The following is a 71,752-nucleotide window of genomic DNA, read 5'->3' as shown; positions in this document are numbered from 1 at the left end:
GGGGTGGAAGGATATCATGAGCGTTTCGTTCATTCACCCTTGCGCCACCACGCACATCTTGCGGCTAGTCGGAGAAGCAGCACCATGCACTCCCATGGTGTAGCGGGCGATACGACTGGCATCGAGAAACGTCAATATAATTTAAGGGTCTTGGATGGTACTGTATTCTACGGGGCTATACGTGAGTGGAAATTTTTATTACTGGGTATGCCGCACATATCTAGAATGGCTACTTTTTTGGCGAAATTTGTAAAAAAAAAATGGCGACTTTTGGCGACTTTTTGCTCGTCGTTTGGCGACATTTACTCGAAAGTCAGTGGCAACCCTGATCTTCACGGCAGAAGCTTACGCGATACTTGCGGCTGTTAAACACATTAAACAATTAAAACTACAAAAGGAAGTTATATACTAAGCGTAGTGAAAGCTTTAAAAACTCTGAAAAGACACAAAAACCCTGTCCTTGTGTCTCTGTATTCTCTTTTGTGCACAATCTACGCACTCGAACAACATATCGTAGTGTGCTGGGTGCCAGGGCGCCGCGAGATTCAAGGCAGCGTGTTGGCGGTCCAGCTAGCAGCATCCGCCCACGATAACAGCCCAATACAGCCATGGGCATTGCCCCACTAGATCTAAAAACCCTTCCTCAGAAGAAACTGAGGGCCTTTTGGCAGAGCACATGGGATATGCACACAGAAAATAGCTACACGGTATCAAACCATTGTGGGGAATTGGCCAGCAGTATCGAAGTCACGCCACGCAGAAGTTACACTTACAAGGATAAAAACAGGACACACACACAGTACACACTCACACCTTCTATCTGGTTGCGATCCACCTTTGTGTGAGAGATGTGGAGAAGCACTAACCGTGCTTCACATTTTAATCCAATGCAATGATCTAGATATGCTTAGAAACGAACACTTTTTAGCACCCTACCGACAACAATTGCCCTTACACCCATCAATGTTCATCGGTAGGGAACCTGTTTTTAAACATGAGTCACTATTCGCCTTTTTAAAAGAATTTCATAACTTTCATATCATGTACCAAGGCAACCGTAGCACTACCTCTGAAATGAGGTTGTTGCTGCGTGGGTACATTACAGAATGCACCTGCCTCCTGCCTCCGTGCCTTTGGCATCAAAGGCATTGAGGAGGCATTCGTGCTAGTTCCCCATCTCTCACCTGTACATACCATGCTCACTTGTAAGTCATTCCACACCCATAGATGACATCACGTATCACCGCCATAATTTTATACTATATACACACTTTTTACACTTCTTTATAGCACGTGATTTTAGGCTACACAGTCAAAGAATTCGGCAGATCCCACGTACTATGGGAGTCGATGTTATGCGAAGCATGCGGCGGGAAGGTGACTGTGGCGTAATTTTTTTCGCTGAGCGAAACGTTACAAAATGACGCTAAAGTTTTGTACAAATTTTATACGCACACATATATGTTGAAGAGCCGCATATGTGTTATATAACCAGTTGTTTACAGTTGGGTAACGCTGCCAACAGCAACGGGGGTATTATACCAACACCAGAAGCCGTAAGCCTATTTGTTGTGCTTATACTTGTTCCCTTAGCATGGAGAATGGACCGCCGTTTTCATGACTCCATGTGCATGTGTGGAAGAAGTTCTTGACACTTTAATTCTTGAACAAGGTCATCATCCCCGTGATCAGGGAGCACCAGCAGCTGGTCATGACTGTGTTATCGGATTAGGTCGTGATGGCGGTTTACGAGGGGTCCATGTGTAGTGAAGTATGAGGTTAGTAGCTGTTGTAAATCGTGGATGCCTCGGTCATTTCGTCGACAAAAATGTCTGTCGATAGAGCCTGCAAACATGTCGGAATGTGAAGTCGCCTTTCGCGTTTGAGAGGTATATAGTCCGTCGAGGCAGGTAGGCCTGGATAGCGCTACGTAGACCAACATCAGTGGATGGCGCTTGCATTCGCAACTGCGTGGGCGTATGTGCCTACGTAGCCTAGTCTACAAAGCGGCTGTCATCAATACGGCATCATCCTCGGTCAGCATGAGGCCATCGTCCAGCCTCGTAAGAAATGAAGAGGACATTGCGTCGTTCTTGCGGACTAAGAGCACTTTACGGTGCGATGATGTGAATATCGTACGTAACTTTCGGTTAATGTATTCCTCCGGGGTCGAGCAATGCTTTAATATAGCTTGCTGAATCATAGGAATACAAATGTAATGTTTATTAGACTGCTAGAAAAGCGGAGCCAACGCTGGAACCACAGCCGTTAATCTCATATGACGCCTCTATCGTAGGAGTATCATGTATTGCTTTCTTGTAAAATTAGATAGCAAGCACAATAACCACAATTGACGTTGCAGCGACATTACGCCTGTATAGGCTGTTTTTCAAAACCAGTTTATAGACCTGGCGTGGCTCCGAGGTAGAATGGCTGATTGCCACGCAGAATGCTTGGGTTCGATTCCTACTGGGAACCTAATTTACATTATTTCCATTCGTCGCGTCAAACGCTGCCGATGTCCAGTTTTTCTTAACGCTCTCGCATTTAATGTCTGTTCTCGCCGTTCCTGGGCAGATAAACTGTCCATCACCTGTGGCGCATACCCGTGCACCGCTGCCCGTGGTAAACGGGTATGTGCCAGACGTGTCTGGAGGAAAGGGTTCGACGACGTACGCCAAAGGACTTTCACGTTATTCATGTCATGACTCGACAGTCATATTCGTAGAATCCTCTTACCCTTCCATGCCAATTTTGGTGTACACCACCTTAAGGAGGCGATCATGAGAGCCCCACAGACGTAGGCGGCTAGATAGATAGACAGATAGATACGTAGATAGAATCCGCTCAAAGTGCCAAAGGTTCGCTAAGAAATGCTTTCGCATTTAAAACACCATCATTGCAACCATCGGTCATCGCTAACACTACATCAAAGACACCGCGCTCTTGGTCACCCATGGCCCTTGCGCCACAAAACACCACTAATCATCAATCATCAAAAATTCCCATTCCGCACGCTGCGCTACGATGTTTGGCTCGCATGTTCGCAGGGGCCTCGAGTTCCGACCGGAAACATTTTTTAAGCGCGTTCTAAAGGTGTTGACTTGCCGGGCTCCTTTGAGGCTTGTGAACGCTCACAGGGGCTGGAACATGGAATCTCGAAAGTGTACATGCAAGCTCAGGTGGCACCACTACTGGCTCCTTTGGGGAAAAAGTGTACCGAAAACTTTCAACGAATTTTCTTCAAATAGGGACACGAGGTCGTCGTTGTTTCTCAAAGCGAGATACAAAAGCGCACTTTGGGAATGTATACAGAACACCTATGATCATACGTCACGTTCAAATGATCACGCGCTTGTTTGTATACATTTATGCTGACCCTTCGCTCCTCCTCTATAACTATTGCAGCTTGATCGCTCAGCACATTGGGCGGTATCAACTTTTATTTGACTAAAAGGCACCTGTCTGGCGCCTCAGGATGGCTCCTCGCGGGGAGCGACTCTTCGGCCCAGGAAACAATGGCCAACTGTTTCTCCCGAGCGGGAGTTCTGATGACTTCATCCCACGTTAATTTTGAGGGAGCTGGTTGGAGCGAGTTTGGATGCGGAAAACCCAAATCCTTACAAGACGTGATATCGGGTAGCTAGTGCATTTGGACTACAAATTTGACAGTTTGGTTCGAATTCTCCGTTCGTGATAACTGCCAGTCTGTGAGGACTGGTGAAAGTGTGCGTTTGTATGCGGCGTAGGATTGCGGCCTGCGCTCTCTTGAGGTCGTCATCTGGCGGAGAGTATAGCCTCCGTTTGTTCCTGTAGTAACTACTGACGTCTTTATAAGAAATTAGTGCCTCACCAGGGAAAACGGGGTACGAGGGGCGCGCCTCCCCTTTTGTTAGACCTCGGGACACACGATGGGCCTCCTCATTCCCCAGGTTCCCCGAGTGAGCAGGGACTCACTAAGGCTAGAGGGTTGCGTCACTCCGGTCTTTTTGAAGGACCCTTGCCACAGGGACGGCTACGTTTCCTTAAGCGAAATTTGTTATTGATCGTTTAGATTCGCTTATGACCATCCGAGCGGAAGCGCTCGTGATGGCCAGCACATAAGCAACCTTTATTGAAGTATCTCGAATGTTGCAGCCGAGTTTGCGGCGATGAAACCTTGTTTAATGAACTTGAATACCTGGCGCGAATAGTGACGCCTGTACAATATGGGACGTAGGTAAACACCATTCATTGCGCTGGACTGTAAGACTCGCTTACGCAGAAATAACCGATCTGTGTGTCTCGCTGATCACAAATAAATGACCGACCGCTTAACTCTATAGGGCCCCATCGCTGTCTTGTCGGCGTTACTATGCATTTTCCGGCGCGTAGATAGCTCATACTAATATACTAACCAAACATTTCACCGCTCTATTCGTCACCGCCACCACAACGCGGCTTGTGGTGGAGATGCGCCTGAGTTCATGCGGCGGACCTCAGTGCCGTGAGTCAATGCAGAGGCATGCACGAAACGGTTGTGTCTCCTTTCACCCTCAAACTTTCCTCGCGCTACGAGGAGTGTCCCCTAGAGTATCCTGACAAAAAATGCACATGTGATGAAATAGTGTTGATTGCCATCAGTTCTCTGTGCATTATCAACTCACTTGAATGTTTCGTGGAGCTGGATACCTGCTCAAACTGACGACAACGGTTTGCGGTCTATATCATTGGTTAGATTATTTATTAATGACATCGGGTGCGACAAGTGAAATTTTGATTTTACAACTCTGTTTCACACGTTTTTTATCTGCATAGCGGGTGATCATTCAAAATTTCTTTATAAAGCGTACGTATTTGTGCCCTGGGCCCCTCTTTTCTACCCTTTAAAGTACGGCGTTTTTACACCCCTGTCACTCGAGTACGCAGAAACCCTTTTACGTAAGCGGTCTTTTAAAAAGTTGAGACATTTTATAAAGAGGCGTTGCCTCACAGACACTGTACCGACCAGGCCCGTAGCCAGGGGGGAGGGGCTGGCCCCCCCCTGGCTGGGGAAGTATGTGTTGTTACCAACAATAAATAATAAAAATAGATAAAAATAGGCGTTTTTCTCAAAAAGTCAAGGTTTTCAGCAAGTGCCCCTCGATCTCTTTTCAGTGTTCTATTTCGAACGCGCTACGGAATGCGTGGCGCTAGCTTTCAAAGAGAATCAGTCAAAAATAAAATTATATATTTTGATATCTAAAGTCCAAGTGTCCCTCTCCGACAATTGTAGCTGTTGCTTATTGCGTGCGCCCAGGGCTGTTCGGTCACCGGCGTTGGCCATACATGTTACGATGCCGCGCTTCCTGCGTCCGTGCGTGCAACGCGCTAAGCGTCGTCATGTGATATCGCCGACCGGTACGACTTACTCACGAGAATACACAAGGAAATAAGCTTTGAAGGGTTTATGACTCCTTAGCGAGAACTGAAACGTATTTTTATGATGAGCCTGCACTCAAAGGCAAAAGGTCGTTAAAAGGGCGTGTGGTTCGTCCCTTTGGGGACTAATGGGGCTGCCACTACCATTAATACCTTGAAAGACTAACGGCACCGGGTCTGACAGTTAGCCCCCCGCAGCTAACATTTAATCCCCACGGTTCACCTTAACGGACTGACATTTAGTTCTCACATTTACGCCTTACCGGGCAACCGTTAGTTCCCACAGTTGCACCTCGCCAGACGAACGGTTGGTCCACTCAAATACTCCATTCGGATGAACTTTTCATCCCGAGTTCAATATATTTTTTATCCCCAGAGATTATTTGCTACAGTTACTCGGCGCAAGGCTTAAAACTTTTTTCGCGTTTTTTTTTTCTCGCGGCGAGAAACAAATGCCCCGGAAAAGAACACGTGAAAAAAATATTTAGTCCCGCGTGTATCACTGCTTTCGCAGTCAGTGCGACAACTAAAGACAAAAGTGAGACAATGAAAACTTTATTTTCTTCTATACATATGATGTTTCTGCTTTCTTTCATTGAATTCACTGTAAAATGTCCAATACAGGTACAGCCGTGTTGTCATATCTCGTACAGTCCTTTTGTAAGGCTGCTCCAACGGAAGCAATAGATGGTTGGCATTGCATTCGCCCGCGCACACAGAATTCTGCGCGTTGTGGACAACGGCTGCATCCCGCAAGGCACAAACATATTACAACTAATTATTCACACGTGACAAAAAGGTGAAGACGCACGCAAATTGCAAATACGTGCAGGCGGTCTAAAATACGGTATGTAATCATTTCACCCCCTGCAAAGCACAAAAAATATTGCAAACAGTTAGTGACACGTCACAGAGAGGATGAAGACGCACGCACACGGCAAATACGAGCAAGGTGATACAAACACACAATTCTGAATTATGGCTCGGAAATAATTTCACTGTGATGTCATACATCATCAAAGACGCACTCCGAGCCACATAGCGCAACAGCTCAAATGTGGCAGCCGCAGCTATCACGCCCAGCGCCGCCAATGAGTCGGCGAGTTTTCTGCGAGCCGTGTCGTACAGCTGGAGCAAGCCTGTCAGGCCCCGCTGCCGCCAGCCATTCTGGCAGAAGAGCGAGAGAACGCGGGGCCGCCGCTACGAACAGCGTCGAGATGCTAGCGAGCGAGCGACGGGGAAGCCGACGGTAATGGCGACCAATTTCTGAAGCAAAGCTAAAGTTGCGGAGCTGAAGCCTCCGCCAGCCCATGCCGGTGAACCTCAAGCGCGCGACATCCAACCGAGCTTGTTGCCGGCCACCGCAATGCATTCTGGACGAGTCGCAGCGCAGCGGCGAGACCTCTGCCTAATATCACGAGCCAGGGATGTAGCCAAGGGGGAGGGGTGGGGGGGTTGATGGGTGTGGAAACCCCCCCAAATTTTTCAGTTTTGCGCACGAACAGAGAGTATGGTTGAACCCCCCCCCCTCACCCGAAAAAAGCCTGGATACGCCCCTGTCGCGAGCCCGCAGCTCATCACCGCAGAGAACCCTCGATGAGCCAGGTCCGAGCGGCTGACGGCAATGGCGGTCAATTTCCAGGTGGTCACAAAGCACAGGCGAACTAACGCCCAAGCGGTCTTAGCAGTGTGCATTTCGTGCGCAGGATCGAGCCCGTTGCCGGCAAGCGCGATGTGTTTCGCGCACACGACAGGAACGACCGAATACACAGGGATCACTTACTTATGAAAGAATCCAGCGCCGATTTCTACCGAGAGTCACATTGAAATTATGGGTCCGATAGGCCTACTGTCGTCTCGACCGCCATTTCGAGCCGGTGGCGACGCAGTGCTGTGACTATACGGAGATATACAGCGCGGCGTCGCGACGTGTTGAGACCAGCGTCAGACTTCATGGATGCGACGAACCGCAAAAGCAGCACCACGTGCTCGTCCACGCATACGTGGCGTAGTACGCATACGTGGCGTAGCATACGGCGTAATTCCTAGATCGTCGAACTCTGCCAGCGCGACAGAGCCGCCAACACGCCACTGCGAACACAATTGGGAAGACTGACCCAAGAGCGAGGAGAACGGTTAGTTCCCTTGACAACGGTTTGCACACGGAGCGTATCTCTGCAGACGCACTGCATCTCGCGCATGGTTGATCCTTTTGCAGACTAAATGGTTTACACACGGCAAGCGTTCCTCTGCGGTTGCTGCTTGGCAGTTTATACGTTCATCGCGCGAGCCTATTGGGCTCCGTTGTTCCTCTATCGGGTAATTTTGCCTAAGAGTGTAGGCGACAGGCAGAGTTGCCAGATGCTACCGAGCTAACAAGCAAATAATCATCACAAAAGAAGCCCAAGAAATTGGCGCGACTTTCGCGAAGAAGTCCAAAAGGAGCGGACACTTACATGATCTTGTCATTCTTGAAAATATTTTTAATTATAATAAGAAATGTCACTCACACAGGAAGCGGAGTTGACAAAGTCACCTAATTTGTTGTACAGCGAATATATGCACAACTATGAACGAAAGCACGTAGTTGCTTTTTAACATTGTCTCCAGGGCAATGCTCATTCTGTTGAATGCACATTTGCCGATGCATGATAAACATTGCTTGCTGCTTCCCCCAACGGGTGTTGGACTTCAACACTCAACTACTCGACAAACACTCTACCAGTGAACGTGAAAAGCGCTATTGGTGGACGCGATTATCACTGAAATAGCTACATTGCTGGAAAAATGCAAATAAACAAAAGAACCGCGACAAGCGACTCGAAAATTCTACTAGCGACTTATAGGGAACCCAAGCTCAAATTTGCGGCGCGACGACAGCGCCGTGATGCGGCTCTGAAGAGAAGCTCTGGCGCAACTGGATGCAAGCGCAGCCGACTCAACATGTTTGTCGGCAGCGGAACACGCGCGCGCGCGCGCTGTTCAGTCGGTGCGGCGAACTGGGGCGCCGTGCCGACAGCTTGACACGCTGAACCGAGAGGCTTGCTGTGCTAAGCTGCATTTCCACGTTGGCAGAAGTGACCCCGCGGAAGCGCAAGTGAGGGCCGAAGTATTGCGGTGTCGTGGCCTGCCACAACAGTGCAGACAACACCAAGGCACGCGACTCACGTGTGAAACTGTATCGGTTCCCGGGGCATATCGCACGAGAAATAAAAGCGGCAAGCGTGGATGGCTGACAGCGCTCTCTTGCCTTCTATTTTGGCTGTCTGAGTTCATCGCTTTCGCTCGTTTCGACTACCTGAATCAGTACGTAACGCGGCGCATGCACGCAGCGACTACACTAATCATTACTCGCTGTCTTCTCGCATTGTGAAAGTCCAGTTACGGTTGTAGGTGAAACAACTTTGTGTTTTGATTCCCCGTGTTCGTGAGACCTACCCGTCGTTGTTGAACGTTCACACTCGCGTTATACCGTTAGCGTCGCGCGGTTGGTTGAATTCAACCGAACTCGGCACATTCTCAGAAGTTCGGCGCCTGCAATTCACGCGTAGGAAAGGCTGCTTTATCACGCCGGAACGGACGTCTGTGAATTTTCAGCAAGCTTCGACATCGTTCTGCAGGCTTGCTTTGTTTTTGTCACGTTATTAGGGTGATATATATATATATATATATATATACATATATATATATATATATATATATATAAGCCGCTATATATAACTGGCACTTAATAGATGCTTTGCAATTGCAACCTTGAATTAACCACCTTCCGACTTTGTGCGATTTTCTAGCCGCGTTCACACAGCATGTATTATACACCTGTAAGTCGATATGCTCATAAAAAAGAGAGTGCAAGCATGACGCTAGAGTCGAAAAACCGAGGCGAGCAGTTCGTCTTACTACACAGTAGTTAAAGCTCAGCTAGCTGCCTCGCGTCTTAATCGGCGGTTGATTCTCAAGCGCGACGGAGGACTTGACTCTAACCTTCTCAGGAAACGGTGCCATGGCCTTATAATTTCTTTTTCTCGCACGCCGCGAACGTTTGTTCACGAAAGTACACGGCTGCTACTGTAAGCATGCCATATCAAAACAACAATCATATCATTCGTAGTCCACACCGCAGAACATCGACAGCCTGGGTCCGTATTCTCAAAAGGCGACAATCACAAAAGTATCGCCTTTGGTGCGCGCTGATTGGCTATTGAGCAAACCGGAAAAGCTAGGGCGCCATCTGGTAATTCCGCCGACGTCAATTTTGCGTCATGGTGCTCGACGGTGCTCTCGACATATTTGCAATAAACGAAGGCACCGTTAACCGTCGGTTTGTGGTGAAGTCTAGCATTTCAGTGACGTAGGCGGTAGCTTCTAGTATTCAATCCTCGGTGGATGTACGCAGTATTTATTGCGCTGAAGCTTTCATAGAGCATTACCTTGGGGTGTTATCAGCACTGGTTCTTTGCCAGCGCGTGTTTTTTTCGTGGTTTGAACGTCCCAGGAACATGAACCGTGCGTTGCTCGCGTGGCTTATTGCGAGCCGGCAACATGTTAAAGGGGCCCTGCGACACTTTTGCGACTGCCCTATTTAGCACCGCAAATGCGTGTAGTTATGAATGCCGAGACGAACGAAAAAATAATTATGCAAATTGGTGCACGAAAAGTGAAGTTATTAGTCCTCAAAGTTCAAAACTCAAGCAGACGACGACGAGAAACGTTTTTTTCGGATTTCAGTCTCCCGCTGACGTCAAAGACAGGTTCCAATCACTGCGCACGTCTTATAAAGACATACCGGAAATGTCACCTCATGGTGGCCTTCGCACAGTACATTGCTACACCTCTTTTTGACGGCGTTGTTACCATGCTTACGACAAACCACATCCGTCAGCTAGCAGACGCTCCCATGATTTGTCGTGTAGTGCACAAAATGAGTCTGGAAGACCTAACAGACCTCGAGCGCGAGCTCTTGCGACGCAGTGATTGCTTGCATGTCGTGCACGCCATTGCATACTGAAAGTGCGTCGCTGAGCCCCGCGCAACGCGAGGATGGCTCCATGGGCCCAGACGAAACGCTAACGCCCGATGACGCGGAAGGCGTCGGCCGGTAAGCGTTTAGAATTTTTTTTTTTCGTTGACAGCATCGCGCCGAACTGAGCGTTGCGTGTTTCGCAGGTGCCGGTGTGGCCGGTGTCGCTCGATGCCGCAAAAGACAAAACGCGGAAGAGTATCGTTTGATTACCATTCCGCAACGCACCTAGCGTCGTGTTCGTTGTTTTGAAAATATATCAGTTAGAAACAGGAATCATTTGTTTCTGAGAAAGCATAAAAAGGGGTTTTGCTCCTCTTAGACCTCCGTAGTATGGCCTAGCTACCACCATATGAATATTGCACGTCACGTGTCGCGTCAAGCCAATCAAAAACGAACGGTCTTTGTCGTCACTGTCACATGACATCACGTCACTTCCTGTAACAGAAATAGCCGATGTGTGTCGCCATAGTGCGAAATCAAGGTAGTTTATCCCGTGAATTAAAATTATAACCGCTTCGATTTCGGCGTTACCACTTGCGCAACAATATCGGTGCATTCCACAGTGCCAGAACAACCGATGAAAAAGACATGCTCAAATTGTGTCGCAGGGCCCCTTTAAGATCTTGAGACGATGTCGCTGCGGCGGCACGCTACAGCTGAACTCTCCGAGTACGCCGTGTTAAACTCTCAACGAAAATACGTTTCACGCAAAGTTGCATTCTTTAAATATTATACTGTGCATTAAATAATCGAACAAAAAACGTTGAAAGCACTTTCAACACGTCTTATATTTCAAGTAGCCACAGCCAAGCAGGCCACGCCTGGCCACTGCGTAGAAGCAGCAGCACACGCTCGAAAACGTCGCACTCGGGTTGCTCTGCGCTTGTACGGTGCGCTCACTCCTGTGTTGTGAGACATTCGTATTACCAACGGCAAGTTGCAACAATGACGTCACAGGCAAGTGTTATTTTTACTTATTGAACGCATCAAATTCTACGTCACCAAACGCGATACTATCGCCTTTTGCGATCGTTTGTGAATACGGGCCCTGTATGGCTTCATTTCGGAGTGCATGTGGACCATTATTCATCTTTAACATGACAGAATGAGACTTACCTCGATGTATACGTCCTACACGGTGTAATCGCGACTTGGGAAATGGATTTTGCTTTGAGTCGGGCGTCGTTGTCGTCGATCGTCTGCTCTTCACCGTAAACGTGATTGACGAGCCTTTCTCCTTTTATCAAGTTCGCTTTACGGCCCGTATTCACAAACCAACCTTATCCTTATCTTTTGCCCTCCTTAACTTTTCGGCACCTTAACGCGTTTCATAAACAAGCCTTATGCTTCACTCCAACCTTTCCTTATCCTTATCGCCGTGAAAAGGTGGCGTTCGATAAGGTAGCCCGGCAGGTACCTTAAGGCGCCACTTATGCGGCGCGCTATGGCTGATTCCGCTGGAAGTTTACAGTGCCATTAAAGAACAGGTGACGTGCGTGATAGGCGTCCATGTGTGCAATTAACGCTGCGAGTGTTCGGCGACCATCAAAATGAAATGGAAGAGTTCAGCGACGATGGGCTGCTGAGCAGATTCCGCTTCTCGAAGCGAGCACTTCATGTTCCCGACCTTGCCACTCGAAACGGCCCTCACTACGTTGGTTTTCCCGTGCCACCACTCCTTCAGCTGCTGGTGGCGTTCTGTTTCTACGGCGCAGGTACTTTTCAAATTGCGAATGCTGACTTCCACACTGCCCCGCATCATGAAACGCGTGAAAAAATCAGTCAGGGCACGGCGCGAAAGCCGACGTGTTTCACTGCAGGATGGGATATTTTTACCCATTTTTGCACTCACGTAGCCGGTCCTCGGTGCGCACATCGCTCTTGCTTCTTTGAGCTGCTCCCACTTTCTCGTGTTGTCGTTCATTAACACCGCGTGCTAACACAATTTTTCGCTATGACAACCAGCGCTTTGTCGACCGGCGCATCTCTCTCCGCATGTGGCGGCGCGTCTACGCGAGCCGCCGGTTGCTATGGCAACGGTAAAACGTGAACAAAGAAAAGGAGCAAACGGCGCGGCAAGACGAGGCGCGTTCTTACCGAAACTTGGACGGGTATGCGTTCCTGCATTTGTCTTATTGTTTTGAGGAGCATACAGCTTTTTTTTAAATGCGAAGCATTTCTTAGCGAACTTCTGCGACTTTGAGCGTATCTATCTATCTATCTATCTATCTATCTATCTATCTATCTATCTATCTATCTATCTATCTATCTATCTATCTATCTATCTATCTATCTATCTATCTATCTATCTATCTATCTAGCCGCCTACGACCTTGTGCTCTCCTGGCCGTTGCGTTAATCGCATGTATACCAAAATTGGTGTGTCATAACATGGCCTTATTACGAACATAAATGACAGGTCATATCATGAAAATCATGACACGCATGTCACCAACAGCATGATTTACATTCCACGGCTTTGGGCCCCCTCGCCGTTCCGTTAATCGGATGTGTACCAAAATTGTTCTGTCATAACATGGCCTTATCACGAACATAAATGACAGGTCATATCATGAAAATCATGACACGCATGTCATGAACAGCATGATTTACATTCGACGGCCTTTGGGCTCTTGCGGCCGTTCCGTTAATTTCATATATACCAAAATTGGTACGGCGTGACAAGAGTTCATGACGAACATAATGACAGGTCCTAACATGCAAATCATGACGCGCATGTCATGTGCAGCATGATTTACATGACATGGTCTCGGGGCGCTCGCGGCCGTTTAAATGAAGGGATACATACGAAAACTGGTATGACGAGACATTTCTGTATGACGAACATAACTGACACGTGGTAACATGAAAATCATGATATGCATGTCATGTATGACATGATTTACATGCTACGCTCATGGCGCACTCGCGGCCGTTTCGCTAGATTGATATACACCAAAATTGGTACTGTGCGATGTGACTTTATGAAGAACATGAATAACAGGTGGTAACGTGAAAACCATGACATCCATGACATGTGTGTCATGATTTACATGCCACGCTCATGGTGCATTCGCGTCCGTTTCGCTTGCGTGATATACACCAAACTTGGTGTTACGCGACACGACAGTATTACGTACGTAACTGCGACGTGGTAGCATGAAAATCATGACATGCAAGTCATGTACGACCTGATTTACATGCCACGCTCATGATGCGCTAGCGGCAGTTTCAGTAGATTGATATACACCAAAATTGGTATTGCGCGATGTGACTGTATGAAGAACATGAATGCCAGTTGGTAAGACGAAAACTATGACATGAATGTCATGTATGTCATGATTTAATTGCCACGCTCGTGATGCATTCGCAGCCGCTTCGCTAGCTCGATGTACACCAAAATTGGTATTGCGCGAAGCGACTGTATGACGAAGGTAAATGAGACGTGGTAGCATGAAAATCATGACATGCATGACATGCACGACATGATTTACATGTCATGCTCATGACGCACTCGTGCCGTTTCGCTCGCTTGACATATACCAAAATTGGTGTTCCGCGACGCGGCTGCATGACGAACGTAAATGAGAGGTGGTAACATGGAAATCATGACATGCAGGTTATGTATGTCATGGTTTACATGCCGCGCTCATTGTGCATTCCCGGCCGTTTTGCTAGCTTGGTATGCACCAAAATTGGTATTGCGCGACGCCACTGCTTGACGAACGTAAATGAAAGGTGGTAACATGACAGTCATGACATGCATGAAATGTACGAGATGATTTACATGCCATGCTCATGGCGCAGTCGTGGCCGTTTCGCTAGATTGATATGCACCAAAATTGGTATTTCGTGATGTGACTGTATGAAGAACATGAATAACAGGTGGTAACATGAAAACTATGACATGCATGCCATGTATGTCATGACTTACATGCCACACTTATGGCGCATTCGCGGCCATTTCGCTAGCTTGATGTACACCAAAATTGGTATTGCGCGATGTGACTGTATGACGAACGTAAATGGGAGGTCTTAACATGCGAATCATGTTATGCATGTCGTGTACCGTATGATTTACATGCCACTGTCATGGTGCGCTTCCGGCCGTTTCTTAACGTGATATATACCAAAATTGGTATGGCACGACACGAGTGCGTGATGAACATAAACGACAGGCCATGCATTTATATACCAGAATATGCGTTTCATTGGCATGGTGTACACTAGATTATGCATGCATGCGTGCATGACAAACATGTGATATATGGTGGACTAGATTCCATGGCATGAATTATTTCATTTGGCTCAAGGACAAACAAGGCGACGTATGGAGCTCCTTGCTGGCTGCTTCGCATTACATCGATTCCCACAGTGCGTGGGATCTGCCGACTTTTTTTTTTCTTGCTAATAAACCAACAATGAACCAGTAAAAGTTCATAGCCTCGCTCCAGGGGCGTAGCCAAGGGGGGGGGTTGGGGGGGTTCAAACCCCCCCCCCCCCGAAATTTTTCAGTTTTGCTTGCGTATATAGGCACGCACACATACAAACGCACGCACGAACATACATAAAGTATGGTTGAACCCCCCCCGAAAAAAATTTCTGGCTACGCCCCTGCCTCGCTCCCATGCTCGTTCCTTAGGACGACAAGGCCGCCTTCCGTAAGGCTACCTTAAAACCGAATAAGGCGAGCTTATGAAACGCACTGCGGCCTTTTCTTATCCTTACACTTTTTCCTTCCTTACGAAAGGCCGCCTTATAGCCTTAAGATAAGGTTGGTTTGTGAATACGGGCCTACGGAAGTGTCACTCAAGCTTGAAGAACCTTTTGAAGCCGCACTGCAAGCGGTACATTTTGAGGCGCCGCAAGTGCACCGCGAGAGCTCTCCAAGTGCGCGGAAGCGAGCGGCAGCGCGTTGGAGGGAAGGGAAAACGCGCGTTACTTGCACCCAGTTTGTATTTTTTTTGCCAGAGATGGCGCTGCCTGTCAAGAGCAGCAGCGCCACTAAGCGATGCTTGGGGAGCCTATAAGCGAAACTGGCAGCTCGTGTGACAGTGCAATAGACGGGCCCATGTTTTATCAATTCATAATCACTGGTTTCAAGTCTACTCTTTTGCGGCCGTGAAAGAGATCGACGAACCCCGTTTCCCGAAAGGACCGCTTCTGAAAAAGAGATCGCTCTCTGTCGTGTGTCTGCGGGCGAAACTCTGGTTCGGAAGAGGTCTTCTTGCTCAAAAGACCTTCAAATGCTGGTGTGACAGGAGTTTAAAGAAATTATATGCTTCTTTGCAGACAATGAATCTCATAGAAGCCCCCAGGCTTTGTTTCTTGTTGACATTGGCTTTTTTGAATTCTTAGTTCTTTAACTTTTTTAACAGGAAGGGCTGTTTAAAAGAACGTCTATGTCCTTGGGGGACGTATTTTTACGACGCGTCAGCAATGAATGTGGTCAAGTATGTCACAGAATTCTCTACAACAGAGATATTTATGCCTTTTCACTTGGGAAACGCGTGTTTTTTATAAGTTTCTCAGTAATAGGGGTTCGTACATGCAAACAAGTAGCATATTGAAAACCTTGGTCGTATTTTGTGCGCTTTAGTCCTAGAGGAAAACGGTCACTTCCGCATGATTATTTGATAACCTTCCAGTCACAATTTAATGCGGCACAAATACTACTGTCGCTGATTATTTGTCTAGGGGGAATGATCATGTGTTCATTATTCTCGAACACTGGCCCATAACGCAAAATTGCGTTTTCATTTGTACGACCTCTATCATAGCGACAAGAGTCGCCCTAGTGAGTTTTATTGGAAGTATGACTGATCAACCAGCGTCTAAGATTTTGTAACCTAAAAGCGGGGGCCGATGAGTGTAAGCATTGACTTTATTGCATAAACCCGTCAAATAATATTGCTACTGCTAGTGCTTCTCTATTTTATTGAAGACGCAGTTGCAGGAAAAATACCACCCAGCTGTAATTAGCGTCAGTCAGTCGGGCCGTCAGAGCTATCTTTGCACAGTCCTGCTTATTTGGTTGGTGATTGAAATGAGTAGGAATTAATCCCACAGAATTCTCAGCTTACAAAAAGATTTACCGAAAAATTTATTTTCAGGCTCACCATATTTCGTTTGGAATTTTTGTTTCGGTGTGTTAGTGAATTGTTTTTGTCAGAATGAAGCTTAAGTGTGCTCTTTCCCTGTCCCATCGTCATAATGGCCAATTGGACCATGCTTCATCAAGCCAGTCACCAAATGGTCCATGTTAGTGTATGTCTTAAAATGGCGCCTTTTTTTACCATGGTAATGAATTCACAAAGTTGAGAGCTGATTCATTCAGTAGCATTTGTTTGATGTTCCGTAGCGTTTAGAGCAATGTTCCTGCAGTGCTGGTGGTCGCAAGGAATAAGTAAGCGTTGCAATAGCCCGCAGTGACATAGAATAGCATAGCCATTTATTTGGAAAATACAGTAGTTGAAGGCTCTCTTCAGTGCGAGCGGATGGCTAAAAAAAACAAAATGCACATGCATTGCTACATATAAACATCAGAAATGGATGCAATCTACTTACTTTTAATACTTGTATCGTTCAGAGGTAGCAGGACACAGCCCATATTTACAAAAAAATATATGCGTTGCACTGCAACTCTTTTTATAGGAAACTTCAGTAATTTGTGACGCTGCGCATGCCAAAACATAGGCGGCGGGCACCGGCAAATGATAGAAAAAACTTCTTTCTTTTTACTGCTGAGCAAGGTACTCTGTGTATACCATTGTTTTCTTTTTTTGAGTGAACCATCACATGCGCATCTGAAGTTCTTTTTTTTTACACGAAGACCAGTCATTTGACAGTTTAATGAATACGGGCCGAGTTGTGGTCGGCTTGCTAATTTTATACAGGTTTCCATGTTGGGAACCACACTATCTATAGAGAGGCACTGTGTCGAAAAACAGATTTGAAGGAAATTTGAACAAAGAAGAAAGTCTGGGGTATTATGGGCCAAAAATCAACATAGTTATAAGGCATGCCATAGCAAAGGCTTGAGAAATGCTACTAAATACAGGGGGTTCGTTCATATGCGCCTGTCTACGTACATAGCTGTTTTTCCTTTGGTTCTTAGAAAAATGCGACCCCCTTGGCCGTCAATTGAACCCGCGCCCTTGGGCGCTCGACACCTCAACTGCCAAGCGACTACGATAATGCAGAAGGTAAAGTATGCTATTGTCTATGCAAATTTGCCTATATGTCTGTGAGAAATATGCACGGGACGCACTGGGTGTACAAAAACCTTGCGCAACATGCAGCTGCCGAGCTCTACCAGCGACTAGTCTATTGAAAGTTGGATGTCGCTTCCACTAAAGGTTGTGCCGTCTTCGAGCTTGTTGAAGGCGCCGACTTTAAAGGTGCATCCGTGTAACTCGGCTGTCAGGCCTGTAAGAAAAAATAAGGACACGTCATACACTTATTGACATGGGTAGACCGATCAAACATTGGAGAAACCGAGTATTTCGTATTAATGACTAATAAGTGCCACGTGCAAGCAAAAACTTGAAGAGGCTAAGGCGCCAAATCTTGAGGCTAAAAAAAGCCTGCTGCAGGCTTTTTTTGTATGCACGGACACTCGACACGTGTGCTGTATACAACAAACGTTTAAAATGTATTTTAATTTGCTTCCAAAGAGTGGATACTCGTTCCCGCTCCCGACACGCATCGCTAGCGCGACTGACACCGACGTCACTGTGTGGGAAGCGTGAGGAAAACTTTAGTGACGTCATACTACGTCAAAGTGACGTGCGATGAGCAGTGAACTACAGAGCCGCCGCATCGGGCAACCCTATAGACCTTTTTTACTGGGCGCCGCCATATTGCCTAGCTGGCGGCGCCGTCTCTGGTCTGGCAACCCACTGGCATGTGCGAAGCTCCGCGTTTGTATGGAAGGCATGCGTGCGGCTGCAGTTGCAGTCGGTTTTTTTTCGTTCTGGCGCGCTGAATTTCGTATCAAGAGGTGCGGTCTACGTAGGAAAGGAGTCTGTGAGACGTCTTGAAAAGGTTTGATCCGTTGAGGGTCGATGATGTTAATATACGGTGTCCCGAACGTGTCGCAAGTGGTGGATGTCACATATTTTCGGTAATGTCTGTTGGAAAACCACCTCAAATATTCGGACTCGTACTAGGAGGTCAAGGAAGTTCCCTTACCCTTGGGTATACAACCAATTTTTTTCTTAGACTGTAATCTTTTAGTTATTTTTTTTTTCATTCACGGTGTGTTTATGCTGTTGCACCGACTACCGCTCGTACACGCGGTCGTGCGTTAGCACGCAGTCTCGTTTTCATGGCGCGGCATGTGTTGTTGCTCACAAATAGGTGCCTATCTTGTTTCTCAACTTTTAAGTGACCGCATATTACTCGCTCGTTTATTTCCCACCGGTGTGGACGAAGTTAGAGCTGTTTACAGGGAAGTGCTGGTACATAAAAACGATGCTAATGTTGCGCGCTTCTTTTTCTTTTTTCTTTTAAGAGTCGTGATACTTGACTGGATTTCGGCGGCGATACGATGAATATGGTTAGAGAGTTTCTTCTGCCGGTGAGGCACGAAGCGCGCCCGGGCTCGAGCCTTTGATCGGCATCGGAGGTGATTCGCGTTGTTTTTCCTTCTTGTTTTTTGTTTTTTTTTTATGACTTCGTATACCAGATGTACTGTTCTTGTGAAATTCTTGCTGTCGTTCGCAAAGCTAAGCAGTAAAATTGGCAGTACAATAAACACTAGACAAGCGTAACAACGTGTTTTTTGTATCGCGCTTAGAAGAGAATTAACTATATTGTATATCATTGCGCGACTTGTCAGACACCGTTCTTGACCACGTAAAAATCTGTCTTCCTGAGGTAGTTGTTCTACGCAAAAAGCGGCGGAATTCTTTCTTTTTTTTTACTATTCGGCTTTCATATTGCTCATCGTATACGATACACCCCGCTGTCTTAGGGAGGTTGCAACCTCAATACAAAGATCTCGCCACGTCATTTTCATGTAGTGTTCATTGAATGTTCGGGTTTTACGAAGCTGGTACGGAGCAATAATCAAATGTATGATGCCGGTTACCACGCTGCAAAGTGAGGGATTTCTCGTCCGTACTAATGCCGGTATACATCAACTGCAGCGATCACCGAGTTGAGCCGAGCTACGAAGCTAATTGTTTGACCAAACATCATATTAAAATATAATAAGAAAACGAAGGGAAAACGACTCGGGTGGCTGCTCGACTGGTACTTAGACGTTTTGCACATTAGCGGACATGGCCGTACTTGACCGCTTATGTTTGTTCGCAAATCTGGCCATATTCGATTGGCATTTGTCTGCATGGAACGCTGGGAATTCCGCATATATTGCGGCACTTGTCTATTTAAAAGCTGTAACGTAACACAGACGGTGTACTACCTTGAAGAGTTTGCAACCGCAGACACTCCGCGTTTGCTTATGCACGTCGCATACTTATTCAGACAGCAGTTTCCTTTTTCCAGTAGTTGTTAGAACAACCAAAAATGGCACAGTGGTTTCCCGTTGACCTTTTGCTGGCTGACATCGCAATAATAGAGAACAAAATACGCAGGTCGTCATAAAGCACGCCAAAATTGTTCGAAAACGCCACTCACGGAAGCACCAGCCCGCACACTCCGCGCCGTCGCCGCACGAACCAGAAAGGAGGAAAGCGCTGGTTTCCAGTCCTGTCCTCCTCGCCCGATGCAACGGTCTATAGAGAGCATCGGTTGCGAACCGACGGTCGCTCGTTTTTCTCATCATATGTCCGAACTAGCCAAGCTTGCTTGCATTATTTGGCTAAGTGCTTCCCATAGTCGGGTTAACCTGCGAAGGTGACATTTACCGTGCTCCAGTGTTCAAGGCATCCGGACGGTTGCTCGCGCGTGTTTGCGAGAGCAGATGATGCGGCACTGCCTGTGTCACAGCTCGGTGGTCCCACGTGACCAAGTTTCCCAGACAGTGACCCTTCACGGTGCTCAGAAACGGAAACCGAAAGCAGTACACATAAGTGATGTGTGAAGAAGAAGACGCGTCGCCGGTCAGCAGCATCGCCAACGCTCGGCGTGCTGGGTTTTTTTTTCGGCTCGCTCACCTCGCGCTGCTGGTCGCTCTCATCTTTCTGGACGGTGCTCTGCCCTGACTCGTTGTGTTCATTCATAGTCACCACAGGAAACCAACGCCAATAAACCTCTTCTCAGATGCAATATTAAATTATTTGCCGAGAACACGTAAATCCTCGAGCGGGTATCGTGCTTCCTGGAGCATTAAGAAACGTTTGAAACAAAGAACGCGCAAGCCACAAATCTGACGTTTCAACCCTAAAGTACAAATAGCGCAATGCCTACAGCACGTGAAGTTACTTCGACGACACCGTGCATTCTGCAGAGAAGGTTCTTGTTTCACTAAACTGGTGTGGGGCGATAAAAGTCAGAGTTTCGCCGCAAGGGCGAAGCAATGAATGCAATAGCAAGAAAAGCGGCCCGTGATGGACGCGCTGCTACGCTGCAGAAAAATCTGCCCCCCAGCAGCAACTACCGCGCGAGCAGACAGCGGAAGGGCAAGGTTCTCCCTGCGCAAATATTAGAAGAAGCTAGCGAGCAGGCCGACGACTTTTAAATGCGCCCGTTGCGCTGCTCGCGCCATCTCGCTGGTAATGAAGAAACGCTTATAAGCGCCTGCCATCTCTGAGTCCTGCCAGCGGTAAAGGGTGTGTACATAACGCTCGCCGTTAGCTACCTGAAGGATCTGCGCTTTGTGGCGTAGTGGTTAGCACCACGCGCTGGGAAGCGAGAAGTCGCTGGTTCGATTCCGCGCTTCGGAAGCATTTTTGTGAATTATCTTTCTTTGGAACTTTTAACTTTTATATATATATATATATATATATATATATATATATATATATATACAGTCTTATACATATACGGCGCATGACGATGGCGACGGCACAAACCAGCCGAGACTGTCCATATAATTGCTCTCGCAATATTACTGTTGGTGATTGCAGGCAAGCACCAACGAACATAACAGAAGTCGCGACAAGGTAATGAATATTAAAAAACGGCGGACGGGTGTGTGCAGAGTCAAACAGGTATCGACAAGCGACGACTGCGAGCTATCGCGGTGAAACCACTACGATGACCGTCGCAATTTGCATGTTGCTTGCATTTCTAGCATGTAAGCCTGCAAAATTCTAAATGTAGAATAATTATAATGTTCAATCACACATGTCCCTACAGAGCGAGATAATTACCGAAAATATTGATTAAAGAGGGCTGATGACTACACCATCAGAAACGTTTCTGCATCAACAACGGAACTTAATGTTGTGAAAAGGATGGCCTTGATTCGGGCTGCGATTCAAGTTAGGAGCTCGAATTCGCTCCACTTGCTCTCTTTTGTGTCCATCCACGCTTCCGCTTCCAAAACATGAGGGCCATGCCTCAAGTTTTACTTCAATTTCACTATCATCATCATCATCTCCTTCGTCATCATCAGCCTGACTGCGCCTACTACTGGGCAAAGGCCTCCCATGTTCCGTCAATAAACCCGGTCCCGTGCGGCCACGCTACGCCCGAGAACTTCTTAATTTCACCTGCCTACCCAACTTCATGTCTTCCCCTCGTGCCTTATATGGCAGAGCAAACAAATACAGTAGATTTTAATTATTCCTGCAGCTTTGAATTTTCTAGCGGCATGAGCAGCCTTCCACGGCAAAAAACACCTTGATAACTTCGCTTGCCCTCCTTTCTCTTTAAATAACCACATTGTCCCCCTAAATGCGAATGAACAAGAACTGAGCGGTTGTACTATTTAGGCAGGCTTTCACTTTCTCCGTTTTAAACAAGGTCGTTTCGGCAACGCAATGTACATATGAAAACTAATGCGCACTAACGCATGGCACTGCATGTATTAATAAATGCTCTAACTTACCACAGAATAGCCAGCGAGCGCTGACGATTGAAGCATAAGGAACAACGCAATATCACTTTAGCCGTGATGTATTAGAACCTAAGTCAGCACGTATGCGTGGGATCATTACCAAAGCAGCTTCATTAAGACATTATATTACCATGACTTAGAGTCGTAGTTAGTCACTACGGTATAACTTTTTCAAGTGAGCCTGCATCATCCAGTATGGCCTGCATCGCCCGTTCCTGCATATGCCGAAGCCTATGCACGCTGGTTCTCTTTACATTGTACATGAAGATGGAGGCGCATTCTATATATGGCATCCATAGCCAAATAGCGTGTTTTTAAAGGGAAGTTTCCATGAATGTCAGATTTCGGTAGTGGCTTGGCTCGCAAAAATCCCGGCGCTGGTCGTTGTACAGACATGCGGGTGGCACAAATGAGTACCTCGAAGGTGTGCCGGCAGCAGGCGTATTTTTATGAGCCGTTTGTTAAAAATTGACGGTCTCTAGATCTTGGGCTTGTCGCCGATCAGAGGGTTCTGATATGGAAATGTCATCTTCTGTCGAGGCACTCGGCATTTCACGTTGCCAGATTCCATTCCATTGCAGCATTTCATTGCGCCACGCATGACCATAGTTTTTGCCTGTAGCAACAGAACTGTTGCACTGCTAAGCATGTGGGTGAAGATCCAATGACCGGCGTGGACAAAGGCAAAAGTTAGGAGAGAGCATTGCAGAATGCGATAAATAGGAAGGAAGAGTAAAAGAAAAATAGTACGAAAGCACGCATAACGGAACGGCAGCGCAACCACACTTGGACTGAAGAAAGTGGGTACACAAAACACAACGCTGGGTTTCGTGTACCTCTTTCTCAGTCCCTGTGTGGTTGCGCTGCCGTTCCATTATGAAGTTCGATCAACTAGCCCATGTTTCAGCCTTATTTCAAGCTGGCACACTCGAAGCTTCGCTTGCCCCCATTTTCCCGATAGGGAACGGGCTCCTATGTTTTTTTTTTCTTTTGCGCAAAAAACTGAAGGCAGATTTTTTGTACTTGCCTGAGATTAAGATGTTGGAATTTTCAGTAGATTGGGTGTTGTTGACATTGTTGCAGTTCCAGGTTACCGTGTACCCGCTTATTGGACCTGCCGGATTCTTCGGAGCCTCCCAGTTGAGTTTGGCAACGCCTTCCTTCGTCTCTTTTACTTTCAGGTCCCTCGGCACGCTGGGAACTGCAAATAGTTAAACCAGTGTAAATACGGTGGGCTTAACAAGATTCCGCCCAATGAAGGTACGTAAGTGGGACATTATAAGGAGGCATAGATTTTTTTTTTCGAAACCGATCGGCTTCATTAATGTACAACAGCACTGAAGACCCGTGCACTTACCACACAAAGAGTGGTTAGAATGGAAAGAATTCACGTGGAAAAAGCGCTACGAGCGCACAAGAAGAAAAAAAAAGATCCCAGAAATTAAGGAAATGACACATCATTATGCACTGTTCTTTAAAGATCACGGTATAGTCGTTTACGTATTTGGTTATTCTGGAGTACGACACATGACCTTTCCTTGTGAGCTCACGCAGCGGGTTTTCTGTTCGTTATGTGAATATTGTTAGAATGCATCTGAGCTTACGGTGAATAGATTGCCTCTTCCGGACACCTTCGCATTTTACGACAACGCTTTTAGTGAGACTAGAAGTTTTATGAGTGTGTTTTGTCACGTTTTAATGGTCGCAGTATGATGTAGCCGCTACATCTTTCGAGAAATAAGGGTAACTTAAAGTTCACTTTGCGGAGCAGACTTAAGTGCGTAGATTAATAAAAAATACTGAAGATGCCTAATCTCGCTTTTCTCTTCTTCATAGATGCTATATTTTATGCATATGGTGCCTCTCACATTTAAAATTACGTTACTTTGTATTTGAATACAAGGACGGCGAAATGTGTAGGTCAGCGGAACGTGTGGAAGGTATATTGTGTTTCGTAATTATTTAATGAACTGTTTTATCTATTTGGAGGCGTCCGACAAACGCACACTTCGTGTTCCATATGCTTTGCGAGAACTAGTCGTGGCCCAGGCATGCATCTTGCAAGAGGCGCGTGTACTATGGAAGCGTGTGCCAGTGGACCTTGATGTATATCCTCAGTTAAGACTTTGTCGGCCAATTTCGCGTCTGGCAGAAAACTTTAAGGTGTTAGCTTTAAAAGTGCACTTTGAAGTAATCGTGTAGAAAGCTTACTTTGTATTCTGAGAAACTGGAATGCGGGCAAGCTGTAAATTCGTTTGCAGATAAGCTATGCTCTAACGTACCTTTAAGTTATCATGTAAGTTCAGCATGAACTGTGAAATGACAGGGCGGCACAGATGGCCATTAAATGCAATGTCGTCGGCATTATGATAGAAGGGGACGTTGCAAGCAGTTCGTTTGCAAACAGGATGGGGGAGGTTTCATAGAGAGCATTGTGTTGGCAAAGTGAGCATTGCTGAGAAATTGCAGCTCTTTTGAAACAGACATTCTGATTGCTGGTCAGCGCTGGTGCGCGTCGCCTGCTCTTCTTTTGTGATAGAGCTATTATTTTGGTCGACAAGAGTACGCCAGTGCGAAGCAAGGAAAACGTTTAAATCCTCACCGCCCACTTTTGTGCTGAACTCCTGATGTTGAGGGGAGCCGTACTTGCGCAGACTTCGCGGGTCACCATCGGCCGTAAAGAATGGTCTCAAGATGAGCCGGTATTGACTCCAGGGAACCAGTCCCGTGACGACGGCAGTTGTTTCTTCGCTGCCAACTTCCAGGCGACGCGTGCAGTGATTATATATCCGGCGACCAGGTAGGGGTAACCACTGTCGCCGGCAGCAGGCAGCCAGCGCAGCGACACAGAATCGGCCGTCGGTGAGAAGAGCTCCATGTAAAGGTTCTTGTTCTGATTCAAGAGGGAGTTCGGAGCTGACAGGCACAAAAAAACAACAGAGAAATCAGATACAATATTTGCCAGTTGGGAATAAATTCTACGGGTGGCCACACTATGGGGCAATTACTGTTCATAAAAGGAACGAGAAATATCAGACACCTGCTGGAGAACGAAGACGTTAATTTGGTATGGTAGAAGCAACAGACTTAACAAACTACTAAGAATTTGTATGTGCTAATCGATGCTGGACGATAACATAATAGACAAAGGAGTTGGGCTTCCGCTCAGAAAATGAACAACCATTTGCCACAAGCTGTGTGAGAGACCTTGTCAGGTGTATTACGTAAGTGTTGCGTCGTCATAAGCACAGTATATTTGACCTACACTTGTCAATATTTTACACGTGAGAACAGAGTCACCTTGTGAGGAGAATAAAACAACGGTGAATTCCGGCCATTCGCACTCTGAGAAAGTCAAACCCTTCCCCCTGGGACCTGAAAGTGGCCCTGAAGCTGTCTAGATCCACTCCTTACAGACTGCATTTACCTGGGCAGCTGTCATATTGTCTATAAATACGCGAGTGACTGCCCTACACTTAACATTATGTTCTCAACTTTCCTTGACAGTATTTCTGTTCGTTTTCTCAACTCCGTTTTCTCGCACTATCAATTGGGCTCTAATGCGTCCTTTCTCTTTGTGTCTTTAAGTCTTCGTACTACTATTTTCGCCGTTTTGTTCCTTGTGTAGCGCTGCTTCCCACTTAATGTTTATGCTTACTCGCCAAATTTCAAACACCTTGGTTAGGGCAGGAAGAAAACAGATGTTACGCACTACTATCGAAAATATACTTTCAGAAATTCCTTTAAATCGGAGCGGCAATGCCAGCCGCCCCTTGCGCCAAGCCGATTCTGGGTTGTAGCATAACTTTCAATTCGGCGAGCCTCTCATCTTAAGATGTATATGTCCCTGATGTGAATATGGCTGCTTAAATCACACAAGAGAATTACTTCTCGTGTATCAAATTTACAGAAATCTAATCCCGCAAGGAATGATTGTTTTATCGTAATTAATTGTTACTACCGCAGCAATATTTTATGTGATGGCTTGGGTAGTGTGCATCAGTTACCTTACTATATTTTTCATCGTTAAAGAGTATAAAGTTGTGCGACAATAATAAAAAGAGAACAAGCATGCAAAAAAAATAATATCCACAATGAGCTCTATAGTGTGTTGATTCTTCCACGTTTTTTACGAATCGATTGTATGTCCGCGTTCATGGTAAACATGGTGAAAACGACATCGAAGCATGGTGGTATAATTAAGTATGTTCGGCAAAAAACTTACCACAATAGCATGGCCCTCGTCCGGCGAGCCTTGGTTACTACCGCAATCCATGTATGTGTCGCAGAGGTTCTCGCTGGCTATGACTTTGTTTATAGTCGTGCAGGGGAAAGGCTTGTCGTCTGGGTAGTCGTCATCTGCAAGGAATGCACTGCTTTAACATTGATCAGTATTTATGTCCTCTATAATGATTATTTTCTTTTGTGTGTGTGAATCGGACGCAGTGCGATGCAGACGAAGTGATGAGAAGATTCTGCGCAAATAGTCTGAAAGTAGACTGCCCATTCATTCCGTATCAGCAACATGCACTGAATGTATACACAAAGTAATTCGCTAAATTTGGCTTTTTTCCATGCCAAAACCACGCTGTTGTTATGGGGCAGGCCATTGTTTAGGACTCCTTGTTAAATATGACTATCTGCAGTGCCGTAGCGTGCAGCTCGAATGTTCTTGCATTTTGCCTACCTTCGAATTGCGGCCACCGTGGCCGGGCAGTGAAACCGCACCTGCTAAAATAGCACAGCGGGTATACCAGAGAATTATAAATAGATCAAATACCCCTGCAGCGCCAACAATGCACGCAATCTCTTTGCCAATTAAGTTCTGCATTTTTATGCATTGATGTGTGTATGTATTTATTTATTTGCTTAACATACTCTCGAGGTACAGTCGTACATTGAAGAGGGGTGCGGCGGCAAAAGTTGATGCATATAATACAAACTTGATACAAAGTTAATACAGGCTTGGTGTTGGGCGGTACTCGGCGACAATGCGCAACGGCGACAGTCAAGACGGAGCACCGACTGCCAGCAGGAGCGGCGTTCTTTCAGAAAGGAGCCGAACAGGACGATCCATTACAGAGTTCCGAGGCTTCGCTACAATTACGCTGGGTACGAAAAGGGAGCCGCCCGGCGACCTAACAGCTTGTCGCTATGAGCGGGTCATGGTAGGTCTTGAGGCGCTCCACGTTGACAATGTCGCGCCTTTGACGGCGCATGTGCCAAGATGGTTCAATGGGTTGGATAAGATAGTTAGCCGGGGATGTGCGTCCGACGATACGGTAGGGGCCTTGGTATTTTGGCGGTAGTTTTGAAGAGAGACCAGTTGTACTGGTCTGGCCCGAGAGCCATAGGAGCGCTCCGAAGGAACGTGGGTGCAGAAGTGGTGGTGTCACCGCGAATATCCTTGTTAACGGCCTCGTTGCCAGCCGACGTAAGAGGAAGCGACCCGTACAAATCGATCTCAACGTGCTCAAGCGTTCGGTTAGGGCAAGTCAGTGGTTGTAGACCGGCTGGAGACAGGTGCGTTGAAGTTTTTCGGCGCTGACAATCGAGGCAGGAGCGAACGAAATTCTGCACTTAGCGGTACATTCCTCGCCAATAGAACTGTGGTCGTTTGCGATGGTAATTTTTAGATACTCTAGACTGCACGCACTGCAGATCAAAGTGGAACGACTAGCATATTTTAAAACGCAGACTGCGGGGTATTAATGGTAACCACTGGCGGCCGTCGGTGTTGTGATTGCGTCGGTGAAATAGGCCGTCGCTAATGTCGAAATGGTGGGCTTGACGACGCAACGCGCGGGTGTTTGGTATTGGCGATGAATCAGTGAGCAAGTCTGTCAGCGAGGCGATCCATTGATCCTTGGGCTGTTCGGTAGCGATTTTGAGAATGTCAATGAAAGAAACGGCTAGGTGACATACTGAGCAATGGGCACTGTCGTCAGACAAAGAGGGGGGGGGGGGCGAGAGGGCGTTGGCGTCAGCATGCTGCAGGGGCGTAGGCAAGTGGGAGCGGGTTGGGGGGGTTCAAACGCACACAATTTTGCTTGCGTATATATACACGCACACATACAAACGCACTTACAAACTTATATAATGTATGGTTGAACCTTCCCCTCCCCTCCCGAAAAAAATCTCTGGCTATGCCCCTGGCATGCTGGCGTCCTTTGCGGTACAGCAACGCGGATATCATTGTCTTGCAGGTGAAGTGCCCAACGGGCGAGACGACCTGAGGGATCTTAAATGACGACAACCAGCATAGTCATGGAGGAAGGAAAACTAAGGAGAGGCCCTATCGTATCCCAATGCACTGCGAAAAGTGTGGCGGAAGTGACGTCAGATTTATGGGGCAAACAAACCGGTATGGGGCAAACAAAACAGCAGACGCTCCGCGGCGTGCTCTCCGCGGTGGTTGGCTTCTGCTCGGATCTGTAGTCCCGGCGTAAACTTAGCGCGTATTGTGCGGTTCGCACGCAATAAAATGTTGCAAGCAGGCGTTTACCAGGCTGTTCGTGCGTGGCAGGCCCGAGCGCTGCGTGCAGAAACTGTTCGTGGAGCGTTTTTGTGCAACAGTACAGAGAGTACCGGTACGTGCCGTAATCAAAAACATTCAGCCCCTGCCTTATCGTATTCGAACGCACCTAGCAGTGACTTACGCGTTCTGCTGGGCGTTAGGCCTTTCTTTTCCTTTCTCGTAGCCCGATTTCCAGAACTATTTCCCGATTAGCGGTTCTTTGCTAGTGCATATGGAGTGAGCGCAGTAGCTATTCAGCGCAACGCCAACCTATAGTTGACGTAACTTCACATAGAAAGAAGACACCGCGCTGTATTGTATACGCGATCGTGCACGCAAAGTTTCTAATTCCAGTGCGCACACAACACAAGCACGCAGCGAGCGCACACCGCCAAAAGTTTATTGCCCTTCTGTTTGAACGACACAGCCTCTAAAACGTGCGATGCCTTCAGCGCATGGTATGTACGGCGCGTCACACGCCAAAAACAAAATTTCACGTGTGTTCCGAGTTGACACAACGAGTAAGAAGCAACAGAGCGCACATCCGAGAGCTCCGCATGCAAATACCATGCCTTAGTGATCAGTAATGAACCGAATGTGTACGTACACATGAAAAGTGACACCCGGTACCTTAGAGTTTCTTACAATAATATAAGTGTTAAGGCGTTTATTGACGGCGGGATTGACGGCGACGATGCACAACGACAGAGCGCAGACTCGCAGAGTCTCACGAGCACGAGCACGAGGGGCGTGCTCTCCGACAAGAGGCGAAGAGGGCGACCCACTAGAAGGCGCTGGAGAGGACGGCCCATTACAACGTTCCAATTCTTCTCTACAATTACCCCGGGTACGAAAAGGGAGCCGTCTGGCGACCTAGGAGCTGGTCACTACGAGCGGGTCATGGTAGGGCTTGAGGCGCTCCACGTTGACAATGTCGCGCCCTCGACGGCGCATGTCGGAAGATGGGTCGATGGGTTCAATCAGGTAGTTGACCGGGGATGTGCGTTCGACGACACGGTAGGGGCCTTCGTATTTGGGCAGCAGTTTGGAAGAGAGGCCAATTGCAGTGGTAGGGATCGAGAGCCATACGAGTGCTCCGGGTAGGAACGTGGGTGCAGAAGTGTTGGTCTCACCGCGGATGCTTTTCTGCCGCTCTTGGTCCTGCGTAGTAAAGGTCTTCGCAAGCTCGCGACACTCCTCAGCAAGTCTGGCTGTGGCAGAAATAGGCGCACACTCAGATCGATCCGGCTTGTATGGAAGGATTGTGTCGATTGTGTGCGACGGGTGCCTGCCGTACAATAGGAAAAATGGTGAGAAACCAGTGGTGCTTTGAGGGGCGGTATTGTAGGCGTAGGTGACGAAAGGTAGAATGGAATCCCAATTTGTGTGATCGGCGGCGACATACATCGAGAGCATGTCGCCGAGCGTGCGGTTAAAGCGTTCCGTGAGCCCATTCGTCTGCGGGTGGTAAGCAGTAGTTTTGCGGCGAACAACGTTGCACTCTTTGAGGATGGCTTCGACGACTTCCGACAGGAAGACACGGCCTCGATCGCTGAGCAGCTCCTGGGGTGGACCGTGGCGCAGCATGAACCGGCGGAGCAGATAGGAGGCTACATCGCGCGCTGTAGCCGCTGGGAGGGCGGCAGTTTCGGCGTATCGCGTAAGGTGGTCTACAGCGACGATGGCCCAGCGGTTACCAGCCGAAGTCAGAGGGAGTGGCCCATACAAATCGATGCCAACGCGCCCAAACGGCCGATCAGGGCAAGGTAAAGGTTGCAGACCTGCTGGTGACTGTGCGTTGAAGTTTTGCGGCGCTGACAATCGATGCAGGAGCGAACGAACTTCTGCACGTAGCGGTACATGCCTCGCCAAAAGTACCGTTGGCGAATGCGGTGGTATGTTTTCGATACCCCAGAGTGCGCACACTGCGGATCAGCGTGGAACGATTCGCATATTTCAGAACGCAGACTGCGGGGTATTACTAGCAGCCACTGGCGGCCGTCGGCGTTGTAATTGCGTCGGTGGAGGAGGTCGTCGCGAATGGCGAAATGGTGGGCTTGACGACGCAACGCGCGAGTGGATGGTGTTGCCGAAGGATCAGTCAGCAAGTCTAGCAGTGAAGCGATCCATTGATCCTTGCGCTGTTCGGTAGCGATAGTGTGAACGTCGATGGAAGAAAGGGCATTGTGAGACATTGAGCTGTGGGTGTTGTCGTCAGGCAAGGGGGAGCGCGAGAGTGCGTCGGCGTCAGCATGCTGGCGTCCGTTGCGGTACAGCACACGGATATCGTAGTCCTGTAGGCGAAGTGCCCAGCGGGCGAGGCGGCCTGATGGATCCTTCAATGATGACAACCAGCAGAGGGCATGGTGGTCGGTGATGACATCAAATGGCCGACCATACAAATAAGGTCGGAACTTCGTAAGTGCCCAGATGATCGCTAGGCATTCCTTTTCGGTGACGGTGTAATTGGTCTCGGCTTTGGTGAGCGTACGACTTGCATACGCCACGACATATTCAGGGAACCCTGGTTTGCGCTGCGCAAGGACAGCGCCAAGGCCAACACCGCTGGCGTCTGTGTGTACCTCTGTAGGGGCCGTAGGGTCGTAGTGGCGTAGTATGGGAGGCGACGTCAACAGACGACGGAGCTTCGCGAAAGCGTCGTCGCACTCTGACGACCATGAACTGAGGGACCCGTTACTTTCCGAGGAGCTTCGTCAGCGGCGAAATGACGGTCGCGAAGTTTCGAATGAAGCGCCGAAAGTAGGAACACAGTCCTACGAAACTGCGCAGTTCTTTGACGGACGTAGGTTTGGGGAACTCGGTCACGGCCCGAAGCTTGGCTGGATCGGGAAGAATACCGTCCTTGGACACGACGTAACCGAGTATTGTCAGCTGCCGTGCTGCAAATCGGCACTTCTTTAGATTCAGTTGTAGACCGGCGTCGCTCAAACGCGTCAAAACATGCCGCAGGCGTTGAAGATGTGTGGAGAAGTCCGGAGCGAAAACAACGACGTCGTCGAGGTAGCACAAGCATGTGTGCCATTTCAGGTTGCGCAGAACGGTATCCATCATGCGCTCAAAGGTGGCGGGCGCATTACACAGCCCAAACGGCATGACGTTGAATTCGTACAAGCCGTCGGGCGTGACAAAGGCGGTCTTCGGTCGAGCGTCATCAGCCATGGGTACTTGCCAGTACCCTGAGCGCAAATCGAGAGATGAAAAGAATTCTGCTCCTTGCAGGCTGTCAATCGCGTCGTCTATTCGCGGTAGTGGATACACGTCCTTACGAGTGATCTTGTTGAGTCGTCGGTAGTCTACACAGAACCGCACAGAACCGTCCTTCTTCGCAACAAGTACGACAGGAGACGCCCAGGGGCTGTTAGATGGTCGAATAACATCGCGTCGCAGCATGTCGTCGACTTGCTCGTTGATTACACGGCGTTCTGTGGGAGATACGCGATATGGACGTTGCCGCAGTGGCGGCTGCGCGCCAGTGTCGATGCGATGCGTAACGGCGGAAGTGCGGCCGAGAGAAGTTTGAGCGACATCGAAAGAAGAGCGAAATTCGTCCAACAGGCCCAGAAGCTGAGTACGCTGGACCGGTGTAAGGTCGTCAGCAATGGAGGAACCAAAGACATCAGCGGGTGATGAACCAGATGTCGAAACAGCGCTGAGCGTACTGGAACTGTGGCAGTGCATTTCATCTGGTTCGTCCATAACTTGTGCGTCTTCGAGGGGTTCCACGCTGCCGAGACATTCCCCTCGGACCAACATAACACTGTACGGAGATGGGTTGATAACAAAAATTGACGTACTGCCCTGAGTGACTTGCACGGTCGCGAAAGGCACCAGCATGCCTTTCCTCGTGCAAACACGGTCAGATGGCGAGAGAAGTGCAACGGTGTCGGAGAGACTGGCGCAGTACACTGACACCGCCGTCGACGAGTTTGCAGGCACCTTGGTGTCGTCTTTGACAAGTACCTTGCCCGCAGCCGATGGACTGTCTGCCGGCGCCAATTCAGAGAATGGTGAGAGCTCTATTTCGGCTGGTGCGCAATGAATGACGGCGTCGTGGCGGGAGAGAAAATCCCACCCTAGGATGACGTCGTGAGAGCAGGCAGGAATTATGATCAATTCGACGGCGTACAGAGCATCCTGAATAACGACGCGAGCTGTGCAGACCGCTGTTGGGGTGGATACTTTGGGCACTGGCTGTACGGAGGGAGAGCCCCGAAAGCGGCGTCGTCACTTTTCGCAGTAGTCGGCTAAACTTGGCGTCCATAACGGATACGGCGGCTCCAGTGTCGATAAGGGCGATGCGCGAACACTGTCCCAAACACGTCAATCACGTTCGAGGGGCTTCGCTGAGGGCTTTCGCAGTTCGATAGCGTCGCAGCCCTTGCCTCGTGGACTGCGACGACTAGTTTTCCTGGTCGCGTGAGCCCGGACGTGGCCGCATCGGCGACAGTGAGCGACGTCGTGGAGACGGTGAACGGCGGGTAGATGGTGCGGGGCGGGACGTCGGTGACATTGGCGGCGCTTGGTCATATAAAGGGCTGCTTGATGAGCTGGTCAGGGTTGATGCGACCCGAGGCGGCTGCACGCGATTGCAGTAGCGTGCGACTGACCGGCGCAAACCGCACGCAAAGCAAATGGGGCGGTTGTCGGAAGTGCGCCAGCGGTTCGCGGGTCCCATCCATGTCGCAGAACGGATGGACGAGGCGGCTGCTGAAATGAGTGCATTGTGGGCAGCTGTCGGGGCCTGGGGGCGACGTCGACGTATGTAGGCGGACAGCCACGTCGAAGGCCTGTGGTCCGACGACGGCTTCGGCGTAACTCCGCGGGCCAGCCACAGGAATCGCTGGGGGCGCCTGGCTACAGCTTGCGCGTAGCTTAGTGGTGCAGGCACTAGAGGCGGCTGGTGGTATTCGGGAATGACCTCCGCGATTTCTTGCTGAATCGCTCGGCGGAGAGGCAGAAGTGTAGTTGGCGGCTGGTCAACATGCTGCGGTGGAGTGAAAGCCAGTAGAGAGACCTGGCGGGCAATTTCCTCACGCACGAACGACTTGATTTCGGCGAGCAAAGTGGAGTGGTCAGGAATTGCCGACAAGCCTGCGAGATCAGCATCGCGTGATGGCGGTCGACGGGTCATCAAGCGCTGCCGGCGCAGCTCTTCGTAGCTTTGGCACAGGGTAATGACCTCTGCCACTGTGCGAGGGTTTTTGGCCAGCAGCATAGTGAAGGCATCGTCGTCGATGCCTTTCAGAACATTCCTGATTCTGTCAGACTCCGACATGCTCGCGTCGGCTTTCTTGCACAGGTCAAGGATGTCTTCGATGTAGCTCGTGAACGATTCCCCTGCCTGCTGAGCTCGTTCACGTAAGCGCTGTTCGGCTTGAAGCTTACGAACGGCAGGGCGGCCAAACACGTTGACGATGGCGGTCTTGAAATCGGACCACGTGGGGAAATCGGATGCATGGTTGTTGTACCACATGCCTGCCACACCCGCGAGGTAGAAAACCAAGTTGGTCAGCTTGCCTGCTTCGTCCCATTTATTGGGAACACTCACCCGTTCGTAAATCGCGAGCCAGTCCTCCACGTCAGTGCCATCCGCGCCGGTGAAGACAGGAGGGTCGCGGATACGGGGGACACCGGGACAAGCGGTCGGAGCAGGAGGCGGCGTTTGCTGAGCGGCGTCTTGCGGCATGGTAGATGGCACGGTACGGGATCGAAGCTCCAGGGGCATCGAATGGAGACTGAAGTTGCGGTGACGGTACAGCACTCTCCACCACTTTGTTAAGGGCGTTTATTGACGGCGGGATTGACGGCGACGATGCCAACGACAGAGCGCAGGACTCGCAGAGTCTCACGAGCACGAGCACGAGGGGCGTGCTCTCCGACAAGAGGCGAAGTGGGCGACCACTAGAAGGCGCTGGAGAGGACGGCCCATTACAACGTTCCAATTCTTCTCTACATAAGAAACTCTATGCCCGGTACAGTCCGCAGTGCACGCGATTTGCACAGGGTATACGCAACAGCTGGGCATTGCGTAGCTTTCCTAACGAACACACAGAAGGAGCAGCATTCGTGAATCGACTACGCCGCTTGCACGGCGAAAAACAACAAAAAAAAAGGCTGCAAAAGTTTCGCGACTCGCTTGATGCGCGCATGCGCTTGCAAACGACGCGCCGGAAATCGCGAAATGTCTCGCTGCTCCTTCGCTAGGAGGCAATGCGGGCGTTCGGGATGCGGCGGAGGCTTCACGAATGTGACGTCAGGGCCTCTCCTTATCTTTCCTTCCTCCATGAGCATAGTGAATGCTGGTCGGTAACATCAAATAGTCGACCATACAAATAAGGTCGGAATTTCGTAAGGGCCCAGATGATCGCCAGGATTCTTTGTCCGTGACGGTGTAATTGGTCTCGGCTTTAGTACGCGTACGACTTTCATATGTCGCAACGTATTCAGGGAACCCTGGCTTGCGCTGCGCTAGGGCAGCGCCGAGGCCAACACCGCTAGCGTCCGTGTGTACCGTAGGGGCTGTAGGGACCGTAGGGTCGTAGATGCGTAGTATGGGAGGAGACGTCAACAAACGACGGAACTTTGCAAACGCGTCGTCGCACTTTGACAAGCACGAATTGATGGGGCCCGTTACTTTCAAGGAGCTTCGTCAGCGGCGATACGATAGTGGCGAAGTTTCGATTGAAGCGCCGAAAGTAGGACACAGTCCTACAAAACTGCGCAGTTCTTTGACGGACGTAGGTTTGGGGAACTCGGCCACGGCCCGTAGCTTAGCTGGATCAGGGAGAATGCCGTCCGTGGACACGACGTAGCCTAGTATTGTCAGCTGCCATGCTGCAAATCGGCACATCTTTAGATTTACTTGTAGACTGGCGTTCCTCAAACGCGTCAAAACATTCCACAGACGTTGAAGATGTGTGGAGAAGTCCGGAGCGAGAACGACGACGTCGTCGAAGTAGCACAAGCACGTGTGTCATTTCAAGTTGCATAGAACGGTATCCATCATGCGCCCAAAGGTGACGGGCGCATTACACAGTCCAAACGGGATGACGTTGAATTCGTACAAGCCGTCGGGCGTGACAAAAGCTGTCTTCGGTCGAGCACCATCAGTCATGGGTACTTGCCAGTACCCTGAGCGCTAATCGAGAGATGAAAAGAATTTTGCTCCTTGCAGGCTGTCGATCGCGTCGGCTGTTCGCGGTAGTGGATAAACGTCCTTGTGAGTGATCTTCTTTAGTCATGGTAATCCACACAGAACCGTACAGGACCGTTCTTCGTCGCTACAAGATCGACAGGAGACAACCAGGGGCTGTTTGAGGATTGAATAACATCGCGTTGAAGCATGTCGTCGACTTGCTCATTAACTACACGATGGCCTGCGGGTGATACACGATATGGATTTGCCGCAGTGGCGGTTGTGCGCCAGTGTCAATGCGATGCGTAACAGTGTACGTGCGGCGAGAGAAGTTTGAGTGACGAAGAAAGAAGAACGAAATTCTTCCAACAGGCACAGAAGCTCGGAATGCTGGACCAGCGTAAGGTTGTCACCAATGAAGGAACGAAGAACATCAGCGCGTGACGAATCACACGTGGACACAGCACTGACCGCCCTGGAACAAGAACAATGTGTGTCATCGGGTGCGTCCATAACTTGTGCGTCTTCGAGGGGTTCCAGTCTGCCGAGCGATTCCCTCGCGTCTACTTAACAGTGTACGGGGATGTGTTGGTAACAAGCTAGCGGTGTTTGTTGGCCCTGAGTGACTTCCATGGTCACAAATCGCACCAGCAAGCCTTTCCCAAGTGCAAACGCAGTCAGGTGGTAAAAGGAGCGAAAAGGTGTCGGAAGGGACCGGCGCAGTAGACTGACACAGCTGTTGACGAGTTGGGAGGCGCTTCACTCTCGTCTTTGATCCGTATCTTGCTCAAGCCGATGGACTCTCTGCCGGCGTCAAATCTGAGAGCGGTGAGAGTTCTATTTCGGCTGGTGCGCAGTGAATTACGGCGTTGTGGCGGGGGAGAATATTCCATCCCAAGATGACGTCGTGAGAGCATGCAGAAATTACGATGTATTCGACGGCGTACAGAAAGTCATGAATGGTGACGCGGGCTGTGCATACTGCTGTAGGATTATAACATTGGGCGCTAGCTGTGCCAAGGTAGAGCCCGGAAAGTGGCGATGTCAGTTTTCGTACTAATCGGATAAGTTTTGCGTCCATAACGGGTACGGCGGCTCCTGTGCCTGCAAGGGCGTATGCGCGAACAACGTCCACAAAAAGGTCTACTACGTTCGATGGGCTTCGCTGAGGGCTTCGGCCGTTCGATAGCGTCGCAGCCCTTGCTTCGTTGACTGTGACTGCTAGTTTTAATGGCCACGTCCGACCGGATGTGGCCGCATCGGCGACAGTGGGCGGCGTCATGGAGACGGTAACGGCGGCTAGATGGAGCTGGGCGTGACGTCGGTGATATAGGCAGCAGTAGGTCGTAATATGGGCGGCTTGTCTGGCTCGGGACGGTTGATGCGACTAGAGGCGGCTGCACGAGATTGCATAAGTGTGCCACTTGTCTGGCGCAACCGCACGCAAAGGAGATGCGGCCGTTGCCGGAAGTGCGCCAGTGCGCACTTCCGGATGGGGTAGGTCCCATCCATGTCGCAACACGCGATGGTCGGGGCGGCTGCTGATATGTCTGCATGGTAGGTTCCACTCGTGGCCTATGAATGACGTCGGCGTATGCAGGCGGCACACCCGCTCGGAAGGCCTGAGGTCTGGTGACGGCTTTGACGTAACCAAGTGTGGCAGCCACAGGGATCGCTTGGGGCGGCCTGGCTGCAGCTTGCAGGAACCGGAGGGGGCTGGTGGTATTCTGGGATGACCTCCGCAATTTTCTGCTCAATCGCTCAGCGGAGGAGAGGCAGAAGTGTGCTTGATGGCTGTTCAAGATGCTGCGAGTGAGGAAAGGCTAGAAGAGAGACCTGCCGAGAAAGTTCTTCGCGCACGAATGACTTGATTTCGGCGAACAAGGCGGAGTGGTCATAAATGGCCGACAAGCCAGCGAGATCTGCGTCGCGTGATGGAGGGCGACGGGTCATCAACCGCTGCCGGCGCAACTCCTCGTAGCTTTGACGGAGCGTGATTACCTCTGCCACAGTGCGAGGGTTTGTGCCGAGCAGCAGGGTGAAGCCACGCTGATCGCAAAAACTTGTGAAGCCATGCTGGTCGCAAAATATGTAAAGATGTTATTGGAAGGCACTCGGTCACAATGCGCAATGGCGACAGTCAAGGCGGAGCACCGACTCCCAGCACGAGCGGCGTTCTTTCAGAAAGGAGCCGAAGAAGACTACCCACTAGAATGCGCTGGAGAGGACGACCCATTATAGAATTCTAAGGCTTCGCTACAGTAGATTTAAAATTAATAAATGCAGAATAATAAGTAACATATTTGATAATAAATCTTATCGCAAATTGCATAACGCACTTAAACTAGGTTTTTTGAAGCTATAGGTTGGTCTTGCGGGGTTAGGGAAAGGACGAGACGATTAGTTTACAGAGATCTATCTCTATTGTATGTATTAGCTTATTCAAGGACGACGGTAAGCCTACACGATTCGATTACACGCTGCGACGAGGGAGGCAACGTGTGTTGCACGACAACATGACACGCAGACACTGCTCGGCGCCATGACCGCTCTGGGCGTGAACGCAGGGTGAATTTAGATTCAGCCAGCGCCACTGGCTGTGGCGGCGCAGACCTCGCCTGAGCATGAAGGTGAGATCACCGTAAAGTGGCGTTTTTTGTGTGTGTACTGGAAGGAGTAGGCATATTGCTGTAAAATTTGTTTCCGCAATGTGTAGCAAACAAGGCAGTGTTCTTGTGTATTTAACAAAACACCGCGTTAGTGTGGATAGGCGGTCCGCCGTAAGCATCCAGATGTACGCAGCGGCACCTCGCTAATTGTGATAAATACGCCCTCCATTACCATATTAATGGACGAAGCCGGCCTAATGTTCCTATTACGAGCGAGAGAAGCGCACCTGCCAATCAATGGGGTGCTGGCCTGCGGTGACAGCCGCCTTTTGCACAGTGCTGGATGTTTTTTTCTTATTTTATTTGTACGCGTTTAGCTTGTGTTCTGCCTATTGTACAGTATAAATGGTGTTGCGCGATAGAGCCAATTAGGTACCTACTTCTAACAAAAAGGAAACGCCAGTATTTCTGCGTAACTAGTTGAAGTAGAGCTTTCTGCGCTCTGCTTTTCCGTTTCCATGTAAACGTGTACCGCTTTTTTTTGCATGAATACGTGCAGGCCTTCGAAATCGCCAACCCTTCACAAGATGGTGTCGCTAAAATACTGCATTGAAACGTCGACATTTAGTAGTTTGTAAATGCGACGCATATCTTAGCGAACCTTTGCTACAATCAGCGTATCTATCTATCTATCTATCTATCTATCTATCTATCTATCTATCTATCTATCTATCTATCTATCTATCTATCTATCTATCTATCTATCTATCTATCTATCTATCTATCTATCTATCTATCTATCTATCTGTCTGTCTGTCTGTCTGTCTGTCTGTCTGTCTGTCTGTCTGTCTGTCTGTCTGTCTGTCTGTCTGTCTGTCTGTCTGTCTGTCTGTCTGTCTGTCTGTGTCTAGCCGCCTACATCTGGGTGAACTGGTTCCAAATGAAATAAAGGAGGTCAGAGTGAACAGCCTCAAGAACATCCTAGCGATTGACGTCAATCACGTGACTGCACTAGACACACTGCGAAGTCACAGAACTTAATGGAATGGAAGTCCCCTCTCAAATACCGTTGGGCAAAGAAGGGATCACTGGTGTAATTTATGATGTTGACGAAGCCATGACCAACACCGACCTACCAGTCCTAATCAAGCCTGCGTAAGGAGACACCATTATAATAAGTGTATGTCGTATCGGGACGTCACGATGCGTAGGCATTATATTGAAGGGCGAATCACTCCCGTCACGCCTAAAAGTGGGCCACTTTCTACCACCCAGACCAAACGCAGCCGTTTCTATGAACAATGACGCTTCTACCAGCAATGCAGCTGACGCTTGGCCTAAACTCCCAAAGCTGCATGCACCTGATGAGCGACATCAGACTTCGACAGTAAGGGACACTTCATCGGTACCTCATGAACTGACGGACGAAGAAAGACAAGTTGTCGGCATGGTAAACACCCTAGTGAGTGCTCTTCGTGTGCTGCTGAGCAAAATGCAGACACCGATAGCTCGAAGCGTGTTGCAACTGCTGGACACCATCACTCCAGTTCTCGCAAGCCTTCAGAAACTTGTTGCTTGAGAAAACTAGCAGCGCCACCATGGCTTCGCCGTCTACAAGACTTTAGTTGCATGGGACCGCGCATACAAGTAAAAAAAAGCGACGAATGCGCTGCTCTAGTTTAAGCCACGGGACCGACTCACCGCCTGTGATGTAAAGCGCAGAACTGCCGTTACGTCGACGGCAACAGTGACTTTGCTCTCCTACTCTCTCTAACTTTTATTCCTCCTCCCCCCTTCCCCAGTGCAGTGTAGCCTACCGGGCTCAGCCCTGGTTAACCTCCCTGCCTTTCTTTCATCCTTGTTCTCTCTCTCTCATGATCGCCTCTTTAACTTGGTGTAGACCAAAATTGGCATGGGAGGGTAAGAGGATTTGACGAGTATGTCTGTCGGGTCATGAAATCAATAACGTGCAAATCCTGTCGCGTACGTCGTCAAACCCTTTCCTCCAGACACGTGTGGCACATACCCGTTTACCACGAGTCCCAGTGTACGGGTATGCGCCACAGGTGATTGACAGTTTATATCTACCCAGGAACGGCGAGAACAGACCTTGGTAATTTAAATGAGATAGCGTTAAGAAAAACTGACATCCGCAGCATTGACCCGACGAATGGAAAAAATAAGATAGAAAGTTGCGCTAGTTAGTACAAAGGCATCCTTGAAGCAGCGCTAAAAGACAGAGACTAAGAAGGAACAATCACACAGGACGAGCGCTGACTCGCAACTTAAAAAGTTATTTGAAGAGATCATCCAAGAGAACAAGAAGAATAACGAAAGACAAGGAAAGAAGTGTGCAAAAGCAAAAACAAAAAGGGGGTAATCTAGTCACTAGTCAGTCTAGTCACATCTCGCGTCGCACTGCTGCACGTGTGGTTGTTTTCCAGTGTTTTCAGATACGAAAGGCCTAATGGGCAAAAAACAGCGCGCAGACGGACGGGACGACGAAAGGTATACACAGAACAAGCGCTGACTCTCAACTGTGGTTTATTAGGCATATGCAGATTATTTATACACAAATGATAAGCATCAAGAACATGCGCAGAGGAGCGGGCAAAGGACCATAAGAAAAAATCGAAAAATAGAAAAATAGAAAAAGGCTTTTATACCGTGAAGAGACTGCTCAAGAGCATCAAAAGATCAAGCAAACATACGACTGATTATGTTTACTTCTTTTTCGTGTAAAGAAACAGATGTTTGGCTGACGCAGGACTCTCCTTCTTTTTTAATGTAGAAAGCTTCCACAAGTTCCCGTGTCGTTTGATCTCTGTGTCTAAAGAGCACTGTCGTGTCGAAAGAGCACTGTCGTGACGAAAGCCTTCTCGTCACACAAATGCAAGGTCACTCGACAGGTGATAGAAGCATTCCATATCAAAAGAATGGGTGACGCATGCGTCAGTCAGGCACCATTGTCACTGACGGAAAAAGTTTTCTTTTCTGCTCAGCACGAGTTCTGTGAAGTAATACTTATGTTAGTGATACAATGATGTTTTGTACATTTAATTTTCTGTAGTTGGGCCAATAAACAAAAGACTGTAGGCAGGGTTCTTTTGTTAGTTGCTGATAATCACTACGGCAAAGAAGAGATAGAAAAGTCACAGTTTCGCCGCAAGGGCGAAGCATTGAATGCGATAGCAAGAAATTAATGCTATACGAAGTGAGGCTCGCCAATGGATACTCTCAGTTTGAACAGCGTTCCTGTTGCAAAGGCGGCCGAAGCAGCGAAGGAAACTAGCGTGCTTCAACTGTCGAGCTGTGACACTTGATAGTTCGCGCTCATCTTCTGTTTGTTCGTTTAGCGGCGTCCCTTCAGCTCGAGTGACTTTCGTACGCTCGGTAACATGAGCGCGGACATCACGGTGAAAGCGTGAAACATTCCTCTTCCCCTCACCGCGAGAAAACCGCGCGAGCAGACAACGGAAGAGCAAGGGGGCGATCGGAGATCTCTGTTCTGCGCCGTTCGTTCGCGTTCGTTCTGATGATCGCACGCGATTGGCTGAAGCCGGACAACTCACGCCACTCTAAGGGGCGTGGCCATTTCTTTTTTCCTTGATGTTTTCTTTTTTGGTGACGTCATGCCGCGTCATAACGAGCATGTCGTCTGCTAAAAGTGAACGGAGAGCGAGCCCGTTCGCTCGCGTTCTCTCGCGCGAACAATGGCGTCGCACGGCATGTATATGGAGTGATGCGGCGGTTGCGGCTGCCGCAACAGCTGATTTTGAGAAAATGGCGCTTGCAACGGTGCTTCCCTGCTACGTTGGCGTTTCTCGAAGCAGATGCAGAATGGTAGGAGGTGCGAAATGCGTTTGAAGAGATGGCGAGTGTGAATTCCAGCGTCGCTTTCGTTTCTCGAAACGTGCTGTACGTTGGTTGTGCGACGAACTCAACCCCGTCATCGGGTGCCAACGAACCAGTGGAATTTCAACAGAGCGGAAGGTGTTGTGCGCGCTGAGATTTTTTTGCGATCGGATGCTTCCAGCGAGCTGTCGGCAGCGAGGAATTCATCGGCCTGTCGCAGTCGTCCGTCAGGAACACGCCATTACTGTTGTCGCGGGCAAAAACGGTGGGTGGCCTTTTCCGGAGACCACATACTCGAAGAGCGAACAAAGGCGGCGTTCGCGCGGCTCGAGCGGATTCCCGTTGTGGTCGGGTGCGTGGATGGTACGCTCATCGCCATCCAGAAGCCCCATGGCCTGAGCTCCGCGGACACGACGCATTACATGTCGCGGAAGGGATTCTACGCATTCAACACCATGATCGTGAGTATTATTCATGCATTCTATGCGTAGCGAATTGTTTCATTTATATCGCTTAAAATTTCCGCTTTACTGAGGCTGTTGCAACTGAGTATAGTGGGAGCGGTATTTTCGATCTATCCAGAACGAGAATTGGTTCGTTTCAGGGCACTTCGCTTAGGATAAGCGATGAAATCATGTGACGCGGAGTACACGTTGGTTCAGCGGCCTGCACAGTGCATAATATTACCGTTGCTCGTTCGCCATGTGTACCCGAAGCTTGATTCTCGATTTGTATTTGTTAAGATTAGCGCTCCCAGAATGTGCCGTATTATGTCCTTATTGTTCATTGTCGTGATGGACGTTACATGGATCAATACACGTACATTAAATATGCATTGTTTCATAACCCGTTTTTCAGTCGCAAGTTTTTCATGTTGTAGGTATTTGTGATACATTGCCTTAAACATACAGCAGCTTTGCTGGCTGGAAGATTGGTTGTTCCAAGCAGTAAACATGCAGACTACCCTTTGACACTGCATTGTCCGCGTGTTAGAACTTATGGTACAAGTCCTACCCTGTCGATGATTTGTTCATAGTTTTAACTGTGTTTAACAGTAACAGTGCAGACTTAACATAATAGCCAACATTGTACCGAAGGTATTTTATGGGTACAATTTTGACTGAATTGAATTCTGCAGACATGTGATGCCGACCTGTGGATTCTGGATGTCAGTCCATGTTTCCTGGGGTCATGTCATGACTCATGGGTATGGTGGGGGAGCCCTCTCCGTCAGCACCTGGAAGCAAAACTGCGGCTTGCTTGGTAAGTGCTGTCAATGCTTGCCACATTCAAGACGTTATCACTACAGCTGTCATGCCGCCCTCGTGCAGGAGACTCCAGCTATCCATTAGAACCGTGCCTCCTGACACCATTGCCCGGACGACCAGCTCCGGGCACCCCTGAGAACTACTACAACAAGGCCCACACCGCCATGCGCACTGTTGTGGAGAGGTGCAGCGGGGTCCTAAAGAGCAGGTTCCAAAGCTTACAGCGTTATCGGACCTTGCTCTACAATCCCGATCGAGCAGCCACCATCATTGCTGCTTGTGCAGCTCTGCACGATATCGCGTTGGCGGCACATGAGCCTGTTCTCGAAGGGCATGATTACGACACCGACGATGCTGAGCTGCTGCCAGCAGCAGCTGACCTACCACCACCACAACGGGAGCCAGCAGCAGCGCAACCGCGTAGTGAACCTGTTTCGAGGACCACAGGGCCTGCATGCCGAGCACCTGCGCAGAGTACGCCGCCGCCTGCAACGACCTCGGCAGCATTGTGTGGTGCGTGTTTGTCTTTGTTCATTGTGTTTGTCACTGGCATGAACAAAAGGCTCTTTTTTTTTACTACACTTCACATGTTTGCTACACATATCAATGATACAGGGTTCTCCTGTCAATGAATAACCCCCTTGCATAGGTCGGCAAAAAATCTAGAGCTCACCCTGACTCACTCATGAAATATATTTCGCCCTTGGGGCTCACTCGAACTCAGACTTACTTACCAAAATTTTCCTCAAGCGGATTCACTTGGACTCAGGCTCACTAAAAGTTTTTCAACCGGACTCGAACTCACCAATGTATTACACACCTAGACTCACAGCTCGATCTGAATCTGAGTGAGTCGACTCACGAGTGAGTTTGCCGACCTATGCCCCCTTGTCACACAACGCCATGCTGATGAAATACTTCGACCAGGTTGTAAAATATGGCGCTTCACACTAAGCACAAGTGAGAGCTCAACTGTGAATGGCACATTGTGCCATTCACAGCCAAAGTGGTAACCTGAAAAAGCTGTTTGAATCAGGACAGCAACATGCGGTAGCTTTAGTGCAACAAGAATCGTGCTCGTAAATGAAGTGAACAACGTGGGTGGTGTCAGAATTGAAATTTTATTACAAGTATCACGAGCAGTGCACATAAAAAGCAAAATAAATAAATATCCCTTAAAGGACCCCTGACAGCGAAATTTTTGTTGGTGACTTTTTGGCTGTAATTTGTAGCTTTGTGTCTGGTAATCTCTAAATTAAATCGTAAATGCTCTAGCGTATCGTACAACTAATTCTAGCGTAGTTAATTGTGACCATTTTAGCATCACTTCAAAACGCCCGCCTAAAAACCACAAGAAACTGGCGCCCCATGCGGGGGAGCGTCAAAGACCACGTGCACGTTGACAGCGCGGTTTTCAAATCGGGGCCCCAGCGCAGTAGAGATTGAAAGTATGTGGGTGCCTCGGTATGGGTTAAACCTGTTAAGCGCGACAACAGACAACACGACAACAGACAACAGAGCCAGAGGGGTGCGGAACAATAGCCTCCCTGGGTGCCAGTCCTCGTATTGTGCACCCCCAAACCTTCTGTGACGTCCACAACACTTGCTTTACACTTGGAACATCACACGGGGCCTCTATCTACGTCATACCAGGATGTCGCAAGGTGCAGCCAACTCAAGTGAGCACTCACGCTTACTTTAAAACCAAATTAAGATATCTTAAAGGCAACGTTCGTTACTAATAATCGGTCAGATGTGCCCCCGTATACAGGAAAGTCAAACAACACAAAGATCTCGAGGTTTCAATTTTGGTGTCAGGGGTCCTTTAAACTTAATGCCAAGAAAAAGAATATAAAAGTACCTTCCTTTTATAATATACAAATGGAGTTATTACAAAGTGCCTGCTGCTCCTCTGCAGCAACACACGCGTCTCGCAGCACGAAAGTCATTGTATTACATGAAAACAAGGCACAGTCGAACCGGTATTAATCGAACTTGCTAAAAAATGCAAGTTGTTGGTTTCTGATATGTCTTCCTCTATTATTGATTTCTGTTTGTACCCAATCCTGTTGTCTAAACACTTCTAAGCAACAGAACACGTATTCGTAAACTATTTCTTGGTCTTGCAATATTTCAAAATTGCTGTGCAACCTAGACCATTCACAAACGCTTTTCTTTTTTTCTGGGATGTGTAAAAATCGATAGAAAACGTACAGTGTGCCACAATATTCTACACGTATACACTATAAACATAAAGATACACTACAGTGCACTATGTGCGTATACTACAAAATAAATCTGCATATATGTACAACTAGTCTTTACAAATCACTGTGCAGGTGGCTTCCGCTGCAATGAGGGCCCGGGCGAGGGTACCAACACCTTGCAGTTCGTGGACCACGTCACCGAGAAGTTGAACCTGGCACAGCTTTCCAATGATGCCTGGCCCTGCCGCCTGGTGTTTGCGGCTAGTAACTCCAGCGCCTTGGCCTGCCGGTTGCCCACATCTCGCAGCTGCGGCATGAGCTGGAAACCAAGAAATGTGTTGCCATTATCATCTATAAATTTCCTGCTACCGACTCTTCGCTGGAAACTTATGTTCGTGAAGAGTTTCAGTGTGTGCAACAATTTCCTCTCTGTTGAAAATCCACTGACCCAACGGCATCCATGAATGGTGCTTGGTTCACCGCACAACCAACGCACTTCGTTTGGACAGACCAAAGCGGTGCCGAAATTCATTTTCGCTCATCTCATCAAACGCATCTCACACCTCTAACCACCTCTGTATGAGAAGCAACCAAACAGCCCTTTTCAGGGCTGCACAATCGTTTGCCCGGCTTTACGAGATGACTGACACAATCTCCTTCCGAAACCCTAGCTGCTGCAGTATGCAAAACACACAGCAAGCAGGTGTAACACAGGTGCAAACATGTGCATTTGTGTATAATGGCTATGTGAAAAAGTTATATAACGAGCTTGCTTTTTGAACAGTATATTTAGCAATAGCACATTTTCAGTTTCACTTTTGAAGCAATTGACAAAATAGGGAAACATTTCAAGATGTTGAACATTTTTGCAATGCAACTTTTTTGCTACATTTCACCATAACTGCAAGGCAGGACACCTGTTTATTCCATCTGACAGTTATGCATACAACTAGCTCCTGCAACCATTTGCCAAATTTTTTTTTTGCGCAGCTTTTTGTCTTTATGCCCACAGATGTCATCTCTTCACAAACATATGCCTGCACGCGTGAGCATCACCTGTGAGCATGTAACACCATCTACAGTTAATCAAAAACATCAGTGAAACTTACGTGTTGGGGCACGGGGAAGATCCTGGGCCACATCCTCTTCAGCCACACCAGCAGCAGCTGGAGCAGGGCTCACCTGTTATAGTAAGAAGTTTCTTGATTGACACACTGAGTGCAATAAGAAGTATAGAGTGGAAGTGGACAATAGCAATGTTTTTTTAGAATGTTTCAACAGCGGCATGCTATGACACACAGACTTCGGAGAGAGGGGTGGAGGGAGGCAAGCCTACTGGCTACGCACCTCACTCGACTCGAGGGTCTGAGAAATGGGTTGGAACACGTAGGGTGCTCTAATGAGCTTCGAAATATAGTTCGCGGCTGTTCTTTCGTCATCACCGCAAATGTGGCTGTTTTGCTTTCTGTTCTGAGCGGCACAACGTGTTAGCACCTCAGCCAACGCGGCGGCCGGGTGATTCACTCGATATTGTTTGAAAAAGTAAAACTGACAGCGCGTAATGGCTCGAAGCAAATGAGCACACTATTTCGCAGCATACAAGTAACAATGATATTCTAAGCCAGTGCTTACCGATTCAAATCACCCGAACTCTGGGCCTCGCGTACTGTCGACCCGCGCGGTCCCTGTCAAGCACGACGCGGCCGCGTTAGCCCGTAATCTGGCCGCCTCCGGTGCCGCTGTAAAGCACAAGCGGGACGTGTAAGATGACCGACCACAATACGATTGTGCTCGCACTCACCTCTGCTGCTCTCGGAGTTGGCAAGGCTGTGGTGTTACGCGCAGGGACTTCGTTCAAAAGCGCTACCAGCTCCTGCCACATGTCGTCCCGGTCCTCCCTCGTGAACGACGGCTCCAGCGGGCACGACAGCGTCGCGATCTGTGGGTGCTCTTTCGCAAAAGCCAGCAGAAGCTCCTTTTGACGATCAGACACCCGAGAACCAACGCAGACGTTGCGATGGGACGACATTTTGAAACTGCGTCAGCCGCTACTTTTTTTTTTTTTTCGCGTTCGCGACACCATCTAGCGACGACGTCAAAAAAAACTAACATTATTAAATATCATCACTCAAAGCTGTTGCTGTTTGAAAAAGTGTTTGAGCTTGAGAAGCAAAAGCAATAATTTTCTGTAAAGTAATTATATTTATTAAAAGGCGAGAAACGCTTCACGGTCCTCGTGCCGACGTCACAGGATGCGCGTCTACTTCCGGAAAGCTCTCCGCTTCACGATTGGCTGTTCTCTTCCTCTCGGCGGTTCTAGGCGGGAGAGCTGCGCCTCCTCTCACTTTTGTGACGTAGGCACCGCAGAACGAACGCGAACGAACAAAGATCTCCGATCGCCCCCCAATGTTCTCGCTGCGCAAATATAAGAAGCGAGCGAGCTCGACGACGAGTTTTAAATGCGCCCGTCGTGCTGCTAGCGCCATCTCGCTGGTAATGAAGAAACGCTTATTATCGCCTGCCGTCTCTGAGTCCGTCCAGCGGTAAAGTGTATGTATCTAACGCTCGCCGTTAGCTACGTGGAGGATCTGCGTTTCGTGGCGTAGTGGATAGCGCCACTCGCTGCGGAGCAAGAGGTGCCTGGTTCGATTCCGCGCTTCGAAAGCATTTTTCTGAATTATTTTTCTTGGCGCTTTTATATATATATATATTATATATATATTATATATATATATATATATCATATACGGTGCATGACGGCGACGGAGACGGACATTTTCCAGCCGAGACTGTCCACATAATTTGCTATCGCAATAAAAGGAAATAAAGCGAATAACGGACGAGGACTACTACCAAATCGTTAGGCGCCGAGTTGACATTGAAACAACGTTCACAGAAAAAAAACACTTTTTGCTTCTCTTTTGTATATATGGTCTCGTCCTCACCCATCATCCTAAGGCTTAATGGAGACAAAAAGAAAAGATGAGCAAGTTGGTAAATGAAACTCACGTGGAATGTCCAGCGTGACACAGGCAAGTGACAAGAACCGTTTCGAAGGCGAACCACCAGACCAGAAATCGGAAATACCATGTTAATTATGAAAACCAAAACAATGACGTGAGGATAGTCGCAGCGTACCATATATGTTCCTTTCCCCACTAAAATTGTGTAAACTGTCCGCCGCGGTGGTATAGCGGTTACGGTGCTCGGCTGATGATCCGAAGGTCGCGGGTTCGATCCCGGCCGCGGCGGTCGCATTTCGATGGAGGCGAAATGGTAGAGGCCCGTGTACTTAGATTTAGGTGCACGTTAAGAACACCAGATGGTCGAAATTTCCGGAGCCCTCCACTACGGCGCCTCTCATAATCATATCGTGGTTTTGGGACGTAAAACCCCAGATATTATGTTGTGGAACTCTTTGTGTGCACATTTTTTTCTGTTACTCAAACCTTGCATCTGACTCGGTGTTCGGACCTGAACTAACGTTGGCAGGCGCACTAAAAGGACCTACTCTCAAATTGTCCGTGCTTGCGTAGAGCATTTCGGAGAACCAATTCGTTAGTTCTTCGAATCTGCCAGGCGATTGCCTCCCATTCACGGGTTGTGACACAGATGAATGGCAAGATTACCTGACGCCTTTTTACTTTTTCATTGCATGGCGTAATATTTTTTGCATACAAGATGCTAGCAAAGACAATGAAGAAACGAACTGTCATAAGCGTTGTGTCGGCGTTTGTCCTTCGTCCATGTCGCACTGTTTCTGAAGATATAGGATTTTACAAAATGTTTAACTGTAATGTGTGGGGGCAGCTTAGGGCATTCCTTATGAAGGGAAGTTATTTACAGAATACAAATGGCAGTTGTACTGCAGGCTACTCAACAGAGCGAAGGATAGCGGCGCTTTTAGTTGGGCCCTCTTTTTGCGAACAACTCACCGTCAAGAACAACAGTGTGCCACAAGGCGCTGACCCTCTGGTACCTTCTCTCTCCCATGGACCGCCCGTCTGGCGTGTAGAAGGGCCTCACAATAACCTGAACGTTGTTCGTAGAGGCAGCTTCTCATACTTAATGCTTGTCCGTTCCGGTGGCAGCAGGTGACGGCCCGTTTCGCTGGTGTCGGTCCAGTAAGTGACGACATAGCCGGCAAGTTTCCAGGGGTATGCTGGAGTCGCCCTGTTGTGCTGGCCAGCTGAGCGTAATTGACCTTCTCGTGAGATTCCAGTACTGCAGGTTCATCTGCCTCGACTTTATGTGATATGGAGCTGCGTAGTCAAAAGAGAAGGACAATATTCGACGACAAGCGCTTAGTGGTGGTGAGTTGTCACCGGCGAAGCGAATACATAATTAGCGTAAGGGTGACTCAACGACAACACTTGAGTATTGCAAAACCGCACCAAGCATCTGAAAGCGCGTACTTGCACGCGCGACATTTTTAAAGGCGTTTAATTTCTTCTTACGAGGCATGCGCCCTAGACAGAGTGGCTTTGGTACTATACTCATCAGAGGCTTGTCGCAGCAGGTTAGAATCTAGGAGGTGTAAGCCACCTGCTTGCGTAGCAAGCATTATTTCTGTTGTAATTAAGTCATAACTGGCAAGGTATGTATTTGTTTGGCGCTTGCTATGTCACAGCGATACATGATACGGCAATCCCCATTCGCATGCACGTCATATACCTTTACTTATTTTATTGGCAACCGCCGGTAATTGTGACGGTGAAGCAACATGGCAGCGCGGCATGCACGCGCGACCGCCCGCTTCGTTCCGAACTCACGCTTGCTACTTGCCCGCTATGAGCAATAAATACCGCTTTGTGTCATCTCACGCTGAGGCATGTTTGAGCTTATTATTGAAATCAGCAGGCGCGGTTCAATAAAGAGCTAAGCCTTATCTCGAAAATTTGAGCATGAATCTTGGAAACAGTGCAAAATAATCACGAATGCATTGCTGTTGAAGCGTGAGCGCGCAAGTATAACGCGAGCACAAGCGCTGTTCAGAACTGACGAGCTGCATAGCGCACGATGACGACTTTATAAATTCTAGGCGGAAGGAACCACGGTCGACGGACGTGTTCTCTTATTTTCGCGGCGGAGTGGTTGCTACCCAAGGCTAAGGGCCTCAATTGTTGTATTATGTACGAGTACGAAGCATCATGCAGAGTCCTATACGCCAGGCCAGGTCAGTGGTCTCACGTGTGAAACACAGCGAGTCGTCGATTCAGCGCAGTCAACGCCACCACCATCCAGTATTGAGCACGTTGTGAGTTCCGGGTCGGCGCTATTGCGTCGCCGGGTAGTGTTGCGAGTCAGTAGCGGGGGTCGACTCTGTGAGGGAGTTCACGATGCTGGCAATGTGGGCACGTGGTTTGTCCATTCATAAGAACGGTAAAAAAATACTACAAACAGTGACGCAAAGAAGGCACACACACACGCATTCACAAGCGCTGCTTCCAAAAGTGCTTGCAACAAAATAAGCTGTTGGAATGAGCTCTATGTATTGCGCGTGTGTGACTTCTTCGTGTCGCTGTTTCTGGTACGCTTGACCGTTCTCAAAAACCTGTGAGGGAGGCACGGGTCGACAGAGGAAGAAGTGATAGGCATGCTATTGCTTCTGCATCGCAAACGTATGTCAATATACGTTTTTCCTCGGAACATTACTGGATGCAACTCCACATGTCGTCTTCAATTCCTACGAAATAATTTGGCTCGTAGTCTCGAGAACGCAAGTACAAATCACGGCCTATACAAGGGTCCCCTCCTAAAGCTTTTACAAGTCCCTGTAGAAGTTAAGAAGTTTGGAAGCATGTATGCTCTTCTGTAACACTTTGTAGGCAAAGCCTTCTGCATACTTGGCCTATGCATATGTTAGCAAACGGGGATCAGACTCTTGCGATGCAAAACGAGCCGCAGCAGACGCGCAATAAATTCCACCGACGCTCTGTGTCGGATTGTATTGTTCTTCCCCCGTCTGCTGTATTTGTGCACCTCACGTATTTTTGCATTACCTCAGGGGTTGTACGACTGTGTTTGCACGTACCTCATCACAGTGCCATGTGGTGACGCTATGAGGGCGTCACAAGATTCCGTGGTCTGTGACATCATGATGATGGCGCACGTTGACGCCTCGCCAAGCCTTTCAATCTGCACACGCCGCTGGGTCCGAAAAGGTGGCGTGGGGTTTTGTACCACTTCATTCGCGTGCCGTGTTTCGCTCAAGGTCACCGCGCAACGAAACACTTAAAGGTATACTAAATGAAATAATGGATCGGTTTAGATTGATAACGTGCGCTTCACGGACTCCAATTTTGTTAATTTCACCATCATTAATTTGTTAATAGAGGAGAAAATCATAATAAAGGTACCACTTTGAAATTTCGTGCCGAAATGTTCGCGCGTGACGTCACGGATATCTAAGTGCATTCTTTTTCATCTGGATCCGTAGTCGATATGGCTAGTTAAGGATCCGTTACAGCCATTGCATCCTGTGGTTTGATTAGCGAGTTTTGGCAACATTAACTCAACGAAATTTTCTTAAACTTGTAATGTTAAGTGTATGCCCCCTCAGAGAACAATGCGTCTCATTTATACCGGTTAGGAACTACATAAGACCTAGCAGGCGTCGTTAAAATCTATGACGTCACGGCGTTCGGCGCGGGAACTTCAATGTGGCTTCTCCACGCACATTTTCTCTTTGCTCGCGTTGTCGCTTACCAAGGGCCTTCTCGCACTGAGGTAAGTAATTCTGGAAGAGTAATATACGAATACGAGCGAAATCGTTTTCCTGTTTAGTGTCTCTTTAAAATATAGAATGCTGCGCTGTAAGGCAGAAATCCGTTTTGTGCTACGGCATTTAAAGTTATACATTTTGACAACCGCTTGGCTTCTTAATGAACTGCGCTTCGTGAAGTTTCGTTCACACATTAGAGCAGAGAAATAGCTGCCGTTTACTATTACCAGCAATATGAAATGCGCTGCTCTACGAGGTGCGGAAACAAGGGTGATTAACCGTGACGTACCGCAAAGACTGTTGCTTTCATCTGGGCTGTTGGCGTGGGCGGGTGGTTTAGGGCATTCGTTGTAGGTGTCGCACGCATCTTCTCTAGAGATGACCTTTGACGTTCCCGGGCACTTGAACGAGCTGTCATCGATGAAAGAGTCCTCTGCGATTACGTGTTTTGTAAAAGAGCATTTTTCTCCGTAAGGCAAATGCACGTGAACAGGGAAGCACACAGAAAGAAATACGCGTTTCGCCAATTAGTATAGAGAATGAATCGGTATTTTGGTATAAATGCGCCGCTACGTTCGGCCGGCCTCGTCGACCAGCAGGCGTTCATCTTCAGATAAGGTACATTACAGCAGTAGCACAGAGCTATCAGTACCGCCTCATAACTTCTCACCTCAGCTAGCGGCCCGTAGTAGTCCCCCAAGGGCCGGGACAGCGAAGGAGGTTGGAGCGGTGGGGTGGAGTTTGACTAAGATATCACCTAACGAAGGCTTTCCCCATATTATAAAGATAATTTCTGAAGGGGATTGGCGTGTGAGGATTCGAGAAACATCGACACCTATCCCCCGAATGAATAAATTCTAATTCTGCGGGCCGCGCCGTGTATTTGAGACCCCTAGTCTAGTTTGCTGACAACACTCCCATATGATGCGTCTGGATGTGCGCGGTTGATTGCGGAATTACATTTTGTGACATTGCGGGATTTGCGCCAGTCGTTCAAATTTAAGGAAACGTAGTTTTTTGTACAGTAGTTAGAAATCGCATCTATAGATAAAAAGCTCTCATAATATCGCATCGCTACAACATCCATTGGAGCACTGCAGTTTAATAAAACACTTATTGGGTACGTCGTCGAAAGTCTTCGAGAAAAACTATGGTGCTTATTTTCACGGGTCGTTAATAGCGCTAAGGCTCCAGTTTAGGATAAGCAATACAGATGGCCAACAGCGCTAAAAGCCACGCTTTTTAAATGTGAAAAGCAAAACATATTTGCTTCTCGAGACATTTCTATTTAATAATGAGTAATTCGTTCTGCTACTACTCGGTTAGGAGCTTGGTTTAGCACAGCCAGAAAATATGAGTGTGAACAACTCGAAAGAAGAGACTGACATTCACTGATAAGGTTGCACCATTCCGCCTAGAGGCGGCGGAGTCATCTGAGAGCGAGGACGTGAAACCATTCCGCCAGAAGTGGGTAGAAATTCCATTTAAATGTTTAACCGAAAGCAGGTCCACGGTCTGTTATAATTGCGAAAAGCACTTGCATGTTGGGCAAGAGAGGGCGAAGAGTGACAGATGGTCGCTACTAGCGGCTCCCCTCTCACTAAAATGATAATGGGACGAGAAGAGAAGGGCAGGAACCCATGCAGCGAGTTCAGGATAGGCTGGTTTCACGCGGTTGCAAAAGACGATCTCTTGTTTGACGCGCACGTTCACCGCCAAAGTATTCCGGAAAGAATAAAGTACTCGCTAGGAGACACTGTAGGAAGTAGTCAGTGCTGGAGTGATAGAGTCGTGTTGTAGAAAGACGCGAACCTGCGTCCATTGTGCGAAAACTAAACACAGGCACGCCACGTGCGTGTTTCAACCAACATAACATGTTGGCGTAGGTCCAAGCTGGTCGAGACAGAAACATAGCCTTTCTTGTGGTGCAATGGTGCCGCCGGAGTGCCTGGCTGGTTGCCGAAGAATTGTCTGGACTCGAAGTGGCGATGGATGAGTCATCTCCTTGACTGTTGTCGTCAGCCCCAGTAGTGCTAGAGGCAGCTTCTTCACCCGGTACTCTCTATCCAGAGTGGAGGTCAATGACGTCTTCGGTTGTCGGTTTAGTCACTGGGCCATGTCGTTGCTCTGCGAGCAGTAGGTCATACTCTTATCAAGGCGCGTTCAGAGCCATCGTGCTTGTCAGAAAAAAAAAGTGAGCTTCGGAACTGCCGGCCTCGGTCAGTCGTTATGCTGAAGAGACAGCCGTACCGCGACACCGACGTAGCAACAACTGTTTCCGCCGTGGTTTGATCCGTGTTGTCTTGCAAAGGATGTTGTCTGGCCTCCTTCACTACGGGTCGACACTCGTGTGGACTAGCTTACATTCTCGGCAGGGAGAGAGAAGTCCCATCAAGTGGAAATGAACGTGATCAAAACGACGGTCTGGTGTCCAGAACGGGTGCATCGCTGTGGACATGTGTTGGGAAGGAAGGAAAAACTTTATTAGGCGAACAAATTTGTGCCCTTTACGGGCCCCGGATACTGCATAGCCCACACATTGCGTGTATGCATCTAGGACAGGCAAGACCATGGCAGTGGCACCCCAGTTCGCACAGCGCAGCTATTTCCAGATTGTGCGATGCAAGGAGGGCCTCCCATTCTTCCCATGTTTCGATGGCAGGCTGCCCCTGCGGAGAAGTATTGGCAGGGCAACCAAAGGGTTAAAGGGTCTAAGATGGTGGGCGACTCTTCAGAGAGAGTGCACTCCAGATAAATGGGCCGAAGTAAGATAGATTTTGAGAGGGTGAGAAAACATATTGTCACGGTTCCACAGGGTTTACGCGCTTTTGTCCAGCTTCGGATAGCTTTGTTGATGCCTGACCAAGCAGTGGCACATGATGAGCCCCTGCGTAGATTTTATGTCGGGTTGAGTTAACCCGTGCAGCGAGTCCTCAGTTAATGGCAACCGATATTGAAGGGGCCCGAGCGGGTGAGGAGCAGCCAGCGATGTGTTGCATGTGGCCATTTTTTTCGATATGGAAGCGCCATTTCCGCAAGCTGGAACGACGAGTCTTTTTTCCTCAATCAGCGCACCCGGGAATCGTTTATGTGGGCCGCGGCTAAGGCTTGGAGATCTAAAAAGTGACCAAGCACATCGATGTTGCTCTACCGTGCATCAGCTACCTCATTTTTTGTTTATAGATATCTAGCGACGTTCACAAAAAATTAAATCAAGGAAACTTGACAAAGCACCCGTTCTTATACAAAGAACTGCTTTTTTGAAGATGAAAGCTGTCAAGTGAAAGTTTTCAAACTGTAAAAAAAGAGCTAGATAATAATCTTTAATCAAGTTCCCGGAGAGGTTAGCCTGGTTTATCGCCTGGCTTGCTATTCCAGGTGTCGGGTGATGACTATGATATATTATCATCATCATCATCAGCCTGTCTACGCCCACTGCAGGGCAAAGGCCTCTCCCATGTTCCGCCAATCAACCCGGTCCTTGTGCTTTCTGCTGCCACGTTATACCTACAAACTTCTTAACCTCATCTACCCACCTAATTTTCTGTCTCCACTTCACTCGTTTGCCATCTCTTGGAATCCAGTCAGTTACCCTTAATGACAAGCGGTTATCCTGCCGACGTCTACGTGCCCGGCCCATATCCATTTCATTCTGCTTGATTTCAATTATGATATCCTTACCCCCGTTTGTTCCCTGACCCACTCTTCTCTCTTGCTGTCTCTTAAGGTTACACCTATCATTTTCATTTCCATCGCTCGCTGATATGATACAACGATCACATATACACACAAATAGTGCGTGCAGTCACAAACGCGCCCCGCAGGGGCGTCTGCGCAAACATGCGTTTGGTGTGTAGCGACACCACGGAACCGAGCTAACGGGGGGTTTCGACCCCTCCCACGCCTCGCCGTGCGTGGTTTTGCCGTGTCCGGGGAAAAGGGGATCCTGGGGGTTGAGCCGACGTCGAGTGATTGGACCTTTAATGCCACCCGGCAGAGGCAACACACCAATTTGGCACCGGCTTCACGTAGACGACACCCCTGGGCTGACTCACCCAGGGGAAAACGGCAGTCGCCTTTTCCTAACTCTCTCTCTCTCCTCATCTTCGTCTGTCTCTCTGACTCGCAATCCTTCCTGTCCTTTCCTCTCTTGTATTTGCTTCCGTTCTTCATGGCGGCGAGGGTTAACCTTGAGTACTTACCCAACCTTGGGTAGTTATATTTGATTATAGCGGCGATGCATGGCTGGCGACTTCAAGTATTCTACCTCGTAGCGTCCCCTTCCTGGTCTCGATGGTGGGTGGCCACCATCGCCGCGGAATTTCGACTGTTTATATGGCAATCACTTTTCCCGCTCTTCCTCATCGCTGCATCAAAAGGTGGCGCACCGATGAACCATTCACTTTTTCCCAGCCTAAGCAGTATTTCCCGAAATACCGCGTGATACACAGCCAGCACGAAACAAAAACCGTCCGAACTATTTAACCATTCCTCGTGTCAAAGTCTCTCACGGAAGCGATCGGTGCAGGCTATAAAATAACGAAGATAGGAAGCGGCGATCTTCTCGAGGTTCGCCACAAGCCCCAATAGGACAGACTATCAAAATTTGTGGCTTTTGGCGATACTCCTGTTTCAGTGGGCCCACACAGGTCAATGAACACAGTACGTGGCGTCATTTCAGAAGATGATCTCCTTGAACTCAGTGAAATTGAATTACTGGAAGGATGGCAAGAGCAGAACCTTGTGAAGGTCAGGGATGCAACAGCCGAAATAGGATTTGGAGCAATTTTTGGAGCAGCAAAACGTTGCTTTTGGAGCACAAAAATCCAAATTTGGAGCAGGTTACGAAAAAAAAACCTGAATTTTTTTTGCCCGACATCCCAAATTTGGAGCAGTATAACAAAGAAGGCTTACTTTTAGAAAAGAAAACAAAAATACGTAAAACCCATTCAACATCAGCTAATTCGTGCACAGTGCACGTGAACACTGCTATTTCAATAAAAGCAGTGTATTGAGCCACCCCACAGTGCGAACAATGACTAAGTCCACATTAGCATTTGCAGGACCTGTCAAATAATTCGACAGGCACTGGAAATGCTAATGTGGACTTGCGAACCTGGCAACCTGGAAATTTGGGAGATTCGTAATCAGGAGCAAGTAGGGGTAGGGAAAAAAGAAAGCTGGCATGCGCTTTTGTCTATTGTTTCTCAAGGCCACAGAAACGCCATACACAGCAGCTCCAAATGATTGCCAATAATTTTTTAGACGTCAGCGATCATATTAGTACTCGCAATTATACGGCGCGTACACGAATGAGTAATTAAGGAAGAAAATGTGCTGTGTCCTTGACAGCTATCACCCCCCCCCCCCCCCCCCTAATAGCCCCTTCTAAATCTTAGTATGATTTTCTGCAGGACACCAATGTACTGCGGAAAAAGTGGCTTAAAAAGCGTTCTGTATGGAATAAAACAAGCATAAGGAAAATTGAGAACTACTGTCCCTTTCTATTGCGATAGCAACTATATGGACACTCTCGACGCGTTCTTGCCGTTATCTCCCGTATAAAGTCCAAATTGATAAGATATCCCTGTGCATAGTATGTTCTACCGCGGGTAAAAGCGCGCGAGTGCGGGCGACGAACGCGGCTGAAGCAGATATCAAACAAGCCAGCCCATCTCCGTCGCTCGGAAGGTGCATGCGATAACACCACTCCGCTCGGGAAGCCTGCCATCGAAGCATAGAGGAAACGCCCCACCCATCTTGAACGAGCATGGAAAGACGCGAGATGGGGGCAGGAGGGGGGGGGTGTCGCTCGAGCAGCAACTTTGAACTTTTATTCTAAGGGCGCGGTCGCGATTGCTGGCGCGCGCGCTATCTCGGCAGCCATCAGCGGGCGGCTCGTATATCCTGCTACGTACTGCGCTCTCAATGCGAAGACACTATGCAGAAAGAGCATCTTTCCCTGGAGCGGCCGTATTCTCTTACACCAAGGTTTTGTAGAGTTACTCGAGATCCGATACAAAAGAGTTGGCTGCCAGTGTACAACATTACAGTTTGTTGCTGTCGTATTCATTGCTTTGTCCTTACGGTTAAAGTGACATTTTTTGCTTTTCTTTCGGGGGGGGGGGGGGGGGGGGGGGGGGCAGGTTAGGGTCTGCGCGTCTGTATTGGATGACGATGCCCACACTGCAGATGACCAACGCGGCCTCCATTTCTCGCTCAAGTTTGCGCAACTGAGAAAATTTTAGGCCGGTCGGGCATTTGGCGCAGCGTGGCGCAATTTTAACAAATTTCACGCTTTTGGCTCAGCTTGGGGCAAAAATAAAGAATTGTATCAAATTGGCGCAATTGGCGCAGCTGTTGCATCCCTGGAAGGTTAAAAGAATAATGATAAGGCGAGACGATAAGCAAATCCCTACCAAACGCATAGTTATTACTTTAGGAACCAGTGATTTACCTGAGTCAATCGAAACTGGCTACTGCAAGCTTCGGGTCCGACCGTACATACCAAATCCCCGCCGATGTTTCAAGTGCCAACGATTTGGACATGGGTCACAGGGCTGCAAAGGGGGTGCTACTTGCGCAAAGTATGCATCCAACGACCACTCATCTGACACTTGCTCTTCAAAAACCCGCTGTGCCAACTGTGAAGGAGACCATCCCGCCTGCTCGCGATCATGCCCCTCGTGGAAAAAAAGAGAAACAAATAATAGAAATCAAAGTTAAATTCTACCTATCCTTCCAAGAGGAACGTAAGCGTTTTTCCCTGCACAACCAGTCCTCTCCTTCCTACAGCGATTGGACGCTTCGGGGCGCAGTGCCACATCTTTCGGCGGCTGCAACGGCCACACGCAATGTGACTGCAGTCAAGCCATCCGCGCCCCCGGTTGGAGCAGCAAGTGCTGTTCCGCCCCTTGCCAATAAGGGCCAGCAGACTCCCACGTCTGCCGGACTCAGGGCCACTGCTTCTGCAGTTAGGCCCGAAAAACCCGGAAATGTGCCCGCTGAGCGGGCGCTATCCACCACCTCAGAAGTGATGGATACCTCCAGCTCTGTTGCGGCCTCTCAGACGCCCAAGGAACGTCGAAGCTCACTCGAGCGCAGTAAGAAAGAAAAACTGCGCATCACGGGATCTGAAAGGGTGTCGTGAGCCAAAGGTCTCGTTAATCCAGCTTCCTCAGACGCACAGCATAAGGCACGTCAAAATAGATACCCAAATATTACAGTGGAATGTTCGAGGCTTATTCCACAACGTAGATGACATTAAGGAACTTCTGTATAAGTTCAATCCAAGGGTGCTGTGCGTCCAAGAAATGCACCTTAATTCTTCTCACAAGAACTTTCTCCGGCACTATGCCATTTACCGCAAAGACCGCGATAACGCCGTCCTTTCGTCGGGCGGTGTGGCAATAATCGAAGATAACGGAGTCGTTTGCCGGCATCTGCAACTTAAAACGCCCCTAGAGGCAGTCGCGGTCCGCGCAGTGCTTTTTAACAAGCTGATCACTATTGCATCGATATACATCCCCCAGAATTTGAAACAGAATTTGAAAGTTCACTGTGTGAACTACCCGAACCTGGTATGGTCGTAGGAGACTTTAATGCTCACAACACGCTGTGGGGAGATAGCCGTTGTGATGCCAGAGGGCGTCTAGTAGAAAGCTTCCTCTTTTCCACAGGTGCATGTTTACTGAATAGGAAGGAGCCTACTTTCCTTAGTATGGCAAACAATACATCCTCATCTATCGATTTAAGCATTGCATCAAGTACACTCGTTCCATAACTACAGTGGAACGTGAATAAAAACACATATGGGAGTAACCATTTTCCCCTTATCATAACGTTAACAAAAGACGACCAGAGCTCTCCACGCGTTCCCCATTGGAAAGTCGAGTCGGCCGACTGGAAGCGGTATAAAGAACTTACTCACATGACCTGGGAAGCCATCTCGGAACTTCCCATTGATGATGCAGTTGCACATTTGACGGCGTTTATCGTTGATATGGCCTCAATTTGTACCCGCGAAACCAACGGATCACCTTCAAAACGACGCGCTCCCTGGTGGAATAATGAATGTAATGAAGCTCGCAGAAAACAAAACAAGGCTTCGAATGTTTTTCGCGACTCTCCAGCAGCCGAAAACTTGATCAGCTTCAAGAACATAAAGTCAGAGGGTAGAAGAACGCGCCGTAGTGCCAAAAGAGAAAGGTGGCAAAGATGTGTCTCCAGCATAAATTCGTATGCCGACGAAAGAATAGCCTGGAACAGGGTAAACAAGGTAAAAGGTCGATAAACCCATCTTCTACCACTAGTAGATACGCAGGATGACACTCTTGAAGATCAGGCTAATTCTTTAGGGGCACATCTTGAATACATTTCTAGTTCATCTCATTACTCAGACACATTCTTGAGGTACCAGCGAAAAGTGGGGCGGTTGCCTCTCCATCGGAAAGGAAATAAAAATGAACCTTATAACCGCCAATTCAACATAGCGGAGCTACAGGTTGCACTAAAGTGCAGTAATAAATCAGCCCCTGGAAAGGACCGAATAGTCTACGAGATGATCTGCCACATACACCCTGAGACCCACAAAACATTACTGTCGCTTTTTAACTATACGTTCTCTGCCGGCTACATTCCGACTGCCTGGAAAGAAGCAATGATAATTCATATTCTTAAAGAGGGCGAGAACCAGTCCTCCGCCAGTAGTTATAGGCCTATAGCTTTGACAAGTTGCTTATGCAAACTCATTGAGGAAATGATTAATTGGCACCTGCTCTATTTTCTTGAAATAAACCATCTATTAGACACATTACAATGCGATTTCAGGGAAGGTAGATCCACAACAGGTCACCTTGTTCGCATTGAGACTACTATTCATGATGCCGTTGTGCACAGCCAGTTCTTCTTATCGGTGTTTTTAGATATAGATAAAGCATATGGCACAACCTGGCGTTTTGAAATTCTCCGCGATCTGGCAGAAATGGGAATCCAAGGCAACATGCTAAACGTGATTAGTAGTTACCTGTCTCACCGCACGTTCCGTGTTATGAGTCGGTAATGTCATGTCTCGTCAATTTACTCAAGAGGCGGGTATATCAACCACAGGGTGGTGTACTCAGCTGCTCTCTGTTTATTGTGAAAATGAACTCGCTCCATAGTGTAATGCCAAAAACGATGTTTTATTCTGTATATGTGAATGACATCCAAATAGGTTACGAGTCATCTAATCTCACTACCTGCGAGCGACAAATACAGCTTGGCTTGAACAAACTGTCTAAGTGGGCAGATGAGAACGGTTTCAAACTAAATCCTCAAACAAGTACTTGCGTCTTCTTCACAAACAAGAGAGGTGTGCTACAAAGCCCTGAAATAAATCTCCATTGAGAAAGGCTATCTGTGAGCCGTGAACATATATTCTTGGGGCTGATTTTAGACTCCAAATTGACTTTTATTTCACACTTGAAATACTTAAGAGCAAAGCGCCTTAAGACGATGAATATCCTGAAGCTCTTGTCCCGCACATCTTGGGGAAGTGACAGAAGGTGCCTTTTGAGCTTGTACAAATGTCTCGTACGTTCGCGTCTTGACTACGGAGCTGTAACTCTGCTACGCCCAGTATACTGAAAATGTTAGACCCTGTTCATCACATGGGTATCCGACTCGCTACAGGCGCCTTCAGGACTACTCCGTTACAAAGCCTGTACGTCGAACCTAATGAATGGTCTCTACATTTACAAAGAACATACTTAAGCCTTTCATATGCCTTCAAAGTAAAATCAAATGTACACCATACATGTACCTCAGTTATTCAGGACTTATTCACGGCCAGGCTGTTCTGCAACAGACCAGCTACTAGACGTTCACTGTCTTTCCGTTGGAAAGCAGTGGCAGAGGAAACGGGTGTCTCTCTTCTAGATAATGTCCTAATGGCCCCCACTTTGCTTCCACCGCCGTGGGAGTGGAAGACTATCCAGTGCATTTCTTTTACAGAATTATCAAAACAAGCACCTGAGACCCACATACGTTCACACTTTCAAGTATTCATGCGCAGAATTTTACACAGACGATTCCAAATCACTTGCTGGTGTTGCTTAGCAGCACTTGGATCATCGTTTTCCATGTCGGGTGCACTGAATCCAAATACAAGTACATTTACAGCGGAAGCATATGCGATGCTCACGGCGGTTAAGTATATAAAGCAAATTATTGTTACCAAAGCAATTGTGTTCACGGACTCATTGAGCGTCGTTAGAGCTCTAATGAGCCTACGAAAACATAAGAACCCAATCTGCAATGAATTATACGGCTTCCTATGCTCAACATATATGGGCGGCCAAGTCATTATAATATGCTGGGTACCTGGCGACAAAGGCATAAAAGGCAATGTAGCTGCGGATGAAAAGCGCCACCTCAGTAAACTGAATACGCAGACACAAAAATAGCTATCCCTCCCACGGACCTGAAGCCTGTTCTTCGTCAAGAGTTGCGAAAATATCGGCAAAGGAATTGGGACAGTGAAGTGTCAAATAAGCTACACACGATCAAGCCAAGAATAGGGAACTGCATATTCCAGAAAGCAACAAGATATAAGGAGGTACTTCTTTGCAGGTTAAAGATAGGACATACCTATGGAACACACTCGTATCTCCTTAATGGTAGTGATCCCCCGAGATGTGACGGGTTTGGCGACACCCTTACAGTCCTTCATGTTCTCATCCAGCAGTGGCGCACCGACGGGGGGGGGGGGTTAGGGGGTTGCAACCCCCCTCCCCCTGAGGCCGACCTAAACCCGCCCCTCCTTCGTAACTGCCCCAATGTCCTCGTCGCGGAGGGCCCAACGTACAGCTTCAAGGGCCCTGCTGACGTTATAATTTTAATTCAGAATGGGGCTTGAGGTCGATTTTTCCTGATTGACTCCAGAAATGCGCTGTATTCAATCACCTGCTTACAAACTGAATGAGTGCAAACCGCATGGTTTGTGGCTCTGCGTTGACGAAAAACGCAGCTTTGGACGAAAAAGATGCTTTCACGGGCTGTTAGTCGGACCCCTTTTCTTTTCTTGCCCCTTGTTGATTACTGCCACAGCGCGCGGAGATATCCCGGAACATTTGAAACAATGTATTGTTGGTGTACAATAGTAAAGCTTTGCCTAGCCACAGGCTTCGGTGCACAATGTATGTGACATGAAAATATATTAGATGTAGCCGCTCATGCAGCTGTGCACGCAGAATCACATATAATCCGGTTCACACGAAAAAATCTAATGCACTGACTTGCATGTATTCAAATAATACCTGGTTCTCTGGGACGGTCCTAACGTGTTTAAGGTCTCGGACATCTAATAAATGCCATCAAATTGGCGCACGGCAAGATTTAATGGCTATAAAGGCGCGAGAACGATAGTTGCGCAATAAACAGGTTATGGTCGTTTTGCCTTGAATGCGCATATTTCTTCAAATTCGACATCATAAAGCGCATTTTAGATGCGAAGTAAGTATCTTAAGGCGGAGCTCAATCCGGTGGTGGTGGTGGTGGTGTGCGGCGTGACCACCCTTACTGCGCATGCACATACCCACTCCACACACCTCCTCTCCACTCACCCTCTCCTCTCCCCTCTCCACTTTCCCTCTCCCCTCCCCCTTTCCACTCTTTCTGAAACGCGGGCTAGACATGCCGAAATTCTCTCCTGCGCAACGCCGCGATGAGCTCGAGCGCATGCGCGTTCCCTCCGCTTCTCTCTCCTCTCCCACGCTGCCCCCTCTCGCCCGCCTGTGGACCGCGTTCCCCGCTCACCCTGTGAGAATTAACGGCCAGGCTAGATGGAAGATACGACGCGCGTAGCGTCCCTCTTCGCGTTCCACGACGCGAGGTCGGTAGCATGCCCAACGAACGCCAACGGAACGCGATCGTGCAAGTGCTCCGGCTTCGCATCGCCTCATGGTCCCCTTTAGCGGGAGATGGGGTAATTTTTTATAGAGCAGTCACTAGCGTTGTCATGTGCATTCAATGGCTTTACTCGCTCTGAAAACGAAACACGCTTAATGATGCACATTTACGATGTCGCTGCCGGCAGCATTTTCGGCACTTCGTTTAAAATCCTTGATATTATAGTGAACGCGAATTGTGTCCGTGAAGCGGCATCCATGTTTTCTTCTGAATAGTCAATAATATGCGATCTCCTTGCCAACATACATTCTTTTTGCATCACAGCTCTGCAAAACACAAACTGAGAACGAGGGCACTCATCCCACGGACAACTTGAGTTGAGGGAGCTTATCTGGCTGTAAATGCATTTTATCAAGGCCTAAATTGTATAGTCACGTGCCACCGCTTTATATTAAAGGTCTTAGCAATTAGCGCCGCTTTCAATGTGCGAACGAGGTACAATATTGTTCTATTTGGCAGGACCAAATCAAAGTAACTATCGATCCACGAAAAAAAAAAAAGATCATCTGAAGCACTTGCGACTTTCCAGATACATGTAGTGCGAACCTTCCTTTTCCGTGCTTATCGCATCACATTAAGTTTGCTAAATACAAAATCTTCCACACAAATGTTTGACTATTTGAAATTATGTGTCCATCTCTGTCATCATGCAAATATAACTATGGAACACACCAAGGAACAAGCTCTCAACTCATTCCAGCCGCAGCCGAAAATCTTTCTCAGATACTCTCGACTGTTTTTTGATCGTCAAGAGATGCTAAGTCATGAATATAGACCGGATTTCAGGCAAATCCACATTTTGTTCCTTGCGCTCCTATCGCGCCACTTTAATATATGAGCATGAATTAGTGGTTAAGAACGGCTTTTATAGTGTTTTTATAGAGCCTATAAATGCCTATTTTTGGCGTTTGTGCCTAAATGTTTGAAAATGCCTATAAATGCCTATTTTCAAGTTTGTAGCTCATATTAACACTATTTAGCCTTAGGATTCGCTCCCGGGTGCAGTTTGAGACCATTATCCATGTTACCACGCGAAATTGACTATTCGGACCCATGGGGTTCAAGCTAGTCCTCTAGTTCAACCAACCCCCGCAAACAACCGCTAGCAGCCGTGGAGTGGGACACGCCGGCGAGCATTCGCCGCCGCTGAAATGTGGCGCGAGCGGTTGGCGAATGAGAGACCGTGGAGAGCCGTCACCGGAAAGGAGAGTGAACAGCAATAAAAAGTAAGAAAAATGTGATGTGCAGGCGACTTTTGTTTTTGTAATTTGTTTTGTAAGGTACGTGTTCACTGCGTAGCGTAGCCAGAATGCTTTTGTTTTGTAGGATGGGTTCAATCAAACTTTATGTATGTTCGTGCGTGCGTTGTATGAGTGCGTGTATATACGCCTACGCAAAACTGAAAAGTTTCGGGGAGAGGAGGGGGAAAGGTTGAAACCCCCAAACCGCCCCCTCCCCCCCACTTGGCTAAGCCAGGGTGTTCACTGCCAGGGAAGAAATTGGCTCTACGCGATTCGACCCGGCCAATAGGAGGAATCCCTCTCTTCTGGTCTTTTAGCGATCTGGCTATCGGCTCCTGCTCAGCCCTTCTCAGTCAAGCCAAGAAGACACCCAGGAGTGTGTTGATTCGACAGTGGACACTTGACTCACCGTGCAGAACACGGGAGAGACCGTGTTCTGCGAAGTGTGCAGGACAAATCACAATTGCGCGGCTATGTTCATCTGTTGCCACCTTTGTACAACCTTAGGCAATAGCATATTCGTTTTCCTGTAGTGGACAGGTAGCGCAAGTTCTGGCTTGAAATTATCTGTGCTTATGTAAAGATTGATTGTGCCTATATTTACGGCGTTGGTGACCTAAAACGTTCCTTTGCCTGCCTATTTTTGGCGCCTAAAACGACATTTTTTAGTGCCTAGAAGTCCTGTCCCTAGTCATTAATTTCCTCTCTCATCCAAATTCAATCGGATTAGAATTTCGTTCACCCCTGAAATATAAGACTCCCTGCCGTTTTCGCAAGTTTTCGTAACCTGAAAATAAAACTATGGAAACACACCTACACTAGTCGATATGTTCAGTTCACTTCTAGCCATTTAAAAATGCACAATATGTCAGCCGTAAAGACATTAACGCCAAGGGGCAGAAACACACCTCTCCACACAAACTGAAAGAAATAAAAAAAGGAAAAAGGCACGATATTCAAGACAATCACCAAAAAAGGGTACTGGAAATCTTTTATTCAGAAAGCAATTCACTTCCCACAAACACAGCCACGCAAGCTGAGAAATTCAGCAACAGGCCCTCCCAATCAACACCGCCACAGAAATACGTCACTTTCCACTATGTCCGAGGCTCCAGCGAAACCATCGCTCGTAGCCTGAGAAAATAAGGCATCCGTGCAGCGGTGCAAGTCTACGAACAGAATAGCGCGCTCTCTGCCTGCTTCGAAAGACCGGTCGCCGAAAGAGAGAACCCAAGGCATTGTATAAAAAATTGCTTGATATGGCTGCGATGGCAGCTGCATAAGCGAAACCGAGAACCAGACGGAAACGACGTCCCCAGTTTTACAAGAGATCGCAACCCCATAGCCGAACATTCCAAGACGTATACCACTGAGTTAATCTTACTGAAACTGGAGTCCTCGCAACCAATTACCGGAAATGAATCCTGGCATATCGAAAGGGCCTCAAACAACGCTAACCTCACTCAAGGCAACCTGCCTCTTATGTACACGTTGGGCATTCGCTCCACTCTGCGCAGTGCAAAAAGAAAAGAAAGACGTGGGCGTACAGCCTCACACAGCCTGGTACTCCAAGTATCCCCTTTCTCTGTCCCCCATCTCACCGACACAGGCACACACAGCCATACAGCTCCCCACCTTCAACACCCGTCAGGCCCTCGAACTCTTGTGTTCTTGAAGGTAAACATTAGACAGAAGTCTGTCTGGTTGGGTAATTAAACTGAGAAAAATATTATTTATTATCCAACCAAATTTGCGTAAACACGAAGAACCCGATCTCACGAAGAACCCGATGTTTCGGAAGCGGCTTGGTTCCTTCCTCAGAGGGGACTTTGCAGCGGCGTCTTGAAGGCACTCTGGCGGCGGTCAATGACCCCACGCATTACCGCGGTGCGTAGCCCATGCGAATACAGCGGGGGGAGGGTTCCGAGGGAACGGTTGATGTTTTGAGTGGTTCGCTGAATGTGCCACGACTCCAATAATAATCTCCTCCTCAATTGGGTTTCACTTTCACGGACGGCCGTTCTGTTGAAGTCTATTTTGTGGTCAAACGTCTCGGCGTGTTCGGCGACGGCGCTGCGCTCTTTGTTGAATTTCCGGACGTCGTTTACGTGTTGTCCAATTCGTTCGGGAAAGTTTTTGGTCTCGCCGATGTACGATGAGGGGCACTCGGCGCACGGCTGTGTTCTTGTGGACGTGCACCACCACCGCCTGACGCACCCTTTCATGCACGCCGAACAAGAAAAGAAGCCCTATTCATGCGCCTCCTTTCCTCAAAATTTGAAGAAGGAGCGTTTCCTAAACGTGTGCACAATGCCCACCCAAACTTCCAAAGATAAGGCGTGTTGTAACTCCACACAGGGAGACGTACTCGTGGAATGTCTTTATTCCATCGGTTCTGTGGTAACACACTCTGACACACAGATAGCAAAAGCCCCCCATCCAAGTATACGTGAATGCACACATCTAATCACGAACAGGCACATACACAGAACAAACACTCAAGTCCACCAATCACAATCGCGGCACAGTCTTGCACGCGCGCATGTTCCGAAGCAACGCCACAGTGCGTTGGGCGCAACGCCACAGCGCGTTCGATGCAACGCCGTAAAGCGTTGGATGCAACACTCCTTTCCTCCTATTTATGAGTGGCTATAACCGCAATTGAGCATGCTCTAAAGAACGGAAGAAGCCTCAAAGCTATGAAGACAAAACTGTGCATAGGCAAAAATCAGATGTATGCATTAAGGGACAAGGAAGGCAAGGTCACAACCAATATGGATAGAACAGTTGAGGTAGCGGAACAGTTCTACAGAGATCTGTACAGCAGCCAAGACAGTCAGGATGATAACGTAAGAAGCAGTAATAGCCCAGAGGAATCGCACGTGCCACCAGTATTGACAGGAGAAGTAAAGAAAGCCCTAAAGGGAATGCAAAGAGGCAAAGTCGCTGGTGAGTATCAGGTAACATCAGACCTGTTGAAAGACGGTGGAGAGATTATGTTAGAAAAACTGGCCACCCTGTATACGAAGTGCCTCTCGACGGGCTCATTCGGCAAGCACTATCAAATCATGAATGGTAATCTACCACTATCCCTCAAGAGGAAGGTATATAACAGCTGCATCTTACCGGTACTTACCTACGGAGCAGAAACCTGGAGACTTACAAAGAGGGTTCAACTTAAATTGAGGACGACGCAGCGAGCGATGGAAAGGAAAATGCTAGGTGTAACCTTAAGAGACAGGAAAAGAGAAGAGTGGGTCAGGGAACAAACGGGGGTTAAGGATATCATAGTTGAAATCAAGAAGAAATGGGTATGGGCCGGGCACGTAGCACGTCGGCAGGATAACCGGTGGTCATTAAGGGTAACTGACTGGATTCCAAGAGATGGCAAACGCGTGAGGGGGAGACAGAAAATTAGGTGGGTAGATGAGATTAAGATGTTTGCAGGTATTACGTGGCAGCAGAAAGCACAGGACCGGGTTGATTGGCGGAACATGGGAGAGGCCTTTGCCCTGCAGTGGGCGTAGACAGGCTGATGATGATGATGATGATAACCCCAACGGTCTGGAGGCCGTCGATTTCGGCCGCTGCTTCTAACGGTGATCGGTGGGGAACAGTCAGGGTTGGGTGATCCTTGTGCTTGTTCCGGTGCCAGCTGGGTGTCCGGTGGCTCTGATGAACTGGGCACAAGCACTTCCGCAGCATGCGGCAAATCAATTTCACTAGGCTCACAGTTCCGGTCTATTTCCAGAAAAGACCTTCGCAAATAATCGGCATGCACGTATCGCACACGGCCTCCGACACGGACCAAATACGTGCACGGCGACTTCACTCGTGTCACTTTTCCTGGCAACCATTTAATAACATCACCTCGCACTGAGCGCACCAAAACAGCATCACCGATAGAAAAGGACCGCGGTACACCCTGTCGCTTGTGTGCAGACAATTTCACTCTTTCCGCTTTGTCTGACAGTTCACTCCTAACATTTGGTTGAAGCAATGTTAGCCGAGTCCTCAGTTTGCATCGGAGAAAGAGTTCGGCGGGTGTTTTCCTCGTGAAGGTATGGGGCGTCGTGCGGTAGGAGAACAAAAAGTTGTCGATTCTATGCTGCAGCGATCGGCTTTTTCCTTTCCTTTCATCGTCTAGCAGCTGTTTAAGAAGTGCTTTCTTCGTAGTTTGTACTGCTCGTTCGACCGCACCGTTTGACTGTGGGTGGTAAGGTTGCGTGAGCGTGTGTTTTACACCGTTCGCTTTTAAGAAGGCCTCAAATTCAGCAGCAGTGAACTGAGGGCCGTTATCGGTAACCACCTCAGTTGGAAGCCTATGCGACGAAAACAGAGAACGTACAGATTCCACAGTTTAGCTGTTGTTGAATGCATGATTTTCACTTCAAGGCATTTCGAATATGCATCCACAGCAATCAAGAACATATGCCCTTCCTTAGCTGCAAAATCTAAATTTACTCTTTCCCATGGGACATCGTTTACTCGCCACTGACACAAGGGTGCTGGCTGCGTCGAAGGGAGTACAGATTGGCATGTTTTACATCGGCGTACCACTTGTTCTAGAGCATTATCTATGCCTGGCCACCACACCATTGAACGTGTCACTGCTTTAATTTTGGTGATCCCCAAATGCTGCTCGTGCAAAAGAGCTAGAACCTGGGCTTGCGAACTTTCTGGTACTACGACCCTGTTGGTCCAAACAATGCAGCCATTATCAACTGCAAGGTCCAACCGACGAACCCAAAATGGCTGTAGCTCATTTGGAACGCTTTTTGGCCAACCGTGCCATATCATGTTTCGAACGCTTAGTAGCAGTTTGTCACGGTCTGTTGCGCGTTAAATATCTTTAGCTGTGAGCGGCGAATCAGTGAGAGCGGAAAAGTAAAATATTTCTTCAGCCAGCCCTTCAGTGTCAGATAGCGGCAGGCGGGACAACGCGTCGGTATTAGCAATCGCTGATCCCGGTTTATGCACAATTATGTATCGATAGTTAGCCAGGAAGGTCAGCCATCTATGCACTCTTGCGGTAGCCACAGCGCTTCCCTGCCTCTTTGGGTCAAACAGCACTGTCAGGGGCTGATGGTCTGTTACTACCTTAAACGCTCTTCCATACAGGTATTTCTGGAACTTTTAGGGGCGAAGCTCCTTAAAGCGGCACCCGTTCGTCCCCGTCTTAGTGCGTAACCAGTCTTAACGCTAGTACCAGATCTTGACCTCCAAGGTGGTGCCGGTGGGAGATTTCTCCTGAGCGTTGTTCAACAATAAAAAAATCGCAGCGTGCGCGTTAACTAAAAGCCGAATTCTTCTGTCTCTCATTCCCCATAAGCAGCCATTGGCATGTTCCAGTAGGAAACGTTAGTAGAAGTAGAAGTGTAAGTGTTAGCTAAGGGCCGACTTCTTCTGTCTCTCATTCCCATTTGCAGCCATTGTTTACCTCCACGGTAGTGCCTGGTGAGATTTCTCCTCTGCGTGATTAAACAATAAAAATTTTGTTCAAAACGCCGTTGATTGATGAAATAAACCAACGAAAGACGCCAGATGTTTTCTAAAAGCAAAACGAAAAGACGCCAGATGTTTCTAAAGCAAAACGAAACGACGCCCGATGTTTTCTAAAGCAATGGTTTTCTAAACAATGAAAATTCACAGCGTACATGTAAAATTAAAGTGAGCTGCAAGTCGTCATAACTCTCATCGAACCTTTAGTATAAACGCGCCCGATCTCACGTCGGTGATGATGTACTGGGCAGAATTCACGGAAGATTCACGGTTTACCGATGAACCTCCGCAGCTTCGCCCACTCATCATCATTCACTCCGTGGATATGCT

General features: G+C 48.3%; 2 protein-coding genes and 2 long non-coding RNA genes across 4 annotated transcripts; 1 reads left to right on the top strand and 3 right to left on the bottom strand.

Annotated features, from left to right (window-relative positions):
• Positions 1-17,744: 17,744 nt before the first annotated feature.
• On the bottom strand, positions 17,745-25,836 carry LOC119398549 (neural cell adhesion molecule L1-like). Its single transcript, XM_049417345.1, has 4 exons — positions 25,822-25,836; positions 24,997-25,207; positions 23,389-23,595; positions 17,745-17,851 (listed from the first exon to the last, which is right to left on the bottom strand). The coding sequence occupies exons 1-4, from the start codon at positions 25,834-25,836 to the stop codon at positions 17,745-17,747; spliced, it is 540 nt and encodes a 179-aa protein (XP_049273302.1).
• A 789-nt stretch (positions 25,837-26,625) lies between these two features.
• Positions 26,626-53,159, bottom strand: LOC125759254 (uncharacterized). Its single transcript, XR_007416822.1, has 3 exons — positions 53,020-53,159; positions 49,942-50,268; positions 26,626-26,753 (listed from the first exon to the last, which is right to left on the bottom strand). It is a non-coding gene; the product is annotated as an uncharacterized LOC125759254 (long non-coding RNA).
• Positions 42,861-47,124, top strand: LOC125759252 (uncharacterized). The gene is made up of 4 exons (XM_049417660.1): positions 42,861-42,992; positions 43,670-43,794; positions 43,863-44,312; positions 46,139-47,124. Exons 2-4 carry the CDS (start codon positions 43,677-43,679, stop codon positions 46,468-46,470), a joined length of 900 nt encoding a protein of 299 aa, XP_049273617.1. The 5' UTR covers positions 42,861-42,992; positions 43,670-43,676; the 3' UTR covers positions 46,471-47,124.
• On the bottom strand, positions 46,222-47,826 carry LOC125759253 (uncharacterized). The gene is made up of 4 exons (XR_007416821.1): positions 47,808-47,826; positions 47,639-47,745; positions 47,116-47,188; positions 46,222-46,325 (listed from the first exon to the last, which is right to left on the bottom strand). It is a non-coding gene; the product is annotated as an uncharacterized LOC125759253 (long non-coding RNA).
• Positions 53,160-71,752: the final 18,593 nt, after the last annotated feature.

Source organism: Rhipicephalus sanguineus, chromosome 7, assembly GCF_013339695.2.
Source record: "Rhipicephalus sanguineus isolate Rsan-2018 chromosome 7, BIME_Rsan_1.4, whole genome shotgun sequence".
In the NCBI taxonomy this organism is placed as follows: domain Eukaryota; kingdom Metazoa; phylum Arthropoda; class Arachnida; order Ixodida; family Ixodidae; genus Rhipicephalus; species Rhipicephalus sanguineus.
This window is presented reverse-complemented; position numbering and strand designations above follow the sequence as displayed.

Excerpts from the sequence above, each read along its gene's own strand:
- LOC119398549 (XM_049417345.1), bottom strand. Across the intron at positions 23,596-24,996 it reads GTTCAGCACAAAAGTGGGCG|TTCCCAGCGTGCCGAGGGAC; the intron begins GTGAGGATTTAA and ends AACTATTTGCAG. Across the intron at positions 17,852-23,388 it reads ATCTGCCTTCAGTTTTTTGC|GCCTGACAGCCGAGTTACAC; the intron begins GCAAAAGAAAAA and ends TTTTTCTTACAG.
- LOC125759252 (XM_049417660.1), top strand. The coding sequence starts at position 43,677 with ATGCCGACCTGTGGATTCTGGATGTCAGTCCATGTTTCCTGGGGTCAT. Across the intron at positions 43,795-43,862 it reads GCAAAACTGCGGCTTGCTTG|GAGACTCCAGCTATCCATTA; the intron begins GTAAGTGCTGTC and ends GCCCTCGTGCAG. Across the intron at positions 44,313-46,138 it reads GACCTCGGCAGCATTGTGTG|GTGGCTTCCGCTGCAATGAG; the intron begins GTGCGTGTTTGT and ends ATCACTGTGCAG.